We start from the raw sequence: 72,089 nt of genomic DNA, 5'->3' as shown, positions 1-72,089 counted from the left end.
AATCCACAGTGTTTTCAATGAAGAGAAAAGCTTCCCACCAAAAGTCAAGTTGTTTCTGCAAAATTGATTTTTTTCCCCTAAAAGACTAATAGGGTTTGGACTAAGACTCCAAGAAAGTATTTGACACAGCAAAAATCTGAGTTATGATAGAAGAAGACAGAAATAAAACAAAACATGCTGAAAAGCAGTGACGGAGGCCCTGAACGTTTAACAGAAATTAGTGTATTTCTCAGATCCTTGCACCATTAAGTCCTAAAGGAAAGGCAGGGTTCACCATATGTAGTCTCAGGCGGAGAGTGAAGCACAGGCATGCCTCATCGTGACGTGGCTTCCGGTGTGTGATTTGACATTTTGTGTCTTTGCCCCTTCACAGGTCAAGGAGGGATGCTGTCATCTGTTTTCATAGACTAACTGCAATGCATGAGACAGTTGTAAAATATGGAGACTAATACTCGCTAGGAGCCCATTCCTCCATGAGGGCAGCATGTCTCTCAGGACTGCATCTCTACATATTTAATGTGTACAGTGACCTTGGAAATAGCCACTCCACCCCCACCCCAGCTCTGAGCTGTTCTCTTACCTATAGCTGCAACTTGTTCTTCTGTTGTCTTTGTCAATGGATAGGCTACTTTGTACTGATTCCAAGAAGGCTTTCATCAAAGTTTTCTGTACCCGAAGACAAACATGATTTATCACCATCTCATTTAATTTAGAGAATAGAATGATCTCATTGTCTATGGGATGACATGAAGACAAGGAGTGCATTCGCCCAGTCCCTCAGCAATTTGCCCAAGCTGTTTCCCTCAGGGCAGGTGCTGCATAACCCCTAAAGTGGCACCATTCCCCGTTGGGAAGGAGCTTTATTTCCTTGGAGAGGAGGCAGGGGGGCTCAATAATCCCCCCTTTAACATGCCTTTCTGTTCTAGTACATGTAGCCCAGAGATAACCCAGCCAGCATGTGAACTCTCCACATAAAACTCTTCACTGGGGAATAGCTCCAGGATATATCTCTTGGAGATGAATAACATCAGGACCATTCCCATGCTTGCTGGGGAGGAAAATTCCCTGGGATTAAAGCTTAGCTCTTAACAATATGAATGCCCCTGTATATTAGATAACTTTATCACACATATGCTTGGGTAAAGGGGCTTTTTATTTGTGTTCGGGTACAACCCCAAGAATATAAAGAACCAGGGAAAAAAAGTCACCAGGAGGGGACCAGAGACTCCAAACGATTAGAGCTTTGGCTTACTGTCATCTTCCTGGGGCTTGGTAGGTAGCCCAGATGACTACTGTCTCACTTACCTTGTGACCAAAAAGTGGGGTCCAAGTTAAACACGCTAAAAGACACCTTGCCTTGCTGAGCCTGTTCTTTGGGATTTGGAAATGCAGACTTGGAAGTAAAATGGGATGAAAAGACAAGAGGTTTGTGATTTTGTGATTTGAATGATAGATGTCGCTTCATTGTCTCGGGCATTTGAATATGTGGTCCCTTGCTGGTGGCCTTGTCTTGAGGAGGCTTAGGAGGTTTGGCCTCGCTGGAGTAAGTGCATCACTGGGCGTGGGCTTTGACCTTTCAAAAGCCAATGTTATTCCCTGTAAGCATCTTGCACGTGGTTTGAGATATAAGCCCTCAACTCCCAGCTTCCAGCTCCAGCTACCATGTCTATACCACTGTCCCTGCCATTGGGGGCCCAAGCTTTCTAGAACCATAAACCCAAAATAAACTCTTTCTTCTATAAATTGCCTTGGTCATGATGCTTTATCACAGCAATAGAAACCCTAAGACAAGGCTTTAAGATAGTTAAAAAAAAAAAGTTACAAATTTTGCTATATACTGTGTAGTTGATCACGATATAATTTTTTAAACAGAGAAATAAAAGAAGGAAAAGATAAAGATAAAGAACATAGAGATAAAGAGATAAAGAACACAGGCAATTGTGGCAATGCAGTATTATGAAGCTGTTGGTACACTGCTGTGGAATAATGCTTTTGTACACTGGTTTAATAAAACGCTGATTGGCCAGTAGCTGGATAGGAAGTATAGGCGGGATAAGCAGACAAGGAGAAGTCTGAGAAGAGGAAGGTTGAGTCAGGAGATGCCAGCCTGCTGTCCAGGGGGCAGCATGTCATGGCACATAGGTAAAGCCACTGAACACATTGCAACATATAGATTAACAAAAATGGGCTGAGTTTAAGTATAAGAGCTAGTCAATAGTAAGCCTGAGCTAATGGACATAGTTTAAAAATGATATTAGCCTGTGTGTATTTATTTGGGTCTTAGTGGCTGTGGGACCGGTGGGTGAGAGAGATTTGTTCTGACTGCAGGCCAGGCAGGACACAAAAAACTTTCAGCTACAGTGCATTCTAAGGGATTGGAACTTTTGCTGTAGCTCAGAACCAGAGTTAATAATACACCTTGAGGTTACTTAAGACTGTAATGCCACTATGCACTCAGCCTCTTTGCCAAACCTGCCTTTAAGAGAAAAATGTAACTATCAACTTACTTGCTTTGAATTTTCCATGTAATGCACTTTAACAACCTAAGCTAATTGACAGCTGTAATCTGAAATCATGTACTCTGCCATGCTCCTGACCTAGAGTGAAGTATGTGTATCACTTAGTGAAAGTAGCAAAAAAAAAAAGTATTTAAAAGCCATCTTATAAAAGGAATATGCACCATAAATAATGAATGCAACATATGGATATTACTTGGTAAACAATGATGTTTGTAATGTTGTCTGTTTTTTCGATGAGCTGGAGTCATTGGGACTCTTGTAAAAGTCATTTGGGACTTAATCCCTTGTAAAACTCTGTTAAGAATTTCTGTAAAATATCCCTGATAACTTCCTCATGTGACGATTTCTGTATTGATCAATAGATATAAAAGCGAAGCCTTTTGCCAGGGACAGGGACAGATTCATAGACACCCTTCAATCGAGCACAGACTTAGACTCACACAACCCTCAGGTGACAGAAGACACAGGGAGCATGTAACAGAGAATTCAAATATGAGCCCACTCTTGTTCACTGATGTCAAGGGGAAGGGCTTTGATTTCTTTCCTTAATGCAACACTGGCATATTATTGGTGACTTGAGTGTTATCAATGAGTTAAAATCTAGTGGGATTTGGCAATGACTAGAAACTAATCATGAACACCGTAGATATTTTATCTGACTGTGCTAATAATCATGTAAGTGTGAATCATATAGATGACAATTAAAGGCAGATTGTCATATGGAATAAAAAGTGAGTCCAAACTATATGTTCCCTGTATAGATTCAAGTAGCTGAAAAGTAAAGGAACAGAGAAATGCATACCAGGCTAACACCAATCAAATAAAAGATAATATGTTCTGTTAACTTCAAGCAAAGCAGATGTCACAGGAAGTCAAAATATCAATGATAAAGGTGGGCACCACCTAATGGTTTCCCCATGATAGGCATTCTAATAAGACACCACCACCAACAAGGCATCACCAACATCATGCATGTCAAAATATGGGAGGTAAAAATCAGCAGAACTGAAGGAAATTAGTCCACTCTTACAGTTGAAGATTCTAACACCGATGTTAAATCATTAGCCAGTGTTGGGGCAGGGGAGTGAACTCACATGGTGAAGTCCCAGCTGTGGAGGCATGACCACCTGTTTGACCTCCACAACCTGTGTACAAACACTGGTTGTACTGGCGTGTGCTTGTATCGAAAAGGTTGAGACAAGAGGCTCTCTGGGTAACATCGTAAGTTCCAGATAAACATAAGCCCTGCCTCACAGAAGAAGGTGGGGGCTACTGAGGAAGACACTTGATGTTGTCCTCTGACCTCCACACATGCACATATACACACTCCCACCAAAAGTAAATAAGTAAGTATAAATTTACAGATAAAGTAAGTAAAAAAAAAAAAACTGTAAAGATATAGCTGAATCAAAGAATTAATTGCAAAAATGTGTATCATACAGCTAAAGCAGTGCTCAGAAGATACATTAGTCAGCTTTCCCTCACTGTGGCAAAATATCGGAGATAAACAACTCAGTGGGAGGAAAGTGTTTATGCTGACTCATGCTTACTCCATTGTAGCGCAAATTCTAATTGGTTTTAATAATAAAAACCCTGAGTCAGATATCGGGGTAAATGCTGAAAGATCAGGGAGACAAAGGAGCAAGCCATCTCTTACCTCACCAACTCCTCAGCTGAAAAGGGACTGAGCTCCTGTCTCTGCCCACTGTATATTCCTCTCTCTGTCCAGCCATATCACTTCCTGTTTCCTTCTCCTAGTCTGGGATTAAAGGCATGAAATGAAATCCTAAATGCTGGGATGAAAGGTGTGTGCCACCACTGCCTGGCCTCTATGGTTAACTAGTGACTAGCTCCTCACTCTGATCTCCAGGCAAGCTTTATTTGTTAGAGCACAAACAAAGTATCACCAAACTCCATTTTGTTGCTCTGAGCTTGTGGAAGCACAGCACATCACTATGGGAGCACATGGCATGAAGGCAATACAGACCCCATCTTAGGGAAGGACCACCATCTTGGACCACCTACTGTACTCAGTTCCAGGAAGGACCTCAGGAATGTGCCATGACAACTAGAATAGACACAGAGCAGTATGCTCCTGCAGACATTCTGTTTGCAGTTTATGGCCCTTGAAGATATCTAGATAATCCTGCTGAGCAGTCCAGATAATTCTGCTCAGTAAGTTGTGGTTCCCCCACCAAAAACTATAATCCAATGGTTTCAAATGTGGTTTAGAGCACAAAGTCTAGACCAATAGTTTCAAAAAATCATCTTGCCCCATATCCCTTCTACCCAATCCCAAATTGTCAAAGTATGTAATTCCCAGCTTGCCGTTTTTCCCTATAAAAACTCTCTACACCTGGGCTCTCAGCCGCTGCCACATTTCCCTCCATCTGCCTGGTGGTGGCCCCTGACAATAGAAGAACCCTTATGTGCTTGCATTGGAAACCGGCTCCTTGGTGGTCTCTGGGGGTTTTGAGGAATTGGTTCAACAGGGACAGAACAAACAACCCCTCACCTTATGTGAAGCAAAGAGAGGGGTATTTGGAGTCCCAGCATGCCCTTGAAGAGTGTGCCTCTCACTAGGCCCACCTTTTAAGATTCCTCCCACAAGCACTAGGGGCTGAGGACAGTGCCTTTTACATGTGGTCCTTTGGGGGATAAAAATCATAGCAGAGGAAAGCCTAGATCCTTAAATGTTCTTACATTTTAAGCGACATCTGTGATTAATAACCCAAACATTTGCTTTAAAAAGTGAAGAAAATGAGAGCAGTATAAGTCTAAGGTGATGAGAGGAGGAGGAGGAGGAGGAGGAAGAATTTAAAAACAAAAATCAGACTAGAAATCAATAACATTCAAGAGGACACTGGAAAGGACTAACAAACTCCAAAACTAGCCCTGTTAGGAGACTAAAAGCTTGTTAAACTTTTAGTCACACTATCCAAGGGAAGAGAGAGAGAAGATAGATTGCTAATATTAGAGATGGATAGTGAGCTACCATTATTGTTTCCTTTGACCCCTGAAAGATAACAGGGGGCTATTATGAAGAATTCTACTCCTTTTTTAAGATTTATTTTTTAAAAAAGTTTTTTTTTTCATTTTACATACCAATTCCAGTTTCTCCTTCCTCCCCTTTTCCCCCCACCACCCCCAATCCCATCCCCCACCCACTCCTCAGAGAGGGTAAGGCCTCCTCCCTTGGGGAGTCAGCAAAGGCTGGCATACTAAGTTGAGTCAGGACCCAGCCCCTCCCTGCTGTGTCAAGGCTGAGCCAGGTGTCCCACCATAGGGAATGTAGAACTCTACTCTTACACAGTTGCTGATTCTGATGAAATGAGTCACTTTCTTAAATTATAAGAACAGTCAGAATTCACAAGGGGGCATAAACAAACTGGTAAGTTTTTTTTTAATTAAATTTTTTCCATTTATTTTAATACCAACCACAGTTTCCCTTCCCTCCTCTCCTCCCATTTCCCCACCTCCCTTCTATCCCCTACATCCACTCCTTCTCCATCTCCATTTAGAAAGGGGCAGGCCTCCCATGGGAGTCCACAGAGCATGGCATATCAAGTTGAGGCAGGACTAAGCTCCTTCCCCTGTATCAAGGTTGGGCAAGGCACCCCAGCATGGGGAACAGGTTCCCAAAAAGCCAGCTCAGGAGCCAGGGACAGATCCTGGTCCCACTGTGAGGGGCCCCACAAATAGATCAAGCTGTACAACTGTCACACACATGCAGAGGGCCTAGGTTGGTCCCATACAGGGTCCCTGGCTTTCAGTCCAGAGGCCATGAGCTCCGACGAGCTCAGGTCAGCTGTCTCTATGGGTTCCCCTGTCATGACCTTGACCTCCCTGGCTTATATAATCCTTCTTCCCTCTCTTCAACAGGACTCTCGAAGCTGAGCCCAGTGCTTGGCTGTGGATCTCTGCATTTGCTTCTATCAGTTACTGGATGAAGGCTCTCTGATGACAGTTAGGGTAGTCACCAATCTGATTACAGGAGAAGGCCAGTTCAGGCACCCTCTCCACTATTGCTAGGAATCTTATCTGGGGTCATCCTTGTGGATTCCTGGGAGTTTTCCTGGCACTGAGTTTCTCTCTAACCCCAAAATGCCCCCCCACGCCCCATCCATACACCTATGAACACCTGATTTTCGACAAAGAAGCCAAAATTATACAACAGAAAAAAGAAAGCATCTTTAACAAATGGTGCTGGCATAATTGGATGTCTGCATGTAGAAAAATGCAAATAGGTCTTTATGTATCACCCGATGCAAAACTCAAGTCCAAGTGGATCAAAGACCTCAATATAAATTCAGTTACACTGAACCTGATAGAAGAGAAAGTGGGAAGTAGCCTTGAGAAAGTGGGAAGTAGCCTTGAATTAATTGGCACAGGAGACAACTTCCTTGCTGCAGGCCGCAGGAATATATCATAAGAACTCAGCTGGTAATGGCAAAGTCACTACCTGGAGGGATCAGGGAATTCCTTCAGAGGAAGCCAAATCCCAAGGAGTTTTTGGTGTTACTTGGCTTGTTATATATCAGCTGTATTCTGTTATGAAAATCATGTGTGCCTTCATAGTTTTCCCAATTGATTTTTCCCTAAGAAGGGCTAACAATGTGGACTGATCACTCTCTAGACATACACATTCCAGGCATTTGGAGAACAGCCTCAGGAAAGGCTTTCTCTGGAATCAGATATCTCCCCTAGCCGCTTTCAAGGACTAAAGGAGACACCACCCAGGTAGTCACCCAATTTCTGAGGACTAACAGTGATAATAACCCACAGGGGAGTCTCCTGACTTAAGGTAAATTCCACAAGGAGACACCACCCAGGGGGGCACCCAACTTCCTAGGACTAACAATGATAGCAGCCCACAGGCAAGTCTCCTGATTTAAGGTAAATTCCACAAAGAGACACCGCCTAGGTGAGGTGGACATTAAGTAAATAGCTTCACACAATTTAGCTCAGACCCTCCCTTTATATACCAGGACTTCCAGGGCACAGGGGAGAAGAGAAAAGAGAATGGAAGAACTAGATGGGTAAGAACTTGAGAGGAACAAACTGAGATGGGGAAGAACTAGATTGAAGGGCTAAAATAGAGGACTAGAGGAACGAGATGGAAGATGAGGAAGAGTCAGATGGGGAAGAACAAGATGAGGAAGAGCCAGATGAGAGAGAAGGAGATGGGAGAGGAGCTGATAGGGGAAAGAACTAGATAGATGAGAACCTAGAAGGGACAGAACTAGATGAAGGAATTAAGATAGAACCTAGAGGGGACAGTAGATAAATATAGAGAAATCAGGCAAGAAAGGAGCTAAACATGAGAGCAGAATAGAAGCTGTGTAGAGAGAGAACTATCACAGAATAATAAAGTGTATGAACTAAGGAGTTTCATGTACATAGATTCATTTCTTTTTATCGAAGATTAATTATCAGCTGGTTGTAGATTCTTCCCGGACCCTGGGAGGGGACTATCGAGGGGCTGGACCCCCCTAGTCCCCAATACTTCCTCACTATAACACCAGTAGCACAGACACTGAGGTCGGCAATTAATAAATGGGACCTTCTGAAACTGAAAAACTTCTGTAAGGCAAAGGACACTGTCAATAAAACAAAAACGACAGCCTACAGAATGGGAAAAGATCTTCACCAAGCCCATATCTAACAGAGGGCTGATCTCCAAAATATATGAAGAACTCAAGAAACTAGACATCAAAATACAAATTAATCCAATTAAAAATGGGTACAGATCTAAACAGAGAATTCTCAACAGAGGAATCTCAAATGGCTGAGATACACTTGAAGAAATGTTCAACATCCTTAGTCATCAGGGAAATGCAAATTAAAATACTCTGAGATACCATCTTACATCTTTCAGAATGGCTAAGATCAAAAACATTGATGACAGCTTATGCTGGAGAGGATATAGAGCAAGGGGAACACTCTCCCACTGCTGGTGGGCATGCAAACTTGTACAGCCACTCTGGAAATCAGTATGGTGGTTTCTCAGAAAATTGGGAATCAATCTACCTCAAGACCCAGCTATAACAATGTGGTAGGTTTTTATCTGTTAACAAAGCTGAATCAACAGCTAATAACATTTCTGAAAGGAGAATGTACATATGGTTTCATTGCTGAGTTAGATCAAACATTTGAAGATAAAATGTGCTGATTCTCCAAAATATCACCCAGCTATCAAAGCCTATGGAACACTACTTCGTGTCTCCTCTAACACCAACACAACCCTGATGTCACATCCAGCTGAACAAACAGCATCTCATTATATATCTGTATTTATATCTATCTATCTATCTATCTATCTATCTATCTATCTATCTATCTGTCTGTCTATCTATCTATCCACACATACATATATGTATTTTTATACATGTATATGTATGTATACACACATGCACACACACACACACACACACACACACATATATATATATATATCTCCTTGATGAAGTATTAGTAAATTTAATTCAATAACATATAAAAATAATAGTATACCATAAGAAGTGTGATTTGTTCTGTGGAAGCAATGACTGTTCCAACACTGGATAATCAATGTAATCCATGACGTCAATCCTGGTTAGTTTTTTTTGTCAACTTAACACAAGCTAGAGTCACTTGAGAAGAGGAAACCTCAATTGAGTATGCACCCCTAACAGATTGGCCTGTGGGCAAGACAATAGGGCATTTCCTTGATTAATGACTAATGTGGGAGGGCTGAGCTCACTGCGGGCACTGTCCCCCCTGGACAGATGGCCTCCAACTGTGTAAGAAAGCAGACTGAGAAAACCATGAGGGGCAAGCCAGTAAGCAGTGTTCCTCCATGGCTTTTGCTTCTGTTCCTGCCTCTAGGTTCCTGCCTTGACTTCCTGCTCTGATTTCCTTCGATGAAGGACTGTGATGTGGAAGTGTAAGCTAAATAAACCCTTTCTTCTCCAAGTTACTTTTGGTCAGTGTTTTATCACAGCAATACAAACCCTATGACAACATGTGTAGGGTAAAGAAGAAAAAAAACAGAGACCCTATCATTAGCGCGCGCGCGCACACACACACACACACACACACACACACACACACACACACACGTTAACAAAACCCAATACTCATTCCTGAAAAAGACTCCACAAACTAGGACTAGAGGCCGACCTCTTCAACTTGATAAAGAGCCCCTCCAGTTAATGTTATATTTAGTGGTGAGAAGCCGTGTGTATTCTGTGGGGTTTGAATGAGAATGTCCCTCATAGACTCACCTATTTGAGTACTTGGTCAGAGTTAGTTGAGCTGTTTGGGAAGGGATAGGAACTGTGGCCTTGTTGGAGGAGGTGTGTCACTAGGGTGGGCTTTGAGGTTTCAGAAGCCCATGCCATTCCCAGTTCTCTCTCCTTCTCTTTCTCTCTGTCTGGTGCTTGTGGATCAGATATAAGCTCTGACCTAATGCTTCAATGTCATGCCTATCTGCCACCACCACGCTCCCTGCCATGATGGTTATGGGCTATAACACTTTGGAAACATGAGCCCCCAGATAAAAAGTTCTCGTTCTCGTTTTTGTTTTTTTGTTTTTTTTCCAGACAGAGTTTCTCTGTGTAGTTTTGGTGCCTGTCCTGGATCTCGCTCTGTAGAGCAGGCTGGCCTCAAACTCACAGAGATCTGCTTGGCTCTGCCTCCCGAGTGCTGGGATTAAATGTGTGCACCACCACCGCCTGGCTAAAACATTCTCTTTAATAAGTTACCTTGGTCATGGTGTTTTGTCACAGGACAGAAAAGTAACTAAGACACATTTCACTCCTGACAAATAGTGTGCCTTTACTAGATGGCACACTGGAGAGAGTAGTTATTGCAATCAGAACAAAACAAAATAGAAAAGAGACAAAACCATCTGTAGTCTGTCTTTGTAAAAACCGTAATTCCCCCATATTGACACAAATGTAACTATACGTGAGCATGCAAGGCTGCAGGATAAATGGTTAAGGTAGTTTGTTTTCTGATTATCACCAGTAAATCATCAGGATGTTTTACATTGTTAAAGTAACTCACTTGAAATACAGAAACAAAAGCCAGCACAGATGTAATAAAATGTACAGAATTTATATTTTAAAAAAACCAGAAAACAAATGAAACACATGGAAACAAAACTCTGGGCCTGTCTGTGAGGGATAATCTAGGTTAGGTCAACTGAGTTTGGAAGACCTACCTTAAATGTGGATGGCACTGCTCCATGGGCTAGGTCCTGGACAGAATAGAAAGGAGAAAGTGGCTGGGTACAGGTATTTTTGGCTCTCTGCTTCCTGACTGTGGACTTTAATTTCACCTCTAACTTTTAGACTTTGCAAACAAAACCCTAGTCAATGGGAAAAGGCTGAGTCCTTCCCATTACCCTCAGATGACTGCAGCCCTGCAGAGCCAGCAGTCTATAGTGCTGCTTGCTCTTAATGTGAGAACGGGGGTCCTGTGGAAGCTGGGGTTGATTAATAAGAGGTCAGTGTTGGGCATGTGCAGTTGAATATTGTCAGATCTCACTGTACATCAAAACCAGAGCATGAGATTGATTTATAGTAGCAATTTCTGATTCTCCCCTCCCTTTCAGCCTTCCCTGAGTCATCTTGATACTTCAAGGAAGCACACAGCCTCCTCGTTCACTTCCTAGGACTCAATAATGGATTGGGAAGCATTTCAGTGGCTTTTAGAATCATTTGATGTGACAAAGGTGCCTGTGCTCATTGCTATAAAAATAGATTCAAGATTCTCAAAAAGGCCTGTTTCTGAAGCCTAATTTCAGATGGCCTTGTGACGGCAGCATCCTCTAGAGGGACTGTGTGAGTAAGCAGCTTGAGTAACCAGCATGAATCATTGGTACTTAATAGGTCAAGGTGTGTCTATTTTCTTGGGTCTTCCTGTATATTGTGAGTGGCCTTTATACTCTGAAAGGAACACACATTCATAAGAGAAAACCTTGTATTTGGTGCTTCACAGGCACCTTCTAAGTACTGCCTTAGATTCAAACCCAAAAATACCAGCAATTCAAATACATTCTAAAATCCAGTCATGCTCATTAATTGCATAATATATAATCTATATTGAGACAGTGCCCATATATCACTGAACCTGAGCACTCTCCAAACAGATCTTGGTCAGAGCCATAGGTTTCACCACTATTATGTTGGACATGAGCTCTAGGGATGCTAAAGGTTGGCTCTTACATATCCTCTAAACTTATGGTAAAGACTTGCTCCCAAGGTGGTGGTGTTCTTTAGCATGGTAGGACCATTAAGAGGTGGGAACAAATGGGAGGTCTCTAGGTTATTGAAGTCTTGCTCTCAAAGGGGATTATGGGACTCTGGTTATCTTCTCTTTCTCTCTCCTTTGCTTTCCTGTTGTGAGACAAACAGTTTTAATCTTCTACACACTCTCCATCTTTGCCATCTGGCATACTCAACCAGAAGCTAAAAAGCAATGGATTCACTTGATCATAGACAAGAATTTCTAAAACTGTGACCTAAAGTATAGGTCTTTATGTGTTGATTATCCCAGATATCTATTCTAATCTTGGGAAGCTGAATGGACCTAGAAGAATGTTTGAGATGACTATTGGTAAGTATAGCCTGTTGAGGACCCCACAGCTGTGCATGGCCAACATGAAGGGACTGGACTTAATCTTGGTGTGCTGGATGATTTTATGTCAACTTGACACAAGCTAGAGTCATATGAGAGGAGGGAACCTCAATTAAGAAAATATCTCCATAAGATCAGGCTGTAGGCAAGCCTATAGGGCATTTTTTAAATTAGTGATTGATGAGAGAGGGCCCAACCCATTGTGGGTGGTGTTATCCCTGGGCTGGTTGTCCTGGGTTCTATAAGAAAGCAGGGCTCTCTGCTCTCACTACTGTGGCAGACAGAGGGCCCAAGCTCTGAGCTTGAAATAATAAAGGCCCTTTGCTTTTACATGAAAAAAAAAGAAGAAAAGAAAAGAAAAGCAAGCAAGCTGAGCAAGCCAGTAAGCAGCACTCCTCCATGGCTTCTGCACCAGCTTCTGCCTCCAAGTCCCTGCCCTTCTTGAGTTCCTGTCTTGACTTCCTTTGGTGATGCACTGTGATGTGGACATGTAAGCCAAATAAACCTTTTCCTCTCCAAGTTTCTTTGGTCATCCTTTCTTCCCTAAGTTTCTTTGGTCACATTGTTTCATCTCAGCAATAGCTAACACTAACTGAGACACTTGGATATGATCACTCTGCTCTTCTTGGCTAGCAGAGAGCCTCATTTATAACCAGCTCCTGCACTTGGGCCACGAGACACTAAAGCTTATCAGCTATCTCTAAGTCTGCTTCTTGAGTATACATGTCCCCCTTTGGATAGCCATGGATATCACAGGGGCAGAAATGCGAGCATGCACAGAAGGCTTTGTTCCTTTTGACTCCTGGATCCTTTTGAACATAAAAGGGCACAGCCTATAGACAGATGACTAGAAGAGAGTGGACTAAGTCAGGCAAGTCTCCTTCAATAAATATTTAACCCTACTGTGGATATAATGGTAAGTAATCCTCCTCCCAGGGGGCAACTACAGTAAGAGAGGGAGGCACAAAGAGATGGACATTGCTTAACCCTGCAGCTACAAGGAGAAAGTATGCAAGATTACCTATAGGAGAATCCAGCTGGTTCCTATAAGAAACAGGTGCCAGCACACCCCTGAGCCCCACAGCCTTATCCTTCCATAGACCCTCCAACCTGGGCCTAGTTGCTTCTCCTCTGAGTAACTCAAGTCACCACCAAGAGCAGAGCTCTGGTTTTTTTTTTTTTTTTTAAAGCTTCGTCTCCTGTGTAGTCAGAAGTTTTCCTGTGTCCTGCCCGGTCCCACAACCGCTTGGACCCAAGAAAACACAAAGAGACTTATATTACTTACAAACTGTATGGCCTAATGGCTCAGGCTTCTAACTAGTTAGCTCTTACAACTTAGCCTTTTTCTATTAATCTGTGCATTACCACGTGGCTTCATGGCTTACCGGTACTTTCACATCTTGCTTTTCCTGGCAGCGGCTCACAGCGTCTCCCCACTCTCCTTTCTTCTCCTCTCCCTCTAGTTCTAATGTACCTCCTAATCTTATTCTGCCTCACCATTGGCCAAACAGCTTTATGTATCAACCAATCAGAGCAACACATATTCACAGCATACAGAAAGACATCCCACAGCACTCCTGAAAAGCTGGATCTGTTCCTCCAGGAGCCATGGAATATGTAGCAACACCAACAAAGAGAAAATGGAGTCCTCACTAGCAAACTGATGCTTTAAAGTACACTCCCCTCCTCTGTCTCACACAAAAATACAAATTGGGGAGATAATTCAAGGGTGCATCCATCGGAGCACCACCTCCTCAGAGATCTTCAACTTGAGATAATGCCATTTCTCCTTCCTCTGACTCTCACCATATTCTAGTCATCGGTGGTCTCTTTATTCCAGGGTGAGCAATAAGCTTGAGGCATTACTGGGAAACATGGAGCAGAACTTTCATGTAACTCTAACTGATAGTGTTTTTATGTTAATGAGCATAGAGTTGCTTCAAGCATTAAGGAGGAGGCTAGCCTAGGGAGAGCTCCACTTTATTAGACACAAGGACAGAGCACAGGAGGCTGGGCAGTGGGATGGTGCTCACATTTGAGGCAGAAGGAAGGATGAGGGCTTTAGGAGTACTGTGTCTTTTGAAGAGTGTACTGTGGAGGGGTCTTGGGCCAGGGAGGATCTGATGAACCTCTTTGACTCCAGAGATTGTATAATTCATTCTCCACACATAGTGTTGGGGGTTGACATGGGAAAGGAAGGTCTCAAAGTGTGTGATCTTGACACTCTTTGGAAAGCTTTGGAAGAGCCCATCTTGGGATAGAGACTTTCTTTCCATAGGGTGCTGTTTTTGTGCTTGATGCTCCCTGGTGCTCCACTTGTGATAAGCAGGATGCTATGATCTGTTGGATCCTGAGATAAGTGCATGCTGGGAAATCTGACTGACAGAGAAAGCCGTGAGTGTCAAAGTGTTTGTTAGGACCTTCCCCCTGACCTATGATACTTTCTCTAAGCTGTCAACACATACCTTCCTCCCAGTTTGGGGCTTGTATAAGTTTTTTACTCAAGAAGGGAGTACCTTCCTCCCCCTCCCCCTTCCCTCCTTCTTCTCCTCCTCCTCCTCCTTCTCCTCCTCCTCCTCCTCTTCCTCCTCCAACTGTAACAAAGCTGATGGCCCTGTTTAACAATGTGAGGTCAAATTCTGGAACCACCAATCAAATGTGGTTATTCAAATTCAATTTTAAGTTAAATAAAACAAAATGTTTGATTTTTCAGACATACTGGTTGCATTTCAAGTGCTTAATGGCCATTAGCGGCAATAGTTTCTGGAATGGGCATTATAGACGCAACTGGCAGGATCTAGAATCACCAAAAAGGCAAAGCCCCTGGGCATGTCAGAGAGTTTCTAGATTAGGTTCATTGAAGTGAGAAGACTTATCCCAAATGTGGGTGATACCGCCTTTCTGTGGGCTGGGGTACCTGACTTCCTAAAAAGGAGAAAGCTAGCTGAACCCCAGCATTTATCTCTTTCTCTGCTTTCTGGCTGTGGATGCAATACGACCAGCTGCTTCAATCCCACCATGAAGTCCTGCTCAGATGGACTGTACCCTCCTATTGTGAGCCAAAGGAAACTTTTCTCTCGTTCCTGAACTTGCATTTGTCACAGCAGCAAGAACAATAACTAATACAGTAAGCATAGACTATTGCCACCATTTAGAAAATACTACTGAATAAAATTACTCTGAATATCCCAAGCAAATGAAGATGTGTACAGGGAACTGCTTCAAATCATTGGAAGTGAAGGCAGGGCAGCAAAGGCAATAGGGTGCTATCAAGCCAGAAGTTGCTATCGAGGAGATGGGGTGCATGAACAGTATACAGTTCCCCTCTGCTGCTGTCGGGGAAGGGACCAATGCCTCCAACAGAGACAGAAGCAACACCAGAGGCAGAATGGTTTCCCCATTCTCCATAGTTTACACCACTAGAGTATGGTCAGCACCTCCCTGGCAGAGGAATTTGGGAAATGTAGTTTTTCTATCTTCCAGCCCCAAGGAAGCCAGGTTCTTAGGAGCATAGATTAGTTCTTAGGAGCCTGAGTACAAATGGATGATAAGCAGCATATTAGTAGTGGCTTATAACTTACTACACTCTCTCTGTGTGGGGGTTTAGCCTTGTTTATCTGGACCAGGACCAAATTTGTTTCCAAACTTTGAGTCTCATTTCACCAAATTGTCAGCCTTACATCTTTGGACATTTTTTCCCTCCTTTGCAGTGGAGATCATAACTCCACTTTTGGTTCATAGGCTAGCGTCTTTCTTTTAAGCCCCACACCTGGGTTAGCTTGCTTGGAAAGCCAAAGTGCTTCTTCAGAACCCGGATAGCAACAGAAGACTCAAACCTATACCCAGGATCCTTACTATACCTCATACTCTCACCACCCCCAACATCCAAGTCAGCCCCCTTTTCTTGTTTTCATAAGCCAATTCCTGGGACCAGCCAGGGGAGTCTGCTATGCTTTCCCTGGAAGCCCTCATTGTGCGAAACAAAGCTTTGCAGACTAGGCTGGTACGAGTCACAAAACTATTCTGTGCATCTGAACCAAAATCTGGAAGGGGGTCCATTTTGCTTCTGTGAATAATCGTGATGTCCTCTTCCTGTTTTCTTCTGAAATGTGTGTGTGTGTGTGTGTGTGTGTGTGTGTGTGTGTGTGTGTTCATTCCTCTCACCATGGATCTCTGTTATAAATCTGTGTTCTATTCTTTCTTTATTTTGTGTGTCTGAGTGCATGTGTGTGTGCCACATGCACGCAGGAGCCTTTGGAAGTCACAAGAAGGCATCAGATCCCCTGGAACTGGAATGGAGATGCAGGTGGTTGTGAGCTACCATGTGGGTGCCAGGAATTGAAACTGGGTCCTCTGCCAGAGAGGTAAGTTCCCTTAACCACTGAACCATCTCTTTACCCTCTGTGGACTATTCTTGATCACTTAGATCTTTTAGTTGCAAATTCTTTGTTTGGGTGGTTCACTTAGTATATTTAATATAGTCATTATGTTTTTTATTTATTTATTTATTTATTTATTTATTTATTTATTTATTTTTATTTTTATTTTTTTTGGTTTTTTGAGACAGGGTTTCTCTGTGTAGCTTTGTGCCTCTCCTGGAACTCACTTGGTAGCCCAGGCTGGCCTCGAACTCACAGAGATCTGCCTGGCTCTGCCTCCCGAGTGCTGGGATTAAAGGTGTGCGCCACCACCGCCCGGCATCATTATGTTTTAAAATGTCAATGATTTTATTCCACTTGAGGAGATTTGATTGGCTGGAGAAATGGCTAAGTCATTGAGAGCACTTGCTGCTCTTCTAGAGTATCCAAACGTGGTTCCCAGCCACCATGTCAGAAGGCTCACAGTCACCTGTGACCCGAGCTCCAGGAGACCCTGGCCCTGTTTACAGGTTCACAGTATTGTCTTACTTTCTTATGTCTAGTATAAGAGTTCGCTTACCAGGCAGCAGCTAAGCCCTGGTCCCTTAATGGTCTCTGGCCATCACTTTGAAATGCTGCCTAACGCTAGGAAGTCCAAGCCTGGATTCCCTTCTGCATCCCACGCTTGTTATACACTGAATAAAGGGAATGTCTGCAGGTGGTGAGTATAGGCACAGTCCCTCTCTTGATGCCTTTACTTCCAGGTTAGTTGGAGCCACAGAAGTGGAACCTGACGACATGAAGGGCAGGATTTGATGACTAGTGTTTTCTATAGCAATCCTCTTCATGGTATCCTTCCATCTATGACTCTGTAATTCTGAAAAGATTGTTTTCAGCAAATGAACTAAGCTAATCATTCATTCCTCTGCTCACCAGAAACGTGGTTGATGTGATCTACATAATATTTGACATTCTGCTAAAGTGAAAATCTGTGGCCTTCTGGCGAACCTCAATAGCATTTCCTGCTGGGCTGTTTGAAATACTCATAACGGCTCCTTCTTCTACCATTCCTACCTAATTGTTGATTCCAGCCTGGAGCTAGAATGTAAGTTCTTATAATAGAGGGGGACAGCAGACTGCTCTGAGGAGTGTGTGTGTGTGTGTGTGTGTGTGTGTGTGTAGCACATGTGTGTCCCATAGTCCCATAGTGTATGTAGGGATTAGAGGACAACTTTTCCAAGTCAGTTCTCTCCTACATTTATGTGCTTCCAGGGATAGGTCAAGTCAGGCTTGCTCAGCAAGTGATTCACTTGCTGCTGGCCCCTTCAAGTCTTCTTGCTTGTTTTGTTCATTGAAACAAAGTTTCAGAAAGCTCGGGTTGTCCTAGAACTCATCATGTAACCGAAGATGGCCCAGAACTTCTCATTCTTCTGTCTTCAGCTCCCAAGTGCTGAGGTTCGCATCAGATTCTTAGTGGTCCCCATGCTCTTCTTTTTCCTTTGAAATTTCTCTTTTCTAGTGTTATGTTTGGATGTGGTTTATTCACCAAGGGCTCATGAATTGAAGGCTGAGTTCTAAATGGCAATCTGGAGAGGACCATGGAACCTTTAGTGAAATGAGCTATCTTTCCAAGGCTGTTGGTCTTGAAAGCCATGTAACAGTTCTCAGGGATCCCAGGAAGTTCCTCTGAAAGTGAGTTGTTATGAACAAGAAGCCTGCTTTCTCCCTCCCTCTCTCTCTCTCTCTCTCTCTCTCTCTCTCTCTCTCTCTCTCTCTCTCTCTCTCTCTCTCTCTCTCTCTCTCCCCTCTTGGCTCATCACATGATTCCTCCTTCCTGCATGTTTTAGGGCCACCTTCCGTGCCATCAGGCTCTCACTAGAGCTAACCAGAGCTGAAAGCATGTCTCTTGAACTCTCAACCTCCTAAACTGCAAGCCAAATAAACTTCTGTTCTTTATAAAATACCCAGACTCAAGCATTTTCTTATAATAGAAAATGGACTAATATAACCAGGCAAAAATATTACGAATGAGTCTCTTAGAATGAGCCATTAGAGACACCTAAACTATCTAATCTACCTTGGATTTTTTTAGTCCTAAGGCAATAGAGGTGGAACCCACCCTCATTGCTTAGAACTGACATGAGTGTCAATGTTATACATCCTAACATAATTTTATATAAAAAAGTTGGGCCTCCAAGCTCAGCCTAAGATCCTTTTCAGATACATGACCCACACACAGGTTTGTCAGAGAACTGCCATGTAGTATTATAATCCATAGGAAGCAGGTGTGGCTCATGTCAATCAATGAGAGGCTTACTCAGTCTGGTTTTCATCCTCTCATCTGATTCTAAAACCTTTCTAGGGAGAAAACAAGTTGAAATCTTTCTTACATCTCAAACAAGGGAGAGCTGTGTTTCTCTTGATCAAATGGATATTTCTTCTTAGAGGTGTTGAGACTAATGGAGCATCCCTCGTCTTCTGGGAAGCTCAGAGCCAAATGTTTCTCTGTTTGGCAACCAGGTAAGACCCTGCAGCCTGAGTTTTGTGTAATAACATTATTGCTAGATCTTTTGTATTTTTCCACTTCTTATATTCCCTTAGCCATTGCATCATAATATCTATCTGTCTGTCTATAACCTATCTATCTATAATCTATATATCTGTCTATCTATCTATCTATCTATCTATCTATCTATCTATCTATCTATCTATCTATAACTCTATATCTATCTCTTTATATCTATCTATCTATCTATCTATCTATCTATCTATCTATCTATCTATCTATCTATCTTTAACCTGTCTTCTAAGGTTAAGAGGAAGTTAGAAAAAGATTCAAATTCTAACAGGTAACATTATTGAGTATTCAAGTGAAATGAAATTGAATTAGCTCATTCAGTATGCAGTGGGGGCGCGATGAGGTTAGCTGCTATTATTATAATCCTTATTTTACAGGTGGGAAGCTGAAAAACATAGACACAAAGGGATTTGTCCAAGATTACACTACTACTTAATGTTTGATGCAGAATATGAGCACAGGGGTTCAAGCTCCAGACCTAGAGATAGATTAGAGAAAGATGGGAACAGAGTGGTCAAGGAAAGCCCAGATTTCTAAGAGAATTTCTGTTATCTAGGATGTTCAGTTATTTAAAGAGAGTCCCAGAGCATCTATGTGAGTGTGTAAACAAACATAAATGCATCAGTGTTATGTATGATGTATATAAAACAGTAAATATAGCTATGTCTAGGGAAATGGGAAGAAGAAAACTTTTTTTCTAGATTTTTCTATTTAAAATATAATGGTACTTTAAAAGTGTATGATTGGCATCACTGACACAAATTTTATCTTTCTTTAAGAAATATATATCATATATCTACACAACTTAGGTCAATGATACCTTTCTAGAATTTGCTTGTTTGTTTTTGGTTTTTCGAGATAGAGTTTCTCTGTGTAGTTTTGGTGCCTGTCCTGGAGCTCTCTCTGTAGATCAGGCTGGCCTCAAACTCATAGAGATCCACCTGCCTCTGCCTCCCAAGTGCTGGGATCAAAGGCATGCACTGCTGTTGCCCAGCCACCCCTCTAGAATTTAATATATGAGAGCAGAAACTGGTTGAAAAAGATATGAATACAAGGTAATCATAGGGATGCTTTTTATACATTATGAGGTACTTAGCAATTTGAAACATCCATTTTTACTGACAAAAACTATTTAGAGAGAGCATCAGACTCTATTTTTAACAAATTTAAGCAAATTTTCTTTTTCAATTTCTTTCCATGCTAAGACCACGTGGCTTACAGATAATTTGAAAGATTTTAAAATTAAGAAGATTTTCGTGCAAGTTCTAATGAATTAAGTGAGTTTGATTAACGCTCTTATAAACCTATTACAATTAGTGCCTTTGTAGCATTTCTTACATTTATGAGGCATAGAAGTCTACAAATTAATAAACATATAATTTTTATAATACCCAAGTGTAGTAGAATACTAATGCATGAAGAGTTCAAAATCTTGACTGGCATTTTCTCTTTACCACACCAAAGTGCTGGCTGAACAAAAGCCTGACTTGAGGGAGTTGAATATTAGAATGAGGAGGTGGGGAACCATAATACTCACATCTGGCTTTGCTGGAAGGGCCTCTGGGAAATGAGTCTGTAAGTGGAGGGAGGGCGTGAGTAAGGAGAGCAGCTTTGTGTGTGTGTTGGGGGTGGTGGTAGCAGGGTTTCTCTATATAGTCCTGGCTGTCCTGGAACTCACTATGTAGACTGAGCTAGCCTCAAACTCACAAAGATCCTTCCACTTCTACCTCCTGAGGTGCTGGGATTAAAGGCATGAGTCACCAAACTCAGCAGATTTTTCAAAAATGTTAAATATTAAAGACAAAAATTCAACAGGCTGTTGAGTCTTTAAAAAATGTATTTATTTTATGTGTATGAGTATTTTGCCTGTCTGTATGTATGAGCACCATGTGTGTGCCTGGTGCCTGTGGAGGTCAAAAGAGGGTATTGGCTAATAAAGTCTTTTTATTGGCTTAAACTCATGTCCAAGCACTCTTCTCTGGTGGATACCCCACGACATGTGAGCTACCGTGTGGGTTCTTAGTACTGAGCTCAGGTCCTCTGTAAGAGCAGCAAGTTCTATTAACCACTGGCCCATCTCTCCAGCCCCCTGGTTATTGAGGTTTAGAGCAGAATAAATTCTGAGACTATGTATGTCCTTAGGCAATTCTGTTGTGTTGTTATCATAGAGTGAACTTATTCAAAATCTCAGATCCCCTGTAGCTGGAATTACAGGTGATTGTGAGGCACCCCACATGGGTGCTGGAACCTGAACTCAGGTCTTCTGCAAGAACAGCAAGTGCTCTTAACCACTGAGTCATCTCTCCAGCCCTGGGTGGTGACTAGCCACAGTAGGGCTTTGGCTGCTGTGGCAGCTGGGTTGTGGGGAGGTTCCTGCTGGCATTCATGGGTAAGAGTCAGGGAAGCCGTGTGTTCTAAAACAGCACAGGACTTTCACCTAGCTATGAAACCTGCTTGCCTTGAAGGGTGAATTTTCATTCAGTTTCTACTACTTTTTCTAGAAACATAAATTTTCCAGGAAAACATTTTTTTTTTTTTACATTGTGGAAAAATTATACTTTGGAACTCTACCATTTTCTCCCACTGGCTTAGACAACAAGTCACCAGGCCTGTGATGTTACTAAGGCAAATTACAGTATTAGTCTTTGTTAGTATCAATCATGTTCACAGTGATTCTACTTGTGTTTGGATAAATCTATAATTTAGCTCATCTGTCAGAGGTACATAAATGGAGAAAATCAACACATTTAAAATTAAGAATTGGTATAATCACTTGACTATTTGATTATGTTTTCTAGTGTAGCTATATTCGTATTGAAAACATAATATTCTCTTATACAGCTAAATCATTTTGTAACCATCCCAAGAAGAGCAAAGATATCCTAAAGAGAGGCATTTGTGTCCCACTGGACTATTAAAACAATGGGCTCTGAGAAACTGAAATCTCCCACTGGGCAGTGGTGGTGCACACCTTTAATCCCAGCACTCAGGAGGCAGAGACAGGCGGATCTCTGTGAGTTTGAGGCCAGCCCGGTCTATAGAGCTAGTTCCAGGATGACTAGGGCTGTTACAGAGAGAAATCCTGTTGAGAGAGAGAGAGAGAGAGAGAGAGAGAGAGAGAGAGAGAGAGAGAGAGAGAGAGAGAGAGAGAGAGAGGAGAGAAATTGAAATCTCCTAAGGAATCACAGAGCTGAGGGAGGGAAAGGCTGGGACTCCTGGTGCCAGCCAGAGGACTTTGCCTCCCAGAGAGATTTCACAGGGTTTTGGCAATTTGTCAAGCCACTTTGTAGGAGAGACTGAACCTGAGACAAGGATGGGTCAATGATGGGTAGGACCATACCTTGACCAGGACTGCTTCTTATGAATACCTCGTGCTCTCTTTTTAAACTTAATCCTCATGTCGGGACCCCCAACGATGGACATGGGGGTCACTAGCCCTCTTTATTTGTTCCCGTTCCCAGTGTGGTCACACAGAATACATCTCCTTTCTGTGCTTTGCACTATTGCTGCCAACAGCCTTGTCTGAGAAAAGCACATTCTGTATCTAAGAGCATTGTGACCCTGGGCACAGTAAGGCTGTCAGGAAATGATCTGTACCCCAGGCTTTCCCGTTCAGGAAGCTGGAATATGTTTTTCTGGAGATGTATGGGCTTGTTCTCTCCCCATATATTTTTGGTCTTATTGTTCTCCCTGACAGTCTATTAACCAGAGCCTTCTATTCCATGTAACCGCAGTTTAATGATTGTATAGTAGCTTTGCATGTATTGTCCCTGATAAAAGTTCAGTGCAGGAGGCACTCTGGGTCCTTAGAGCTTCTCCCATGCCCTTTATGTCCCCAGCCTCCTCTGCCGAAGAGTCACATTGCAGGCTCCAGGTCTTGTTTCATGAACTGAGCTCCGATATCCACAGCAACCACTTACCTGTTTAATTGGCGTATTCAGGACAGGTGGCCGAGCTTAGCTTTTAGGACTGCCAAGGGTCAGGCTTGGCCCCTAAAAACTCCAGTAAGAATTTTTGGCTTGCTGAGCCTGAAGAAAGTATACATTTTTGGTGTTAGCCACTTGGAGCAAGTTGACCCCAGATTTAGAGCTGCTGGAATCATCTTATTCCAGGGCCTTCTGCTATCTTTACTTCTGACAGCCTCGGCTGCCTTCACCTCTATTTGGTGGAACAGAGAACCCAATGTTGGGACTTTTGCTTTAGACTTTAAGAGAGTCTGACAGTTGGTAGACTCTCCCTGGTTGGAGCACCCTGGGCTTGGCTTGGAGGTTGGTTTGGAGGCTCCTTTGAGCCATGTAGATGTATGGTAGTTAATATTGCCAACATAGCAGGTTCTAGAATTTCCTAGAAGAAAAGCCTCTTGGCATACCTGTGGGGATGGTCTAGATTAGGTTAACTGAAGTGGGCAGACTTCCCTAACTATGGTGGCACCATTCCATGGGCTGAATAGAAAGGAGACAGTGAGCTGAGCGTGAGTGTTGTCTGCTTCCTAAGTGTGGATGCAATGTAACCAGCTGCCTGCTATTCCTGCCGCCATGCCTTCCAATACTGCCGCCATGCCTTCCAATACTGTTGCCATGCCTTCCAATACTGCCGCCATGCCTTCCAATACTGTTGCCATGCCTTCCAATACTGCCACCATGCCTCCCCCTCCTGCCGCCATGCCTTCCAATACTGCCGCCATGCCTTCCAATACTGCCGCCATGCCTTCCAATACTGTTGCCATGCCTTCCAATACTGCCACCATGCCTCCCCCTCCTGCCGCCATGCCTTCCAATACTGCCGCCATGCCTTCCAAAACTGCCACCATGCCTCCCCCTTCGTCACCAGGCCTTCCCCACAGCAATGGAATGAACTCCCTGAGTGTAAACTCTCCCTCTCTTAAACTGCTTCTTCTCTGGTATTTGGTCCTAGCAACCCAATGAATAACTAATACAGGGTTCTTTTAGCACCATTTTGGTCTTATTAAATAAAAAAAACACAGAGCCAAATATAGGGGTGAAAGCCTTAATGAGATCAGGGAACTAGGGGAAGCCACCAGCCAACTTTACCTCATCAACTCTGCAGCTTCCAAATGCGAGGTACTTCCTGTCTACCCAGTCTATATGCCTTGCTGTTCTACCATCTGATTTGCTCTCTCCATAAAGCTACATCACTTCCTCTTCCTACACAGCTCTGTCACTTCCTGTCTGTCTGTACAGACCTCCAGATCTCCATGGTTAACTAGTTTTGGAATTTAAGGTGTGGGCCACCACACCTGGCTTTGATTCCAGTGTGGCCTTGAACACACAAAGAGATCCTGCCTGCCAAGTGATAGGATTAAAGGCGTGTGCTAAAAATTGGATGACGTCTGTGTTGTGGCTGGCTTTTCCCTCTGATCTCCAGGCAAGCTTTATTTATTAAAGCACAAATAAAATATCACTACATTTCATCACAAATAAAATATCACCACAGGCAACTGGTTGCCCTTCAAGCTTTTCTGAGATATTGAGTTTCTGTTGAACCATCTGGGCTCTTGTGCCATATGTATGGCAACTTTTTGACAAGATTTGAGGTTCTATTGAACACTTGAACATCTGCCACATGACAGGGAAGGTGTAAGGGTGTTGGCTTCCAAGACTCTTGTTAGCTGTTGGGGTACTCTTGAACCGTTTGGGCCACAGAGAAGTAAGATGTTGCAAGGGGAATCTATTTTGATATGTGAAGAATATTAAGTGTGTACTACCTCGGTGCGTCTCAGGAGAATTCTTGCCAATTAGTCTTTTGTAAACTTAGGATGTTTTATCTAAAAGTGCGTTCTGAGAGAACGTAAATGTCTGTATGTCACGTTGTATCAAAGACAACATGAAAAAAAATTGACCTAGCTGTAAAGTTCCTGAAAATAACTTGGGTAGCAAATCTTTGGATTTTTTTATTTTCTATTTTTGTTTTCTTATTGTGCACTAAAATTACTATTCTGGGCATGTCTAAGTTAAAATGTGTCCGTGTGTGTCCATGTATGTGTGTGTGTCTGTCTGTCTGTCTGTCTGGCACCTAGTATTTCTTTATTGAATTCTATTTTCATATACTGCATTGACTTCCTTGTTTCATTCTGCTCTTTTCACTATATTCTTTTTGCTTTCTTTGAAATCACATTTATCATCCTTCCTTTGAATTCTTTGGAGTTTAATCTAAGTCACTCTCATTGGGAGCTCTTTTTGTGAGATTAGTAACCTTTGAAGAGACATGTATTGTTTTTCATGTTACCTGTGCATTAGTGTTTTGTATTAGGGAATTAGGTCACTGGTTGGATTTTTTTTTATTTAAGTCATTTTTAGTCTTTCAGTGAAGAGTTGGCAATATTTAGGAGGGTCTAGGTTGTAGTAGGGTTGTTGGCAATATTTAGGAGGGTCTAGGTTGTAGTAGGGTTGTGGTACATCTTCCCCCATTAGTTCAGGCTTTTAGGCTCTACCCTCAGCATTCTCCTGAGTGTGGAATACTGCCTGCAGCAACAGGCACCATCCATATGCCACTATAAAAATAGAGTACGAGGGCCAGTGAGGTGACTCATGGGGAAAGGCACTTGCTGTTAAGCCTGACGACGTGAGTTCTATTCATGGGAGCCACATGGTGAAAGAAGAGAACTGACTCACAGGTTGACCTCCACACCTGGACTGTGACTTGTATCCCCTTCTTCTCTCCTTCTCTTCCTACCTACCTACCTACCTACCTAAATGTAGAAGTAGAGCAACAGTCAACTAAAATACAATTGCCACTTAAGGGCCAGTAATCGTAGGGAGTAAATGGACACTGATAGTACTGTGTATGCTATACATTACTGTGTGTGCTATACATTACTGTGTGTGATATACATTACTGTGTGTGCTATCATTACTGTGTGTACTATACATTACTGTGTGTGCTATCATTACTGTGTGTGATATACATTACTGTGGGGTCTGAGTGTGAAGGGAGAGAAAAGGAAAAAAGCAAAGCAAAACTCATGATTAGTATTGTATTACTAGGGAGGAAGCAGAGGAATGGGATTCCAATAAAAGGGGCAACCGTAGAGGCCAAACAAAGGGGTCGGGAAATGAAGGAGTTTGGAAGAAAGGTGGACTGAAAAGACACATTATCAAATGGCAAAGAACAACAGTCCCATCTCTCAGCAGGCTGAGCCATAGGAAATTTATACACCAGACCAGTCTATGCTCTTTGGGAGAGGAAACGTTTTTAAAAAAAAGAAAAGAGTAAGAGCTGGAGAGCATAATATAGGGTAATTACTGAGAAGGACCAATTCAGCCTGCTAAGTTAATATTGGACATTACATAAAAGAAATAGACCCAGAGGTGAGAGAGAGAGAGAGAGAGAGAGAGAGAGAGAGAGAGAGAGAGAGAGAGAGAGAGAGAGAGAGCTGTGTAGGGAGATGGGATATGAAAACAGATTGGTTTGATGGCTGGGTTCAGAGTCTCTTGACATTCCTTCCCAGGTTCTATTTCTGCTAGTTAAAAAAAATCACTCCTATTCAGATGAGACAATGGCAGCAGCAACAAAGCTCTGCCGTGTGGGCAGCCCCGCTGTTTGAGACCCTGCCTGGCATCTATCTGCTCGCCTTCACTGAACAAGCATTCTGCTACTGCATTGTGAGATGTACCTGTATATCAGAAACAAGCCTGCTTATGGTCACTGGCACCATTCCCTGAATTTTTAAGAGGCCTGAAGTTTCAATTTTTGATAGTGTTGTAAACCCATTTTCTGACTGAGCCAAGGATGCTAAACTTTGTTTCAAAATACCGAGTGTGCTGATATATAAAGGATTTCCGTGTAATGCCTCTGGGTTTCATCATAGGGCCCTGTCTCAAAGCCATCAACACAAATGGAGTCACCTGGGCCACCTCTTCTGAAAGCAACTAAAGCTGAGAGGCTATGGAGAGATGGTTCTTATGCATGGCTACCTAATGCATGGCTTATGCCTGGCTACCTGAAGACATCCACTAAATGGCTGTCTTCCAACCTTGTCTCCTACTTGCATTGTGTTTATGATTTTTGTTTTGGGCACAGACATATTTCAGGCATTTTCACATGAAATTCTTCAAGATCCAGGTCAAAGAGCAACGAGAAGGGAATTGTAACCATGCTGGCTAGAGTGTAGACGCTCATGGCTTCCCTTTAGCTGCCTGTCTATTAAAACAACAGACTTCGAGGAAGTAGAATTTCAGATCTCGTGCTAGGGGAAGGGAAAGATTAGAGTCTCGGTGGCAGCAGGAGCAATTGCACAGTTCTGACAACTTGCCAGACCACCTTGTATGAGAGCCTAGAGCTGAGACAATGCTGATCAATGGTGGGTGGGACCACACCTTGACCCTGACTGCTTAATTATGCATACCTCACTGAGCAAAGTCATTGCTCTGCATTTCACTCTTTAATTGTCCTGTTGAGGATGGCTGGATGAGCCTAGCGGATTGGTGTTGCCAGACTTCAACCTTGAAAATGTCCAGTAAAGACTGTTTCTTATGTAAAAACTGTTCCATTAAAAAATACACCTTGTAAACTTTATTTCAGAATGTTAGAGAGAATGTGCATGGTGCTTGTATCTAAGATGCATGAGGTTGAGAAGCACAGATGTATACCAAGATGAGGCTGAGAACCACAGTGTGTACCACAGATGTGTACCAGGAGGCATGAGGCTGAGAACCACAGTGTGTACCACAGATGTGTACCAGGATGCATGAGGATGAGAACTACAGTGTGTACCACAGATGTGTACCAGGAGGCATGAGGCTGAGATCCACAGTGTGTACCACAGACATGTACCAGGATGCATGAGGCTGAGAACCACAGTGTGTACCACAGACGTGTACCAGGAGGCATGAGGCTGAGAACCACAGTGTGTACCACAGACGTGTACCAGGAGGCATGAGGCTGAGAACCACAGTGTGTACCACAGATGTGTACCAGGATGCATGAGGCTGAGAACCACAGTGTGTACCACAGACGTGTACCAGGATGCATGACGCTGAGAACCACAGTGTGTACCACAGATGTGTGCCAGGATGCATGAGGATGAGAAGCACAGTGTGGTGGACACCAGGTCATTGGGCTGAACTGACAACTGTTCTGGGAGTCTGTTTGCTTAGAGAGAACCTAAGCAATGGCAAATATTGCAAGGGACATTCCCACGAAAGACTAGCTAGGCAGCTGGAACTCAGAGTTGGAGATGCCGTAGAACTACAGGAACAGGGAGCAGCAGGGCTGCTTCCCAGGGCCTCTGTGAAGCTATGGCTGTGCCCTGCTCTAAGCCACTCGGTTTGCTATGGAGCAACCACTCTCAGACTTCATGCCTTTGTTGGCTCCATTTTACAAGACAACAGTTTTCTCTTTCTTGAGAGTAACTGAAGAATGGCTATGCGTCTGGTTCCAGCAGGTAAACAACAGCCATCTTCTCAGTGTACATCATGTGGCACAGACTGACAAATAGTTTATATAAATTAAAATAAGATATAAAATATTATCACCTATGCATTTGTCAGTTAAATGAGGATTACCTGGACATACGAGTGTGTCAAAGCCATGTTATAAAACAAGGCTTATCTGTCTGAACAAGACCTGAACAATGTACGACAAGATCAATGGAGACGTTAATGTGGGAGGGAAAAAATTTCATTGGGTCTCACCCTAGAAGAAGAACCACAGCAGCTAGTGACTGCGAGAGAGGACTAGCCTCTCCTAGGGAGGAGCCGCCTAATGGTTATCCACTACAAGTGACCAGTCCCGAAATCATATGCACAAAAGCAATAACAACAGACTCACCAGATTGTATTTATATGCTTGTACATATATGTGTATATATGTAACAATAATAAAGAAAAGGAGGCCATCAGTTTGAGAGGAAATGGGAGGGGAGACATGGGAGGGGCTAGAGGGAGGGATAGTGATATATTTTAATTAAAATATATATATTTAAAAATAAAAGCAAAATATATCTTTAATCCACTTGAAAACCACTTGAATTCATTTTTTGTACAGAGTTCAATATGGGGATTCTCCTTTCATCCCTTGACATGTGATTTTTTTTTTTAAGTTGTCATAGCACCATCTATGGAAGAGGGTGTCATTCTCTAATATATGCTCTTGACACCTTCGGTGAAGATTGGCTGATGGAAGCTGTGTGGGCTTACTTATGGATCCTCTATTCTGTTTCATTGGACCATACACCTGCTCTCTCTGCCAGTGCCATGCTGCTTTGTTGTTATGGCTTTGTAGTATAGTTTTGACATCAGGTGTTGTGACAACCAAAACATTGCCTTTTATGCTTAGGGTTGCTTTGGCTATTTGAGGTCTTTTGTGCTTCCATATACATTTTAGGATCTTTTAAAAAATCTATTTCTGTGAAGAATATCATTGGAAGTTTAATGAAGACTGTATTAAATCTATAGGTCACTCTTGGTAATATATCCATTTTCACAATATTAATTTGCTAATGCATAGGCATGAGTCTTTCCATCTTCTAGTTTCTACCCCAGTTTCTTTTTTCAGTGTTTGGAAGTTTTCATTGTATATTTCTTCACTTCCTAGGTTAACTTTATCCCTAATCGTTTAACTTAAGTTTTTGAAACTGTTGTGAATGGGATTCTCCTTTTCCCCTTCCATTTATTGTCTCTAAGTTCATTATTGCTATATAGAAAAGCTATAGTTTCCTGTGTATGGATTTCATAGCCTGTTACTTTGCTGAAAGTATTTTTCAGATCTAGGAGTTTTCTGGTGAAGTCTTTAGGGTTGTTTAGCTATAGGATCACACCATTTATGAATAGAGATACTTTGATTGTTTTCCTTTTCTATTAATATTACTTTTATTTCTTTCTCCTATTTTATTGCTTTGGCTGAGAACTTCAAGTATTAGAGTGAATAAGAGAAGAGAAAATGGGTATACTTGTCACATTTCAGAACTACTTCTGGTTTTCTCCCATTTTGTATAACACTAGCTGTAGATTTGAAATCTATAGCTTTTTTAGACTCAGACATAATACGGAAGTCTGTTCCTTCTCTTGATTTTTAAATGAGAGCATTGATGAGTAAGACTTCCCAAAGGACTACTGTTGCTGTATTGCAAAGCTTTTGAGACATTGTATTTGCACTTTCAATTAATTCTGGAAAATTTTTAATTTCCTCTCCAATTTTATCAGAGACCTACTTGTAATTCAAGAGTGTATTGATCAATCTCCATTTTTTTCTGGTATTATTTTACATTTTTCTCTTGTTATCAAATTTTTATTGTTTTATTCTATGATGATTTGGTGAAATACAGTAAATTGTTTTAATTCTTTGTTAAGTGTTTCTTAGTAGCCTAACATGTGATTTATTTTAGAAAGGAGGGTTCCATGGGTTCCTGAGCAGAATATGTATTCTGCAGCTGTTAGCTGAAATATCCTGTAAATGTCTGTTCAGTCCATTTGGTCTACAGTGCGGATTAACTTAAGAGTTTCTCTGTTGATTTGTAAGTCTGGATAGCCATTGGTTGCTGAAAGCGGAGGGTTGGAGGAACACACTATTATAATATCAGGGCATATCTGTCCTTTTACGCTCGTTGGTGTTTATGAAACTGGGGACCACAAACTTTGGTGGAAGGTTTTTTTTTTTTAGTATTTGGAAAATATATATTTTCTTCATAGGTTTAACATTGACTTTCTCTCTCAAAATATCTTTCTGTTCGTGTCTGCTTCATCAGTTATCAGAATCACCATGGCAGCTCACATGTTTGGCTTCCATTTACTTGGTAAATTGACTTCTTTTTTCTCTCTTTTAATTTATACTATATATTTAAGGCATCTCTGGTGTCTTAGTTAGGGTTTCTATTGCTGCAATGAAACACCATGACCAAAAGCAAGTTGGAGAGGAAAGGGTTTATTTGGCTTACACTTCAGCATTGCTGTTCATCACTGAAGAAGGTCAGGACAGGAACTCAAACGGGGCAGGATCCTGGAGGCAGGAGCTGATGCAGAGGCCTTGGAGGGGAGCTTACTGGCTTGCTCACCATAGCTTGCTCAGTCTGCTTTATAGAACCTAGGATCACCAGTCCAGGGATAGCACCACCCACAATGGGCTGGGCTCTCCCTCATCAATCACTAATTAAGAAAATGCCCTACAGCCAGATATTATGGAGGCATTTTCTCAATTGAGGTTCCCTCCTCTTGGATGACTATAGTTTGTGTCAAATTGACATAAATCTAGCCAGCACAACTGACCCCTTGTCAACTATCAAGTTCGGCTGCCAGCACAAGGTACAGCCTCGGCCACTTCTGGAACCCTGAGGAAACACTTCCCCGAAGATTTCACCTTGGTGATGCAGGTCTCTTCTTAACCATTACTAATTTCTTAGCTCCAGTTATCCAGCATCAATTGTCCCAGAAACGTGACAGTTTCACCTCAGCCAGTCTCTTGTTGGTCATGGCTGACTCTTCAGTCCCAGCTGACCAGAATGGCAGAACCTTAATTCAAAATAGCAAACAGTCCTGATAGAATCATTGAACTTTCTTCTGATACTTCAGAAGTCAGGCCTCCTTCTTCTGCTCTACTCTCAACATTCTGTTTCTCAAGCTCCACTTAGCTCTCAAGACTCAAAGGCTTTCTAGCCCAAAGTTCCAAAGTCCTTTCACTTTTTTATGAATCTGAGGACCGAACCCAGGGCCTTGCGCTTGCTAGGCAAGCGCTCTACCACTGAGCTAAATCCCCAACCACCAAAGTCCTTCTACAATCCTCCCAAAAACATGGTCAGTTCTATCACAGCAATACTCTACAGTGCCGTTACCAACTTCTGGGTTACTTAAAAGCCCTAATGCAAAGTAAATAATTACTATACTAAATTTAGGGACTAATAGCAAGATGTTTATGTTGTTTAGTACCAGCACAATCCATTTTTGAATATTTTCAGTTCATGGTTGGTTGACAAAGAACATACATTACCTAATTGTGCCTAACTTTTTTTTCCTGTTTGACATTTATAGAATGGTACAAAAGTTCTTACGATGGTTTTTTATTTTCTTTCCATTTCAACAAAGTGGTGCCCAAAGGCCACCAATATCATAATTGACTGATGTAGTTATCCAAAGAGCATATTGCCGAGCTTTATTCATACCTGTAGCACCAAATGTCCCAGAACTAGCAATTTTGGCATATAAAACAAAGCTGTGAATCACTCCTTATGAAACTGCAAAAGCTATTCTTAAAATCAAAAGCTGTATGAGCTTTTCATTTTGTTCCTTACCCTGGGAAATTATTGCTGAATTCCAACAATCAGTCAGCCTTCTGGGAAAATAGCTCTTTCCATGGTCATGGGCTGCTGGAACTTTCTCCTGAATATTTCTTTCACAGTATTTGCCTTTTTGTATTCAGTTGTCCCCAAGGTTCCTAAACTCTCAAACATTTTCACTGCAGACATCCTCTTAGCAACTAGTCATCACCCACTGCCACCATTAAGGATTTTGAGTTCCTCTAGACTCCAAATGGATAGAGGCAGGCAGTGGGCAACTGTCTATAGCAACACAGCACAGGTCCCCCCCCCCACACATTGCTCTTTAAAGACAAATAATCAGGGATGAGAGACAAGGAGAAGAGGGGAAAGGAGTATGGTTTTTCATCAACTGGGAAACCATACACAAAGGAGTCTTGGGACGATGGTTGCCTAACTAGCGAATACAAATCATGTTTGACCATGGAGTTCCAGGTTATTTGGCAGTAGCCATAGAATCCCACCTTTCATGATAGTTCAAGAGCCTGCATTTTAATTGTGCTTGTCACCGCTGACTCTCAGGTGGATCTTTACATACAGATCCACCTTATGTCAGTCTTAGATCGGACTGACATTTTGAGTTCAGCATGCTGTGTGAATCAACTCATCTGCTTTCCCTTGAAGGAGGAGGAGCCATGGGTGAGCAGAATCATTTCTATACTTGGACTCCTGAAAGGTAAAGACTTGCAGTCACTGGACCCCAGTGCCAGCTGCAGCAGCTTTTCAAGCAGGTTTTGGAAGGGGCATAATTACGAGGTATTTCATGCAGAGAATTGCTATTGTAAACTAAAGATAATACCCTATGTAATCATGAATCATAGGAAAGTCCTTGTGAGATAACTGAGTTCCATTCCTATGGGTGCCTAAGCTGGATGGAGAAATTTCTCTGTTAACAAGTCAATACACTATGTATCACTACAGAATTTCTCTCTCTGTCTCTGTCTGTCTGTCTGTCTGTCTGTCTGTCTGTCTGTCTGTCTGTCTCTCTCTCTCTCTCTCTCTCTCTCTCTCTTATAAAACCCATTTATACCGCCGGGCGTGGTGGCGCACGCCTTTAATCAGGAGGCAGAAGCAGGCAGATCTCTGTGAGTTCGAGGCCAGCCTGATCTCCAAAGCGAGTTCCAGGAAAGGCGCAAAGCTACACAGAGAAACCCTGTCTCGAAAAAACAACAACAACAACAACAAAAAATCCCATTTATTATTTATAAGGACTTATAAGTAGCCACCCCAGAAATAAGGGGAATAGCTGGGCACTACTTGGAAGGGCAGGTAGGCCAACCTCAAGTCTTCCACCTCTACCAGGAGAATATGTGTGTAAAACATCAAAAAGAGCTGGGAGATGGCTCAGTAGATAAGTCACTTGCTATGCAAGCATGCGCAGCAGAGTCTGGATCCCCAGAACCCACATAAGAGCAACACAGGCATGACAGCCCACGCATCCTAGCAGGGAAGCAGAGACATGGGATTTCCAGGGCTAGCCAGTACTGGCAAGCTCTGGGTTTAGTGAAAGACCTTCTCTAAATTAATACAGTGGAAAGCTATCAAGAAAAACACTCAAGATGAACTTCAGGCCTCTGCACACTTGTACACACACATATTCACATATGTGAATATACATATATACACATACATACCACACATACACACATCAAAATATTTTTATAAGAACTTGGCCTTATTATACACACTTGCAGAACTAAGGAGAGTGAGGGGAAAGCTGGTGAAAGCCATTCCAAAGCTTTCCTCAAAAGGAAGAAAAATGTAAATACATTATGAATGATTAATCAATCTGTCTTTGGTGTGAGGGGGTTCTAAGGGAAAGATGAACTGGGGGTATCGTTGCTATTGGAGATATGTGTGGTTCTCTGCTGTTTTTGTGTGTCTTAGTTGGGGTTTCTGTTGCTGTGATAAAATACTGTGACCTTGCTAGGTGGTGGTGCACGCCTTTAATCCCAGCACTCGAGAGGCAGAGCCAGGCGAATCTCTGTGAGTTCGAGGCCAGCCTGGGCTACAGAGTGAGTTACAGGAAAGGCGCCAAGCTACACAGAGAAACCCTGTCTTGAAAAACCAAAACAAACAAACAAACAAACAAAAACAAAAAACCCCACTGTGACCTAAAGCAGACTGTACAGGATGTACTGGATGGAGAGAAGCTTAAGATCAAATTCACCCCTAGGCTAAATCATCCAAAACTGATGAATTCAGTGATCCTCTTGCCTCAGTCTCCTGAGCATTGGGATTATAGATGTGAGCTGCAGTTTTGAACGCTCTTGGGTAAATTACAAAGCATAGCTCTAAAATAGGGAGCCCCGCGGCGGTGTGCTCAGGGTCTTCTTGAAGCTGGAGGCAGTAAGTCAGTCCAGATGTGTAGGATACACCTTTTAACACCAGGGAAGACTAGTGCTTGCAACTCCAGTTTGGAATGATATGGACAGGCCCTGGAACCTGCCGCCTGTGTTTCTGTTCATTGACATATAGCTCTGGCGTTCAACCAGATAAAATCACCGTTGTTTTTTCTTTTTGTGAGGAGTGAATGGGGCATGGAACCCATAGATTACTGCTGTATCCGAAGATATAGGCTAGAATATGCTCTCAGTAAACAACCTTATGAGCAACTAAAACCTCATCCAACACAGTAGAGGCGGTGGGTGACTTCCAGGTGACCCAGTGTTATTTTTAATTCTAGCATCAGATCACTGATAGGCAATTCTGTTTCTGACCAGTCGGTAGAGAAGAGTCGTCTGGACAGGCTCGGGTTGGCTGCCGGGAAGTCGCAGGACCTACGGGTACCTCCTCAGGCCAGCCCCCATTCCCCAGACACTTTCCCTAACAAGGTAGCGCTCGGGATCAGCCCCGGGTGACGTCAACCCCGTCGTCCCACCCACCGGAGGCGTGTCCTGTCATTCACCGGCGCACACTAGTCGCACCAGTTTCCCGAAGACCTGGCGCAGACTCCAAGCCCTCACTTCCTCCTTGGCTTCACCCAGCTCGCTCCTGGGGGCGGGGCGAAGGGCGGAGGGGAGGCGGTGCTGCGCCTGCGCGGAGAGGATTCCAGGGTCTGGGACGCGGCCGCACTGATCTAAGTGACTGGAGGCAAGATGCAGGTGAGCGTGGCGTGGTCGGGACCCCAAGGCTAGGGTCGTTTGGTTTGGTGGGCTCGCGCCAGACCTGGAACCAGGTCTACAGGAATTACCCCGGTTCGGCAGACTGCGGTGAGGCCGCGCAAAAAGAGCCTGCGCAGGCGTACTGCGAGAGGGCGGGTGTAGTCTCTCCAGACTCGGGCTGGGTGCTCCTGCTCGGGTGTGTCCTGCCCAGCAAATCTCTGTCCTTTGGGGGCCCCTGACCCTGGGGTCGTCCTCTTCCAGGTCTGATGAAGGCCTCGACTCTTCTGCCATCTAGAGTTGACTCTACCCAACGCTAGTGTTTCTGGGGGCGCTTTCTGGTTTCCAGAGCTGAGCCTAGGGCCAACTACGAGAGTTAATTTCCAAAATGAAGAAAATCAGAACCTTTAAGTTATTGTTTTTTGGTTTTTTTTTTCTGAGCTTGAATTTGCTAATAGTATTTGACAAAAGTTCAAAGAAAGTGCTAGAAAACGCCATAGAAATAAGACTTTTTTAAGAGCAAAAATCTGTGACGGCTGCATTTGTCACTGTCCAAGGACTCAGCCCTTCTATATCGCTGTGTTTAAGAATTCTCAAGAGTCAGGATGGAGGGTAGATGGGGCGTACCGATGTGGGCTCCGGCATTGGGGACTGGAGGGGTTTGCCGTCTGTTCATCCAGCAAGCCCACCACAAGCCAGGTACCCCTGGAAGGTAAAGAGAAAGTTGAGGAACTTTTCTGGACTCCTCTGCATTGTTGATTCTTCAGGTCCCTACTTAAAAATGTCACTCTTCACTTTCCCTGAACACCTTGCTAAAGGGAAACTTCACCTTTCTTGTGCTCTTGTCTCAGCCAGATTGTGACACAGAAGTGAGGTTGGAGCCTGGTTGGCCCACGGTCCTTCCCTAGAGTTCATAAAATGAACCAAGTTCTGACTCCTGTTATCAGTGTTCTGCTAAACCGTACCAACCCAAGATAATGGGGCATCTGAGTACCAGGTCTGAGACCACTTTAATCCTAGTCACTTTGGCTAACTGTTCTTTGTGGCAGTATCAACTCCCATACAAGTAACCTGCATAGCTTCTGACCCAAGAAGATCGGGTAGGTTCAGGGTAGTATGGTCAGAGATGGCAGTGTCTTTCTGAATGCCATACCTCACTGCACTTGGGAGGCAAGATTTGGCTCAGCTGAAGGGAAGTGCCTAACATTTAGTGTTTAATAAACATTAGGTGTCATGAGTGACTTGGGGGGTGGGGTTTGCTCTCCAGATTCATCCTTTAGACTCAATAAAGTTTAGAGAAATCTGTCAGCCTAGCCTCCTCCCCAAGTCTACAGCAGCCTCTCAAGACTGAAGCTCAGAATGTCACAGCGTCTTCGCTTTGGGACCTTTGTGTTTGTTGGTCCCTCTGCCTGAAATGTTATTTTCTTTGTCTCCACTTTCCTCTTGTTGGGAGAGGGGAGCCCAGCTTCCCTTAAAGAGACATTCTCAGCACTCCCGAGATAAAGGTAAAAGTTCTATAATTAGTGTATAGCTGTAGCCTGTTGGCTCAGAGAGGCCCAGCTTCAAGCAGAAATCTTTCATGGTTTGTATAGGGTTAGGCATTGTCAGAGTCTTGTGATCATCTCAGGGTGGTCTTTTTGCTCAAGCTGAAATTTGCAGGTTTCTGGTTAAGACAGAACTTGCTGTCTAAGTGGGTGTTGGTGGTGGTCACTTCTGAAGGAAGGAGAACAGATAGACGTAAACCCCATTTACAAACAGCATAATCCAGTGTCTTAGTCAGGGTTACGTATTGCTGTGATGACATCCCATTGACCAAAAGCAACTTGGCCATGGAGGGGTGCTGCTTACTGGCTTGCTCCCCATGGCTTGCTCAGTCTTCTTTCTTATAGAACCCAGGACCACCAGCCCAGGGATGGCATCACCACCAATGGGCTGGGCCCTCCCCTATCAATCACTAATTAAGAAAATGCCTTACAGGCTTGTCTGCTTCCAGCCCAGTCTTCTGGAGGCATCTTCTCAATTGAGGTTCCCTCCTCTCAGATGACTGTAGCTGGAGTCAAGTTGACATAAAACTAGCCAGTACAGTGAGCAGTTCAGTTTTAGCTGTCATCTCAGACAGTGTTGTACTTTGTTTCCTTATTCCTATGTAACCAAATATTTCCTAAGTAAGCTTGTTAGTCACACTTAAGTCAAAGCTTGCTGTTTTCTTTTTCTCTTTCACTCTGGCTGACTCCTTTTCTCCCGCATTTAGTAGTTAAATGTCCTCTCTGGAGAGCATCTCTGTCCGTTGTGTGAAATGTGGTCCCCTTTAACTCTAGACCAGTGGTTCTCAACCTTCCTAATGCTGTGACCCTTTAATACAGTTCCTCGTGTTGTGGTGACTCCCCAACTATAAAATTATTTTGTTGCCATTGCATAACTGGAATTCTGCTACTGTTTCATTGAAATGTAAGTATCTGATATGCAAGGTATCTGCATATGTGTCGCTACCTACAGGTTGAGAACTACTGCTCTAGACCAACAACCTGTTTGTCATCGTACTTGACACAGCTTGTTTCCATATGTGCTTGTTTGCAGCCTACCTCTTCACCTTGGCTGTAGTGGTTCCTGTGTCTGTCATGTCCATTAGCACATCCTTCTTGGTTCCTGCCCAGTTCAGTAATTTGCCTGCTGTAGTGTCTTTGTTAGATTTCTGTTGCTGTGGTAAAACACCATGGCCAAAAGCAGCTTAGGGAGAAAAGGGTGTTTTTATCTTACAACTCTCAGGTCACAGTTCATCATTGAAAGACGTCATGACAGGACCCCAGACAGGAACCTTGAGGCAGGTTTGAGGAGCCAGGGACCTTTGGAGGAATGTTGCTTACTGACTTGTTCCTCTTGGCTTGCTCAGTTCGCTTTCTCATGTATTTCAGGACTGCCTTCTCTGGGGGTGGCACTGCCCACAGTGGACTGGGCCCTTCCACATCTGCCATCAATCAAGAACATGCCCCGCCCCCAGGCTTGTCTACAGGCCAGGCTGATGTGACATTTGAGGTTCCCTCTTCTCACATGACTAGTTTGTGTCAAGTGGACAAAAACATCAACCAATCCACGTAGCCACTTAAAATCTGTTGCAGGAATCCCGTCACTGTGAGATCTTAAAAGTCAGGGGGCATCACCACCTCCCTGGGCCTCAGAACTAGGAGACTTCAGAGGCACCCTGCAAGCCCACAGTCCATATCTTTGTTAAATGATGAGATGGCTTTATGGTCAGATTCACTTTGGATAATATCATAGAAATTCATTTTAGTTTTAAATAAAATTTGTTTAAATTACGAGTGAGCATACTAACCAGAAGGTACATCAAAGCCTGGGTTTCAGTCTTGATGCCAATCTGTGCCTCATTTCCTGAGTTTTACCCCAAATCTTGCTCCTCAGGGAGACTACCGCAGGGTAGATCTTTCGATGCTCTCAGGAGTAGGCCACAGAGTAATTTAGCTTGAGTTCCTCCTGTTCTCCATCTTTCCCATGTATCACTTTGTTCCACGTTATGCCTTCTCTCCTGGACTCTGCCCTCACTGAGTCCTTGTCTTTGCTGTCTCAGGACCCCAATGCAGACACCGAGTGGAATGACATCTTACGCAAGAAGGGCATCCTGCCCCCAAAGGAGGGCCTGAAGGAACTGGAAGAGGAAGAAGCAGAGAAGGAGGAGCAGCGACTCCTTCAGCAGTCAGTGGGTGAGCTTGCTCGTTTCTTCCTTCGCTCTGTGGCTGGCTGGCTGTGGAAACAAGCCACCAACTGCTGTAGTAGAAGGACCTTCTGGGCAACAGCCAGGAGGCAGCGCTGGAGCCCTGGCATCAACCTTGTGAGTGATGGCTAGATAGGTAACCCCGCAGAGCAGAGAGTGAGCCACCCTGCGGCCCACGGTCCTTGTCTGTCACAGGAGCACGTGGCTTTGGACAATGCCATCGAAATTTGTTCAACTTTTTAGTGTTTGTGTTCTTTTGAGGCTGTGTTTTATTAATCTTTGTGGCTTGGTTAAGAATATTGACAGGCCGGGCGGTGGTGGCTCACGCCTTTAATCCCAGCACTTGGGAGGCAGAGGCAGGCGGATCTCTGTGAGTTCAAGGCCAGCCTGGGCTACCAAGTGAGTTCCAGGAAAGGAGCAAAGCTACACAGAGAAACCCTGTCTCGAAAAACCAAAAAAAAAAAAAAAAAAAAAAAAAAAAAGAATATTGACATAGAATAGCTTACTTAATTTAAGGAAGCAGAAGATGTTTGAGATGATGCCTGGTGTCTGACAGAGGGGATTTCTCAAAGGGCTCCCCACCTGCATCAGCTTCCCCCAGCGTTGGTTCAAAGGTGTCTGATCCCTGCTGAATCAGAGTGTGTGTGTGAGGCCAAGGCATCCGAATGGTAGACAGGTGCCTTCGGGGGTTTCAGATACTTCCCAGCTGAGAGATGTTGATCAACAGAGCTGGTACTTTTGCCCTGTTCATATGTGAACGCTTGTTTAGAGGAAGATGTCATAAGATGAATTTAGTTTATTGAATGATTTTTGTGTGTTGGGTGTTGTTCTGGGAAATGGAGATTTAGTGGAACACAGGCTGGACAAAAGTCATATGTCTTTATATTTCAATAGCAACAGAAGTAAAAGGAATAAGGCTGGGGAGGGTTAGGAAAGTTGGACAGTGGGATAGATAGTGTTTTCAGTTGGGCAGAGCGGGCCTCACTGAGATGACATTTGAGTAGACCTGAAGGAGGCGAGGTGAGGTAAGCTACTTCAGCAAGTAGAAAGCTGGCATGGGATCCTAGAGAATCCATGAGGAGGTCTTCATGACAGGGAAAGCAGTAGAAAGTTTACAAGAGCCTCCCAGAGCCCGCCCACTTGGACCCTGAATCGCCTAGTAAAGAGCCCAGCTTTTTTTTTTTTTTTTTTTGCCAAGATGGGAAGTTACTGGAGGTTGAAACAGAATGGCATGCCCTGTATTTTAACAGCACCATCTTACTGAGCACGGACAGTGCCTGGATGTGCAAAGTCAGGGAACAGGGAGAGCAGTCTAATGCAGTCATTCAGGCAAGAGACACCATTGGCTTGGACCCGTGTGGCGGGTGGAGGAGAAGACCAGTGGTCAGAGCTGGGCAGAGTGTGAAGGAGGGCCGGCAGAATTTGCCGATGGCTCCCAGTGTTGTGTGAGAGAGAAAAGTCAAGGAAGCCTGCCAGGCTTGCGTAGTCTGAGGGGTAGAGGTCTGCTCCCGGCGCATGAGTAAAGAAGGCTGAAAGAGCCAGGCCGTGGTGCTTGGGTCTGAGATAAGCTGGGAGACAACCCCACTTCTAGAGCCAGCCTCACAGCGAGCTCACGTAGCACAGGACAGTTTGCCAATGTCATGTACAGTGTAGGTGACATGAGAAGTGTTAGGACATCCGGCCAATGAGCATGTCCCTGGAGACGCGAGCAGGCAGCATCGGGCATGAATCTGGGAAACTTGTCATTTGTATTCACACGGAGTAATGCGACAGTAAGAAGGTTGGTGGTGGGACCATCTTTTTTATTTTTTATTATTTTTATTTTTTAAAGGTTTATTTATTTTTATGTATATGAGTACACCTTTATTTCAGAAGAGGGCATCAGATCCCACTATAGATGGTTGTGAGTCTCCATGTGGTTGCTGGGAGTTGAACTCAGGACCTCTGGAAGAGCAGCCAATGCTCTTAACCACTGAGCCATCTCTCCAGCCCGGGACTGTCTTTTTAAACAGTACCTTAGTTTTTGTCTCAGTGGGCACACCTTCAGGAGTGGTGTGCACATACGTAGGAGAACAGCGAAAACATGAAGATGTGTGTGTGTGTTCATCTTTTCATTTTTATGCTCCTGTCAATGAAATGAAATTCAGTGAAAACATACGAAGACATGACTTTGGAGGAGCTGGAGGAGAATGAGGATGAGTTCAACGAGGAGGATGAACGTGCCATCGAGATGTATCGGTCAGTGCCATCTTCAGGGACAGCATGGGGTTTGGGGGGTTGCTGAGATGTGTGTGCTTTGAACATCGGGAATGAACATGCCATCGAGATGTACCGGTTAGTGCCATCCGCAGGGACGGCGTGGGTTTTGGGGGCCACGGACATGTGTGTTCTTTATCATGAGGCCAGTCAGTCAGCCCGATCACAGGGATTGTCTTCTGAAAGTTGCGCGTGCGTGCTTGTGTGCAAGTGTCCATCTGTGTACTTAAGTGCAGTCTCCCTGTTGTGCAGGCAGCAGAGGCTGGCTGAGTGGAAGGCGACTCAGCTGAAGAACAAATTTGGAGAAGTTTTAGAGATCTCAGGAAAGGATTATGTTCAGGAAGTCACCAGAGCCGGCGAGGGCTTGTGGGTGATCTTACACCTGTACAAGCAAGGGTGAGCTGATCTCCACACGGTCTGTAAAGCGTTGAATTTCTGATCGGTCCGTATGGGGCTTAACCTATGTAGGAGGTTTGGTTTTATGTTTTGTTTGTGTGTTTTACCTGCACTTGGGTTCTTTGTTTTTGTGGCTGATTGGCCCAAACCTTAGTGCTCAGTTTTTAATCTCAAGACTTTTAAATTAATATTTGTGAGTAATGTGTGTCTATTAAAAGCGTAGAGCAAGGACTTAAATTTCTTTTATTAAAAAAAAAAGAATTCTGCCAAGTACGGTAGTACACACTAGCACTCCCAGCATGAGAGGCTGAGGCCAGAGGACTGTGACAGAGTTGGAAATCACTTCAAGGCAGGAAGTGCTTTCTGGTCTGTTTCCTAAATGACCCTTACAGAAAGACATAACAGTTTTCAAAACTACCAAAGCTGCGTTCCCAGACTTATTGTTAAGTTAAATTGAATTTGGATTTAGAATTACTCACTTTCCCTGAATACACTACAATGGATATTATTATTATTTTTTTTAGAAATGTGAGTTCACCCTGCTGTCGCAAACACCCTGTGAAGCCCTTCTGAGGTTTCTACGTTGGCTCTGCCCTGTCTGCTCATAGATCACAGCTGCTCTGTTTTCTCTTCTCGCGCTCCAGGATTCCCCTCTGTTCCTTGATAAACCAGCACTTGAGCGGACTGGCCAGGAAGTTTCCCGATGTGAAATTTATCAAAGCCATTTCAACGACCTGCATCCCCAATTACCCCGATAGGAATCTGCCCACGGTGTTCGTCTACCTGGAAGGTGACATCAAGGCCCAGTTCATTGGCCCTCTGGTGTTCGGCGGCATGAACCTGACGAGAGATGGTGAGGGGCTCTTGACGGCTTGAGGGTCTTGTGAGAGGTGGGCAGGGACACCCCCTGACAGGGAGTGCCAGCTTCCTAGAGAGGTGTCATGGCTTATCCAGTTTACCTCTGCCTCTGTATGGCTGAGCACATCGAATTTCTCACTCCTGCAGCGTCAGCAGGAGCAGTGAGCTGGGCTCTCTTGTTCTGGGTGAGAGGAGGCACCCTGGACTCACCTTTACCTCAGATTAACATCAAGTATATTTCACTTATCTGGTCGAATGTTATGTTTTCAGGTGGAGCTTAAGATCACAGTTTTTGCTTTTAATTTAGCTTACGTGATAATGACACTTGCTTATATGTGTGTTTGTGTTTTCCTGTAGTCTTAGTTGACTCTCAGTAGTTTTTAATTTTAAATTTCATTTAATTCTATCTCTCAATGTATTCCTTTATACCTGCTACCCATAGGGGTGTTAAAATATATATGACACATGACTCAGAATCTGAGGCTAGAGGCATCTCTGTCGAGTGAAATTCTTTATCTCTTCGGTAAAATATAATCCATCCAACTGCTTTACTTCTCTTCAAAAATATACTTTTTAAACATGGTTTTATGTACTTTCACACTCAGTTATTCAGCCTAGAAAGTACAGACATGGCCACATATATAAGACATGTCAGTTATATTCCAGTGTTCAGACGCATACGGTGTTACAAATTAATACATACCTGATTTTGTGTTCTTGTGGTTCTTACACTGTGAGACGAGGTTATGCCTTAGTCTGTTTTCTCTTATGAAAGCAAAAAACATCTGAAGGAGGTCTACTTTGGCTTCTGCTTCTGAAGGCTGGGACGTCAGAGGTGCAGTGCAGACTTCTGTTGGCTTCTGGAGAAGGCCTTGTGTTGTGTTCTTGTGGAGAAGGGGGAGGCAGTGTGGAAGCGACTGAGAGGGCGTGGCAAGCTTGCTGTGTAGTCACATCCTGTTTCTTTGCCTTTTTGTTTTTTGTTTGTTTGTTTGTTTTGTTTTGTTTTTGAGACTGGGTTTCTCTGTAGCCCTGGCTGCCTGGCTATACTGGAACTCTCTGTAGACCAGGCTGGCCTTGAACTCACAGAGATCCACCTGCCTTTGCCTCCCGATTTCTGGGCTTAACGGCCACCTGCAACCCACTTTCTTGAGAATCAGTGTAGTCTTGTGACATTAGTCCCTCTTAAATGCCCCAGCGCCAGACTACTATAGGGAAAACTGAAGTCAACATCAGTTCTGGTGACTCAAGGCACACCATGTGTAACTAGCAGTTCTGGTGAGGCATATCATGTGTAACTAGCAGTTCTGATGAGGCATGTCATGTGTAACTAGCAGTTCTGGTGAGACATGTCATGTGTAACTAGCAGTTCTGGTGAGGCATGTCATGTGTAACTAGCAGTTCCGGTGAGGTACACCATGCCTAACTAGTAGTTCCAGTGAGGCATGTCATGTCTAACTAGCAGCTCTAGTGAGGCACACCATGTGTAACTAGCAGCTCTAGTGAGGCACACCAGGTCTAACTAGCAGTGTGCAGTTGATGCCCTGTCTTTATTTCTAGAAAAGTTCTTACTTGAGGGTTAGTACATCTGTATATATAATGACTGTAAGTGAATAGTAATGTTGAATGCATGTGTGTGTGTATACATATAAATAAATACAGTCTTGAGTCAAGAATCAGAAACCTTATTTTTTTTCCTGTAAAGAGCCTGTTTTCACAGCATTCAACCATAATACCTGAAGCTAAAAATACTCAAGGCATATGATCATCTTGGTGGTGCACACTGCCCCTGGCATTACTGAGGTGTGTCTCATTAAAAAAAAAGATTAAGGTTATTAAGGGGTACCACGCGTTCACCGCAAGATCGCAGTCAGTTGAGTTCAGTTGTCACCTCGCTCCCTTACCTCCTCTCATTGGTGACAGTAGTATGTCTACTTTCTAAGCATGTTTCAGGTATGTAGTTCCTTATTAGCTGTGGTCACCAGGCTGCCCCTTAGGCCCTCAGCACTTTTTCATCTTACATTGGAAGGTTTTTTACCATCTGACCGTCTGGTTATATCTGCAGCGCCTGGCAACCACCGCTCAAACCCTGTTTCATGGAGGACTCTAAATAATAAAGTTTGATAAACTAGAGCCGGCTGTCAGTTGTAGTGGGACTGTCCAGTTAAGAAAGCCGAGCTACCTGGGGTCTTCGACGGCACCTGATTTTGCTCCCCAGGTCTCCCACGTGTGGTGTTTCACTGATGGTAGGAGTGGAGTTTACAATACAGGAACGTGTTCGTGGGCATCTATTTTGATTTACATGCATGTTTTGAGTTGAGTGGATAGGATATCAGACCCTGTGAAGCTGGAAATTTTCTTTTTATTAATTAAAATGGGATCTCACTGTTGGGTTCAGCCGCACTGTAGGGGTGTTTCCTCTGAATGCTCCATGAGGAAGCTGAGAGGGGGTAGCACTGGCCGACACGCTGTTCTTTGTATCGTCCTGTCATTTTCACGCAGGTTCCAGTTTATACAGTATGTCATTTGCTCATCACTTGAAAAGGCACTTCAAGTTTTCCTTCCTAAGTGTTTATTTTTTTTCCCTCCTTTCTCTTCTTTCAGACGGCACTAAAATGGTCACCAAAATTTTGATGGTCTTTTTTTTCTTTTTTTGAGACAGGGTTTCTCTGTGTAGCTTTGGAGCCTGTCCTAGATCTCACTCTGTAGCCCAGGCTGGCCTTGAACTCACGGAGATCCGCCTGGCTCTGCCTGCCGAGTGCTGGGATTAAAGGTGTGCACCACCACCGCCCAGCTGGTCTTTTTTTTTTTTTTTTTTTTTTTTAACTCTCTCAGGAAAAATTTAAATTGTCTTATGGGCTTTGGGGGTGGGGACCCCTTCGAGGGGACCTGGTGCCTTACGCTATTTGCTTTTGCTTTGTCTCGCAGAGTTGGAGTGGAAACTGTCGGAGTCAGGAGCAATCAAGACAGACCTGGAGGAGAACCCCAGGAAGCCGGTTGAAGATGTCTTGCTGTCCTCAGTGCGAGGCTCTGTCCCCATGAGAAGGGACAGCGATTCTGAGGGCGACTAAGAAAGCAGCCACTGTACCTTTTTGAACTTTCTTGATAGGACGTATTGTCTGGATTTTTAATAAGGAGGAAAAAGCAAAAATTTATCGTGTTTTGGTTTTTAACCTTTTTATAATTATTTAAATTTTATACATTCAGAAATCATCGCTGGAAATTTTATTAAATTCCTTGGAACTCTTTTTAAATTAATAATGTTTCTTTAAGAAAAATTTAAACAAGCTTTATGCCAAATATCTGTTTTCCTATATGTATTTCAGCAAACCATGAAACTGTTTAGTATTTTTTGACATGCGACTGTGTAGAAAAGAATATGGAGTTGTTTTTTTGTTTGTTAATAATGTGAATAAATTAACTGTTTAAAAAATAATTGCAAAAAATGAGAAGCTTTATAGCTAGACTGTTTTATTTTCATTTTATAAAGCTAGCAAAAGAACTATCAGCTAAAAATATATCAGCTAAAATATATATATAGGAATAATCTCCAAGTGGGGGAAAAATCTTAATGTGTGTCCTGTTTGAAGAAATGGCTGAAAATATTTTTGAAACAAACACTGTTTTTTTTTTTTTCTTTGAGAGAAGACACTTTTATTGTCGAAGAAGAGAAACAATCCTGGCAAAACATAACCTATAGAATTGTTCTTCTGTTATCCAATCCATCTTGCCCATGGTTACTACATAAAACACCACTATTCTTGTTGTTGTTTATTGCCAATTAATTACCCAGACACCTTCACTCTCATGATTGAGGCTTATATAGCTGACAGATAACTTACTGCCGTGTTTGTTTTCAGTGAAGTCTTTCTTCTAATTAAGCTAATGTGTATCTCAGGCTGTTAAGATGCCAGCTATTCTTTATGATGATGGCGCACACCTTTAACCCCAGTACTGAGGGGTTGGAGCAGGCAGGTCTTGTTCAAGGCCAGCCTGGTTTACAAAGTTCCAAGCTAGCCAAGGCTACACCACCAAGACCCTGTCATAAAAGCAACACGAAGATACCTAAAAAGATAGAAGCTTTTTTTTTTTTGACTATCAGGTCCTGGTTAGATTTGCTTTCTGGAAATAAGGTTTATAGTCTTAGAGATAAAGAGTCTAAGAACAGAGTTTGTTCAGATTATATTGTACATTTTATTTTTTGTGGGTAATTCAAAGACCGAGAGGGAACAGGGACCCACTTTGTATGTGAGAATGTCTTGTTTTCTGTTAGGTGAGAGCCCACGCTGCTGAATTAAAGCACACCTTTTGAGGTGTTCAGTGGCAGAGGTGCTCGTGAAGTTTTAATGGTTGGAGCAATCTCAGGAGTGTTTTTTCACTTGTAAAGATCCATCGTGGCTTTGCCTTAGAATCTCTATAGTGACTGAACACTGTAAAGTTAGATGTTATGTTTGCCTTAAAGCAATGATTCTCAGCCTGTGGGTCACGACTCCTTTGGGGGGTCTCATATCAGATATCCTGCATATTAGATATTTACATTATGATTCATAACAGCAAAATTACAGTTATGAAGTAGCAATGAAATAATTTAATGGTTGGGGTCTTCACAGCATGGGGAACTGTAATAAAGGGTCGCAGCGTTAGGAAGGTTGAGAACCACTGCCTTAGAGACTGAATTTTTACACTGAAGGAAAAGGGCTGTACCCAGACACAGGCAGTGTGCGCAGTGGTGGGGAGCTGCAGGCTTGGTGCTTCTGAGGAGCCCAAGCAGGACCTAATGCTAACAGTCACTGTATCACTTTGATCTAAATGAGAACACTGCCTCCATGTCAGATAACGACCTTGTTGACTGATGGATACAGTGGTGGAGAGGATTAGTACACAGCAACAGCTCTGGTGCCTGTGGCCTTGGCCAGTGAGCTCCGCCTACTAACGTGGTGCTGGCACTCAAGCAGCTGTTCAGCATCTGTCTGCACTTGCTGCAGATACTGGCATCATCATCATCATCATCATCATCATCATCATCATCATCATCCGAAACTGGGATTGTGATTGGAGCCTGAGCTGCCAGTGTCTGTAGTTGAGCTAATTCCGGGGGATGTGCCCACGGCATTTGCCACGCCCCTCTGCCACCTTTCTTACGTTTAGATGCGACAGAGGTGACGAGACTTGGTTCGTTTTCATTTTTTAAAAAAAATTTAACTTATCCGTTTTACTTAAGGGTATGTGTGCCTGCCTGTGTGAGTTTATGTGCATCTCATGGGTGCAGGAGCAAGCCCACAGAGGTCATTGGATCCTCTGGAACTGGAGTTACAGGCAGTTATGAGCTGCCGTGTGGGTGCTGAGGACCAAACCCATGTCCTCTGCAAGAGCTGAAAGCCCTATTGACCACTGAGCCATCTCCTTAGCCCAGAAACTTGCTTCTTAAACACAGGGTTCATCTACTTGCACAGCAAGAGATGCAGGTGAGTCTGGAGGGTCTTGTCATTACACTAGACAACAGAGAAAGAATACTCAGACTACAGTGATGGGCATATGTTGCTGGACAGGTCTCTGGAGCAACGCAGTAAAGCTGACATCATAACTGTGAACCATGCTGATAAATGACTGAGTACAGAGGGGAGGAAGGGAGCGAGCCCCACGAAGAATCCCCTCCCCAAGTAGCTTAATGTAGTTTCCTAACCCCTAAGGCACTTTTTTTTTTTTTTTTTTGGTTTTTCGAGACAGGGTTTCCCTGTGTAGTTTTGCGCCTTTCCTGGAACTCGCTTTGTAGACCAGGCTGGCCTCGAACTCACAGAGATCCGCCTGCCTCTGCCTCCCGAGTGCTGGGATTAAAGGCGTGTGCCACCACCGCCCGGCCCTAAGGCACTCTTAATGGGTGGTTTCCAAAGTGCAGTGGAGGTGGGAGGTTGCGGGGCAAAGGTCAAAATCCATGCCAAGCCAGGGTGACAATGGGGCCTGCTTCATGATGTGATGAAAAGGGCATCTGACCTCTGTGGTCCTTCCGAAAGTCTGTAACTGCTAATATTGAGAAATTATATCAGTCAAGAAACTGGGTATGAGATGTAGGGCTCTCTGTTAGCTTCCTAGTTAAGGAAAAAGCTATACTAGAAGTTTATTTTTTAAAGATGGTGGCTCATAAATCACATCACAAATGGAAACTCAGATGGGAAAGCTTGACTGTCCTGTGTCTGTAAGAATATGTTGTAGCTGGAGGGCTACCCAAGTCTTAGTTTTGATCTGCCCAAAGGTAGGGCCTGAGCCAGCACGTGGGTGCTGTGATTGGGAGGAATCCCCAGGCTGTAGAAGAGAAGACTGAGAGAGGAAGTCAGGGTGGGGGTGGGGAAGATTGAGGACCAGGCTGGAGGGTAAGAAAGACAATCACTGGATAGTGCAGACACCCTCCAGTGTTGCCCACCCACAGATGGGAGCCTGGGTTTGGGGTTCCCCATTCCCGGCTCCCATGGGTGAGGGCTGCTCTCTAGGGATGTTAACTGCATTTCTTTCTGGAGCTGTGCTTGCTCCAGAGCAGAGCAAGTGTCCGTGCCTTGGGAGAAGACAACAGATGCTGCAGGTCAACGTGGTTCTGAGCTTGCATGCTCCTGGTTCTGCTTTACTCATTTGGAAGAGATTGCTTGGCGAGCCAAGCATGGATTTTTGTTGTTTATCCTTCTTGTGCATACATTTGAAAGAAAGCACGTGAAAGGAATTGGGTACAGTATTCTTAAAGTGTCCTTTGATTGAGTAGCTCTGTCTTAGGGTTTTTATTGCTGTGAAGAGGCACCATGACCGCAGCAGCTCTTAAAAAAGAAAACTTTTAATTGGGGTGGCTTGCTTACAGTTTCAGAGGTTCAGTCTATTATCATCATGGTGGGGAGCATGGTGGCATGCAGGTAGACATGATACTGGAGAGGTAGCTGAGAGTCCTTCATCTTTCAGGCAAGAGGAAGTCAACTGAGACACTGGGCAGTATCCTGAGCATAGGAAACCTTAAAGCCCTCCCCTACAGTGACACACTTCCTCCAGCAAGACTACACCCACTCCAACAAAGCCACACCTCCTAATAGTGCTACTACCTATGAGATTATGGGGGTCAATTACATTCAAACCACCACATTCCACTCCCTGGCCCCCATAAGCTTGTAACAATATCATAATGCAAAATTCATTTAGTCCAACTTCACATGTTTTCCTAGTCTATCACAGTCTCAACAATGTTTAAAAGTTTAAAGTTCAAAGTCTCTTCTGAGATTCATGCAATCTCTTAACTGTAATCACCTGTAAAAATAAAAATAAAAAGGCAGATCACATACTTCCAACATATAATGGTCCAGGATATACTTTACCATTCCAAAATGCAGGGAAGGGAGCATAGTGAGGAAATACTGGACCAAACCAATACTGAAAAACAGCTGGGCAAACTCCAAACTCTGCATCTCCATGTCTGATGTCAAAATGCTTTTCAGATCTCCATCTCCATTCAGCTTGGTTGACTGCAACACACTTGTTTCTCGTGGGCTGGTTCCACTCTCCATTAGCAGCACTCCCTGGCAGGTATCCCACAGCTCTGGCATCTCTAACATCTTGGGTTCTCCAAGGCAATCCAGGCTTCAACTTCACAGCTTCATGCAACGGCCTCTATCAGGCTAGGCGTGGAGGCAAATTCCATAACCCATTTCTTTTATCCTTAACTCTAAAGCCAGAACCATGTGGCTGAAGCTCCCAAGTTCTGCTTTCTGGGGCTGGAACACGGCCCGCTAGTTCAATTATGTCTTCACCAGATTTCTGTTTTCCATGGTTTCCTTTACTGCCTAAGCTTGGCTGTCCTGAATCTGGATCTCTAGACCAGGTTGGCTTCAAACTCAGAGATCTGCCAGCCTTCCCAGTGCTGGTATTAAAAGTGTGCCCCACCACACCCCACAACCCCAATCTAAGTTCTTCAGTTTCTTTCCTCAAGTTGGAAACCTAGCTGAGTGGGATCTCGCCCTGAGTTCACCACTCCCTTTATTCCATTTCTTAATTTGCTTATCTCCTTAAACACAGGACTTAGTTCCATTCCACTTCCTGGTGCTCTTTTTCTCCTCAAAATTTACATTTTGTAACTTACCCTGCTCAATTTGCTCTTTTTCATTATAAATCCTCATTAGAGTTAACACTAATATCCACATGACAGAGTCTATACTAGGCTGTTATGAGATTTCTTCTGCCAATGGAATTAATCAAAAACTCTTCACTTTAGCCTAAAGCAGACTCTTCAGACAAGAGCAAAATCAGCCAGTTTCCTCACCAAAATATTACAAGAACTGTCTCTAGGCCACATACTAACGTTTTCTCTGGAACTTCTTGAGTGAGCCCCCAACGGTTCAAATAACTCTCAGCACCACTGTCTTCCATGCTCCCATTAGTAAGGCCCATTAAGCAGCAATTAAAACATTCCACTGCTTTTATAACCCAAAGTACCAAAGTCAAAATTCCTCTAAACAAAAAAATGTCAGGCCTATCACAGCCCCCAGTCCCTGACACCAACTTCCAAACCAATCCTGCTAGGTAAGATGCTGGTGCTTTCCAGATCCCACCAGCAGGTGGCACACGCCGACAACTTAATCACAATGGCTATGGCCAAGCCAAGGAAACCTGTTAGAGGTACCCTGACTTCACAGATGTTAAAAATGAGGAGCGAATGTGCTTTGAATGAATGACAATGTAGATTGAGCCCGGAGTGGTAAAGATGTATCAGGTTATTTGAGTTTAATTTGACCACTCCAGCTTTTAAACTTCAATTCTTCATGTTTGTTTATTAAGTTTTTTTTTTTAAATTAAACTTTAACATGCTGAGAATACCAGCTTCCTAATAAGAGTGATGCTGTTACAACCCCTTGAGTACTTGTTAAAGTGAGTGCAATCTCCTAAAGAAAGAGTAACTAACTTTAGGTAAGTAACTTTCTGAGACGGCTTCTTGCAGTTATAAAGATCTATCGCCGTCACAACGGGGATGCATCCAAGAGAGGTAGAAACCAATGATCAGATCTCTCGATGGCTAAAGCTGGAATAATTTGAGCCACACAGCAGATATTTTATTATCACCTGAGGCATAGAGTAATTACACAGTATCTATTATGTGAATATATGTGTGCAGGAAAAAGTTGACTCGCAGAAATGAATTTTGCCTCAGCACAATTTTTTCTTCCTGGTGGAGTTTGAGACGTCTACAGCATAAGTTATTCTCACCCATAGCGTACACCTGTACTGAATGTCCTTATTGAGAGCATCTCATCAGAGTCAGTAGACCCGGCACCTCCAGGCCCTCTCCTTTACTGACTCTGTCCCAGTGCTCTTGGGAACCCGACGTGAGAAATGAATGGTTTGGATCCCAAACTGCCCCAAATCCCTGCAGCAAGTTTTCTGGAGACACTTTAGGTTTCAAGGGCAGCCATGCTACATGTTTTCAGTCCAGCTCTAGGTGGGCGACAGTTTCAGTACAAGTTGGTGCTGCTTTGGACTATGTCGCGTCTTTTCAAAGCAGGTTCCTTGGCTGTTTCCCCTTTGATAAGTAATGTAAACCAGAATTCCCAAAAAGAAGCTGGGTCTGCAAAGACTGGCTGATTGAAATCAGTGATGTGGAGAGGTTGGAATGTTAACAGGTCCAGAGGCTGATAACATTATCTTGGGCTAACTTTGGTCCCCTGAGTAGCCAGCCATTCCTTGTCCACCTCTGTGTCAGAACTAACATCCTGTGACTAATAGATAGAAATTCCTGGAATCTATAAGCTTAGCAGACTATTAGCTTCCACCAACCCAGAAGCTAAGAATGTCATCAAATAGTATCTGAGGCCTATAGAAAAGCTTCCTCCACCTACCTACCTCCCTGATGTACCCACCAACGTATTTTAAACTGACCTTGATTTATGACCCTCTTTGTTCTGTAAAATCTATAAAAACTTCATGAAACTGATTCCACACTGGAGTGTGGAATTTTGGGGTAGCCTAAATCTGTGTTCCCACGGCCTGATTACTCAAGGTGGCTCCAGAATAAACTCTTATTTGCTTTAAGGTAAGAGCTGTGTTCTCTGTGTCAATAGCAGGTACAGCTGTGAGCTGGGTGGGACAGGAAGTGAGGTGACATTAGCCTCTAGCTCCGAGCTGAAGGCATTGTGTGGGTGTCCATCATTCACTCCCCTGGCATCAATAAGAAGCAGAACACGTACATTAATTTTCTTCTATCTATCTATCTATCATCTATCTATCTATCTGCATTTTTTTTTCAAGTAGCTAAGCATGTTTGTTCATAAACTTATTAAGTTGCTTGGCTCTTATAATACTTAATAAAAGGAACTGTTGTCAGCACTTACCCCCCCCCCCCCCCCCCCAGTGTGTGATGCTGAACTCAGGGCCCTGTGCACACTAGGACAGCGCCCTTCTGCTGAGCTCTATCCCAGCCCAAGAAACGGGTCGGTATTGCTTTCAGTTTAATTGCACAGTGAAAACAAAACAAAACAAAACAAAACAGTGAACTGTGAGCTGACCTGATGGAAATGTAGGACCTTCTGAAACAGGACGTTGGCTCTCTGGTTTATAAGTGGGTCTGAAGCTCTGCTGGTTGGGTCCAGATCCTTCCCTGAGAATTGATTGGGCGGCCAAATGAGGATCTTGTTGAATATGTCAGGCTGAGACTTGAGGGAACTCGAAAGGCACCAACCTTCCTGAAATACATGGCCCCTTGGCTATCTTTGTCTCACGCGTAGAGCTTGTGAGCCTCTCATAGTGCTATTAGGGGGAGCATAACTTTCCTGGGCCTTGGTTTCTTGTCTACACAGAGGAGCCAGCCTGTGTCCTCATTGTGGGAATTAAGTGAAGGTGAAGGTTTTGTGGGTGCCTGTGGTCTTGCTGTTACCACCACCATCATCATCATCGTCATTATCATCATCATCATCATCCTATTTTATTTCATTTCGAGACGTTAGCACAGGAAAGATTTGCAATGTGGGCTTAGCTTCCTGGTCCACTGCTTTTGATGCTCAGTTGGGCCTCATACGACCTGGATACTTGTAAGTACATCAGTAAAACTTAAGGGGATAAATTCTTTTTTTTTTTTTTTTTTTTTTTTTTTTTTTTTTTGGTTTTTCGAGACAGGGTTTCTCTGTGTAGCTTTGCGCCTTTCCTGGAACTCACTTGGTAGCCCAGGCTGGCCTCGAACTCACAGAGATCCGCCTGGCTCTGCCTCCAGAGTGCTGGGATTAAAGGCGTGTGCCACCACCGCCCGGCAGGGGGTAAATTCTTAATGGTATCTTTTAACTTTCTCATTTAGGAAACTTCCTGCCATTTTCCTCATGTCTTATGTGGCTGCCATTGCACACAGTATTTCTCGTATAATGTATTTATTCCTGTGTTCTTCCATGTTTTTCTTAGTGTGTTAGGAAGTACTCATCTCTCTAGGGCTTTTTTTTGCTTTCTGTTGTTTGAGCCAGAAGAAGCCTTTCTATAGAAAGCATGAAGCCTTTCAGTTGTCACACCTGACTTCATCACTTCCAGGACAATTCTTCCTGGATTGTAGCGATGAAATTGCTGTTTTATCATTTTCCCTCACTGACTTCTCATACCCACCATGGCATCACTGTCTTGAGTTTTACCCAGCCATTCACCAGTGTGAGGAGGCTCAGCCTCTGAAGGTTGGGATGGTATCAATAGGAGTTAGGAGGTTGGAGCACGGTTGGGCCATCTGGGCCTTCCATTTATCTCTGGAGAATTTTAAGATGTGGATTCTCTTAACCATCTCTCCAGCCTCAAGATGTGGGTCCTCAGTAGAGGCACATGGTTTCCACACTCAGCAGTGTTGTTGGAGAATTTTTCTCCAGCTCCCACCGCCAAGTCCCGCCAGTCCCAGAGCCCACTCATAAAATAAACACACAGACTCTTACATTATTTAAACTGTTTGGCCATTAGCTCAGGCCTATCATTGTCTAGCTCTTACTCTCATATTTAGCCCATTTCTATTAATCTTTACTTTGTCACGTGGCTCGTGGCTTACTGGTACTTTACATCTTCCTTGTCCTGGCGGTGGCTCCAGGCGGTCCCCTCTTTCCTTCCTCCTTCCTCAATTCTCCTCTCTCCTTGTCCCACCTATACTTCCTGCCTGGTCACTGGCCAATCAATGTTTTGTTTATATAGAGCGATATCCATAGCACAGCAGGATGAAGGCCACTGGGACCCAAGGCACATTCTCCATTTCTCATTGCATTAGAATGGACTTGAGAGGAAATGGGCAGAACACGAAGCAGAAGGGACATTTTGTAGTGTAGGGGAGTGACCCTCAAAGCTTCTTGTTCCATTTTTCCTATCGTCCCCCAAGCCTTCTCCCAAGCTCTGTTCTGCCTCTGTTCCTGCTGGTGACTAGTCTTGGAAGAATGAACTTACAGTGTTGGTGGATGTATGCTTACATTGCAATCGGTGCGAGTGGGTTGGGAGAGAATACCTTTGAAATGAGTTCTAAGTCATGTAGGGATGTCCTTTCCGTGGCGTGGAAGCTATATAGCTGTGCTGGCTAGTTTTATGTCAACTTGACACAAGCTAGAGTTATCTGAAAGGAGAGAATCTCAATTGAGAAAATGCCTCCATAAGAGTTGGCTGTAGGGCATTTTCTTAATCAGTGATTGATGTGGGAGGGCCCAGCCCATGGTGGGCGATCACATCTCTGAGCTGGTGGTCCTGGGTTCTATAAGAAAGCAGGCTGAGCAAACTATGAGGAGCAAGCCTGTAAGCAGCAACCGTCCAAGGCCTCTGCATCAGCTCCTGCCTCCAGGTTTCTGCTCTGTTTGAGTTCCTGTCCTGACTTCCTTCAGTGATGAACAATAATATGCAAGTATAAGTCAAATAGACCTTTTTGTCCCCAACTTGTTTTTTGGTTATGGTGTTTCATCAGAGCAATAGGAACCCTAAGACAATATTGGTTTTTCGAGACAGGGTAGTTTTGTTTGTGTACAAAACTACAGGCTGTGTAGTTTTGGTGCCTGTCCTTGATCTCACTCTGTAGATCAGGCTGGCCTTGAACTCACAGAGATCTGCCTGGCTCTGCCTCCTAAGTGCTGGGATTAAAGGCATGTGCCACTGCCGCCTGGCTAAGACAATGTCTTATTTCAAATAGATGCAGTTCTCCTAGGACTTGTCCTGTCTATACTTGTATAACCCGCTGCTAACCTAACCCTAGACCCACAGGAACATGATAGGAAAAAGAGAAAGAGAGAGAGAGAGAGAGAGAGAGAGAGAGAGAGAGAGAGAGAGAGAGAAGAAGAAGAAGAAGAAGAAGAAGAAGAAGAAGAAGAAGAAGAAGAAGAAGAAGAAGAAGAAGAAGAAGTTCCGACTTTCTTTCATTTGGAAAGGATCAGCCAGATGGAAGGTGTCATTGATTTCTGATTGATACTTAGAGAGGAAGAGATTTTTAACTTGATCTAATGGCACCCCTATCAGGGTTAGACCTACTCCAGGGAGGGGAGGGGAGGGAGAGGAGAAGAAAGTGAGAGGAGGGAACATGAGAGACTGAATGCAAACAGGACTAGAGGTGTATAAAGAGGCCGTTTCTGTTCCGACTTTCTTTCATTTGGAAAGGATCAGCCAGATGGAAGGTGTCATTGATTTCTGATTGATACTTAGAGAGGAAGAGATTTTTAACTTGATCTAATGGCACTCCTATCAGGGTTAGACCTACTCTAGGAAAAAACTTGAGGCAGCAGAAGAGTGTTAGGGAAAAGGGGTTATACTAAAGGTTACAAGCTTTATCCTTGGTCGTTCAGAATGTGCCAGTGGGTGTGCAGGTGCTTAAGGAAGCAGAGAAATTCAGCTCCTAAGAGCTCCTGGAGGTCCTTGATGGCCACTCTCTCGCAGTGTCCTCTTTTGGAGACAGCAGGCCTGCTGAGTAAGCACACAAGAATATGGAGCATGGGGGCGGGGAGGGGGGAGCTCAAATGTGTACCCACGTACAATGACTGCCAAGGGGGTTCACAGCTGAAGGCTGTATCATTGGCTGCATGATGTAAATTAGTGCCTGCTTGCCCTGGGTCTGCAAGAAATCAGGTCAGAATCAGGAGTCTTCCTGAGGCTGGTCTGAAAGATGCATAATGAGGTTGGCCTTTCCTGGGGAGACAATAGTCAGGCATGTGGGAGATTTATGTTAAGGTATGCAAAATAGGTGGATTTCCCCAGTGTCTCAGATCTCGTCCCACTAAGTCAAGACAAAGAACAAAGGGTGCTGAGTAGATCCCTGAGGCCATGAATAGCTTTGGGCAGAAAGGTTTGAACAAATGAACTGCCCAGGGATTTAAGGCCTGTACCCTGGAGATCTGTGCCCTCAATTTAAAGGCTCTCTCCTGCCTGGCTCAGTCACCTCCGTGATACGCTTTGGCCGAGTTCTGATTTACTCTACTGTAAAAATCCAGACATCTTTGTGTGGATTCCATGGGGCTGTGAGAAAAAGATGTGTTAGCATTATACTGCAAATTAATGTTGTATCTTGCTTAGGACAGGGTCTAATTCAGGAAAAGTACTAGTAAAGTCATACATCAAGCCTGGAGACCGAGTTAGAACTGCTGCCCAACAACCCATGAACTCTATGAATGGCACGGCTGCCATCATCTCTACAAATTTCATGGACCAAGACGCTGTGGGTACGGCTTGTCCATGCTCTACAGTGTAGGCATCCCAGTAAGGGAAAGACACAAGAGGGTGCTGGGGACTCAAGGGCCAGGCCTGAATCATCATTCCAATGCTTGAGCCCAGTTGAGGTGGTTAGAAGGCTGGATGCACGATGGGGATTCTTGGACAGATTTGCTTATTATGGACTTCAAAAGGGAGTGTCCCAAGTGGAAGTTGTGTGGCTCTGTGACGTTCTAGAGCTTAAAACTCTCAAGATAGTCAAGGTCCAAGGGGGAAGAGCAAACCCACTTCTCCATTGCACTTGGATTGATAGAGAGCTCAGCTGCCCCGTCAGCCCCATGCCACTGTGCAAGGGGCGGATCTACTTCCTGGGGCTTGTCCTGAGGAGGAAATAGCCCAGGCTGCCTTCCTGTCTCTGCTGGGCAGTCTGACTAAAGGCTTCTAAACACCAGGGCACGCTCTCCATTCTAGCCCCGCTGATGAGTCTGTGCTCAGTGCTGAGGCACCGTTGTTACCCGAATGAGGTTGCCTGTGCTCCATTGTCTTAATTACAGGCTGTTATTTCAAGAATCCACAACAAGATTCAGGGCACTGTCATCTTAAAAGCCAAACCGTGGCCTGAAAACTCATCAGTGAACGAGAGGACAAATGTTCCCGTTGTGCTGGTTAAAAATAGGAGCCGTGGAAAAAGTGACAGATCGAGATGGATGCCATTAAGATGTAATTACAATTACTGTAAATGGGAGCCCAGGGAAGGAGCTATTCTAGGCAGGAAAACCCGTGACACAGGAAACCCAGGAAACCCAGCAAGGCCACTTGCTGACGGCTCTGTGCTTTCTGAATCAGCATGGAGTGTGCAGTGTTGCCGTGGTGCCTAGTGCCCTGGGCCTGACAGGTCCTTGTAAAGACCATGCTCCCCTGAAGGGAATTAGGAGTCCCAGAATGCAACTTCTCTGTGGTTCCTCGTTCCCTGTCTGTGTTCCTTAGCCATCAGGCGTCGAAACTGAGTTGGACAAGGTAGGGCTTATTCTGTCCTTAGGAGGCTAATTTGCATTTTCACATGTTAAAACAATGCATTCTTGTTGTCTAGATTTCAAAATCTCTATGAAGAAAATAAACATCCTACATCCAGCCATAGATAAAACCAGCCCCCCTCCCCCTCTTTTAAGCTTAAAAACTATTTTATTAGAGTTTGAGAGAAAAAAACAAAAACAAAAACAAAAACAAGGCAAGCAAGTTGTAAATCTTGGTAGCTACTGGCGAAGATGGAGAGGAAATAATGCTCTTTGAATTAGGGTCCAGCAGTGGGGGTCTGCAAGCAGCTGTGTGGAGCTGGGGCAGGGGTCTGCAAGCAGCTGTGTGGAGCTGGGGTGGGGGTCTGCAAGCAGCTGTGTGGAGACAGGGTGGGGGTCTGTAAGCAGCTGTGTGGAGCTGTGGTGGGGGTCTGCAAGCAGCTGTGTGGAGACAGGGTTGGTGCCTTCAGAAAGAGTAAGAATGCCCAGGGCGTCAGGACAAGCAGGCTCAGGATTCTGGCAAGGAGCTAAAGAAAGACAATTAGAGGGGGAAGGAAGAGCTCAGTGGGCAGGTTGAACAGTGAATGTGCAGTGAATGTGTGGAGTCCGTGTGGGGTTTGCAGACAACTCTCCCATTTTCCCAGCGGATAAGGCTCATCAGCGTATTCCCGGGCAGGGTTATGTTAATAAACATAGCGTTGCATTATCACATCTGAAACTAAGATAGCATAGTACAGGATCAATGACCTGTTAGGTCAGTATTTAGTCAAGTTATTGGCTTCATAAATAAAAGTTATTACTCTATGGGAAGCAAATTATTTTAAGTACACACACATATACGTGCTTTTGCTTTGATGGCATGTTGTTGTACCTTTGTGCTCCTAGTTGCTGTATTGTTTTTCATTGAACATTGTACATGAGGACGTTTTTCTACGGGAGTACGTATTGTACGTTGAGCACACCCACACATACTTCCTACCCTCCCTTGTCCTGACTCTCTCCCTCCTGTTAGTCCCTGTTGATTCATCCCTGGACAGTTTTGCTCATCCTTTCACGGTGCTCATAATTTTATGCATCTATTAATGTATACAATCTCGGAATCACCAAGACCGGCTTCCTCTGCTTAATCCAATTATCTCCAGCAGTGTCTATTTTCCTACAGACAATAAAACTCGGTTATTCTTTCTAGCTGAAACAGATCTTCTTGTGTATATATCACACTTCCTGAATCCATTCCCCTATGATTGGTCACCTAGGCGGGTTCTATAACTTGGCTACTGTGAACATGTGTGCAGGTGTCTCTGGGATGTGGTGACCTGGAGGCCTTCTGGTGAGTATTTAGGAGTGGTAGGCATGACTGGGTCATGTCTTGGATCTGTTCAGCTTTCTGAGAAACCTGCCTACTAGCTTCCATAGTGGTAGAACATGTTTACATTCCCATCAGAAGTGTATAAGGGTTCCTCTATCTTCGCCAGCATTTCTGGTTACTTGTTTGTTAATGACTGCCGTTCTGACTGGGGTGAGACGGAATCTCAAAGTAATTCTGTTTTGTGTTTTTCAGATGGCAAGTGAACCTCCAGGGTTTTTTTTTTTTTAAATACATTTATTGATAATTTGTATTTCATCTTTTGGGAACTGCTTACTGATTTCATTAGTCTATTTATAAACTGAGTTCTTTGACTGTTTGTTTTTGGGTTCTTTATATAGACTAGATACTAATCCTATCACATTCATCTAGATTTTCTCTCATTCTGCAGATTGTCTCTTTATTCAATAACTGTTTTCTTAGAATTTATTCCTAGAAGTGGTTTACAGGATAAAAGATGAATGCATATGCTGTTTTTACATCTTATATGAACATTTTCTCTGAAAACACACCACTTTAACACCTCTACAGATACTTCAGTCAACATTAAACATTGCAAATCTTCAATGTCTTGACTTATACCAAATAATTTTGTTTTAACTTGTCATATAATTGGTGATTTGTGTCTCCTTTTTTTGTGAGGTACCGAGTATAAAACTCAGGGTCTTATGTGCGGATATAAAAGCTCTATCATTTAGCTATACCCAACCCTAATTTGTGTGTCTTTTGAAGAACTATTTCTTTTTCAAACCTATTTTATTGAGGCCTGCTTTTATTTTTTTAATTAATTTATAGCCATTATTTACATATTAAGGTACTAGCACTCGGCATATGGCATGTTAGAGAGCCTGAGAATCTGGTAGCTACTTAGTTCATAATTCTAGATGCCCCGGCAGTCCTAGTCTGGTAACAAAAGCCTAGATGATTCTTGGAGAGCCTCTGGTTTTCACTCCACATCGGAAGGCCAAAGAAACGGGGTTTTGTGGTCTGCGAAGGGTGACAGCAGCAGCGGCAACGGCAGGGTGGATGCTCTCCGAAGCAAGGAGCGAAGGCGGGCAGCGGCAATGGCAGGGTGGATGCTCTCCGAAGCAGGGAGCGAAGGCGGGCAGCGGCAATGGCAGGGTGGATGCTCTCCGAAGCAGGGAGCGAAGGCGGGCAGAAGCAGCAGCACCGATTTCCCCCAGACCACTCGCATCTGGACCAGAAGGTGCCGCCCACTCTGGTGACGTCTTCCCTTTTTGACTGATCCTTCTAGAAAGAAATGCCCCCATAAACCCGGCCAGGTGCAAGCCTTAGCCGATCTCAGATCCAATCAAGTTGACAACCAGGATTAGCCAGCACAGCTTGTTTATTTTTTATTTTTTATTTTTGTCTTGTATTTCACTTTGGCCACATGGAAATAATATGGAGTTTAATGTTTCTCCATTTTCTCGTATGTCTCCTGGTAAGATTGGACCTACGATGCGTGATTCCCGGTTTTTAGATTTTGCAATTGTGCAAAATCGTTCCTTTAGTTTCCCATGCCATAGACCCATCCTGACTCTCGGGTTCAGTGCAGCATTCACTAAATTAGGGGAAATACGCCACATGCTGTTACAAAATGGGCTTTGGGTTAGAAGGCTGCCCAACTGTAAGCCAATGTAAGTGCCCTAGCGTGTTTAAGGCGGGCTGGGCCACACTGTGACGTAAGTTAGACACAGCAAAGGCATGTTCAGCCAACAGTGGGCTTTTGAGAGGAACTCCATTAGAAGCTGAGGCCTCTGCACATCACTTCCACAGGCTCCGGTAAAAATATCACCCGGTTTTCTCTGCCGTTTGGAGTTTTCATTTGCTTGGTCCTGCTTGTACTGTGAGGAGCCCAGGTCTATTTTGCTTCCCAAGTGTTATCTCATTAAGATTTGGTTTTTAAAATTTACTTAAAGAGGTAAGGAGGAAACAGACATTGGAGGAAAAGAAGGTTGAGGGCAGGACAGGGCCTCCTTTGTGTATCTCCTTCCCTGACCTTCCTCCTCTGCAGAGGAGGAGGGGGAGGAATAAAGGAATCCAACATGGCTTTGCTTAGGGCCTTCCTGGGAATATTTGTTGAAGACGAGAGTAAAATTGGGATATCAGCTTGAAACACGGACCAAGTCATCTTCGAGGAGGACCATAAGCAGGATATGGAGGGGTAACGCCATGTAGTAGAGACAGTTTCCATGGCTCAGCTACCTTTTTCCATGCCAGTTCCACATGAGTGCCTCAGGTTCCTGGGCCGCTTCCTGCCACGGGGCAAGGTCAGTGCTGTGCTGCCTTTGAGGAGATGTGAGTGCCGCTGGCCTGTAAACCCACAGAGGTCAGGCACCGGCCATCCAAGGCATCCAGTGGTCCCTGGCTCACAGCAGGTTCCCAGAAGGCCTTCGCTACAAGTGGGAAACTGCGTTTATCTTACGGATCTTGTTGGAGAAAAGTGGAGAGAAGTCACCACTAGGTGTCATGATGAGTCAAGTTAAAGTCTGCCTCGGGGCGGAAAAAGTTAGAGGCATGTGACGCATTCAGCCCCACCCTTTTTATCGAGCACCTGTTGAGCATATGGGGACGCTGGAGCCTGTCCTGGCTGAGCCTCCTGGCTTGCTAAGGAAAACACAGGCCTGGGCAGTGAGGCGAGACCCTGGTGGGACTGAGGATGGCGGAGGAGGCCGAAGCTTCCTGAGGGAGATGCCTTCTGCAGTGTGTGTGAAGGATCAGGATGGGTGGGGCATTCAGGCATCCTCTCTGGGTGGCAGCCTGAAATCCGATCCAGTGATGGCTCTTGCCCCAGACTGAGCTTTTCCAACATGGCAGGAAATTTCGGTGGGAGCGGGATGGGGGTGAGGATCAGGGAGTCAGAGATATATTTTGAAGAATGACTTGTTCTTAGCCTAGCCTGGTGGTGCAGGTCTGTAGTCCTAGGCATTTGCAACACTGAGGCAGGAGGATCTCAAATTCAAGGACAGCCTGGGATACAGAGTGTGTTCAAGGCCTGCTTGGACAACAAGATGAGACTCTATCTCAAGATAAATAAAAAAGTAAGAAGAGGCTTGGAGTTGTAACTCCTGTTAGATCTCTTGCCTTGTGTGTGAAGCCCTAGGCTCAATCCCAGTGCTGAAAAGAATCGACTATTCTTTACCTATTTTATTGAGATACTGCTTTTTTTGTGGTTTCTTCAATTTTTGTGATACTGTAAATTGACCCTAGCATGTCATACATGTTAGACAAGTACTCCATCATTGTACTGTATCCCTCCGAAAACTCTTCATCAAGTAAAGATTTGGACTAGATCTCATGAGCTCCCAGTGTCAACTGTTCCCAATGAGGTAACTCAGGGTCCTTGAATGAACCTTCTCTAGTAGGCATAGAACTCAACACTGGATTCTTAAGTGTCCATTCATTCATTCATGGTGCTGAGGATAAAGTCACACCCCTATCATTGTGGACCCTATAAAGTGTACCGTTGTGTGGCGTTCACAATCTTGTGCAGCTGTTAACCACCATCCATCTCCAGGACTTCTTTATGTTCCCAAACAGAAACTCTGTCCTCCTTAAACACCCCACCCCTCCTTCCTCCCAACCCCCGACAACCACCCTTGTACTTACCATTTCTTTGTATTTGAGGACTCTTAAGTTGAATCACGTTGTGTTTAAGACTGGAGGTAAGTTCTGAGAAACATGTAGGTAATTTCATCTCCGTGTGAATGTCATAGACTCTACTTGCACACATTAAAATGGCTACAGTGTCACTAGGTGACATCATCTTGTGGGATCATTATCAGCTATGGCACCCCCTGCTGACTGTACATCTGTGTGTTGGTGTGGCTCTCCTTGCTAAGTAGACTTCTACAGGATCTGTCCTTCCATGGCTGTTGTATTAGCATATTATTCCAAAACTTACTCAAGCTGCAGCAAATGTTTGAATTTCCTCCTTTGTATAGTGTTGATCACCTATCCATTCATTCACTGGAAGACAGTTGGGTAGTTTCAACTCTTGTTTATTGTGAATAACATTGCTATGAATGACACATAGAAATATCTGTCAGAGGAGCCATATTTGTGTGGTAAATATGCTTGCCACATAAGCCTGACCACCTGAGTGGCATCCTCAGATCCCACAGTGGAAGGAAACAATTGACTCCTGAAAGGTGTCCTCAGACTTCCACAGGGGCATTATGACATGCATGCACCTACACTCACGCATGCACACCATTCACACATGCATGTTGTATCACATGTACACACACACACATACACACACACACACACACACACACACACTGATAAATATTTTTAAGTGTTTTAAAAAATAAATGCCCATTAGAATCCCCGTTTCCAATTCTTTTGGGTGGACCAGGAAGTAGGAGGGTGGGATCACGCGTTCATGTTGTGGTTCATTTTTTTTTTTTTTTTTTTGAGGAGTCTCGATGATGCTTTCCCCAGCAGCTTATTCAAAGGCAGGAAATTCAAACACATGCTCCAGCTTCAGTAAGTTTCAGGACATTATGCTAACAAGGCAGCCATTTTACCTTTCCACCACGGCACTCTGCAACCCGTATTTCATAATTTGGTTCCTTTTATTTTAGTCTGAGTTACATTTGACATAGGTCTGTGAACTGCCATCAGTATGGAAACTAGACCATTGTTAGTGTATTAATGTGCTCTCTCCTCTCCAGTCCCATCCCACCCAGAAGAAACCATTTCCTTGATGCTGTTTTTATTACCTTGATCACTTAAGAATTGCGTATTAATGAGGCTAGAAAGATGGCTCGGTGGTTAAGGGTACTGACTACTCTTGCAGATGATCCAGGTTTGGTTTCCAGCACCTGCATGGTGGCTCATAACCATCCATAACTCCAGTTCCAGGGGCTCCCACCCCTCTTCTGACATCTGAAAGACCCAGGAATGCACATGGTACACATATGTACATGCAGACAAACCACTCATGCACATAAAATAAATTAAAGTTTTTAAAAGAACGGCCTATTACAATTTATCCACTTGAGAAGTTATATATTATATTACACACTATAACTATATATTACATATTATATATATAATATATACATATGCATAGTTAAACGGTCTCTCATGTCAGTTTGCTCGTTTGGAGCTCTGTAAACGTGGACTCACACCGAAGTCATTGGCAACTCTTTCTCCCTGAACCCATATGGTCATGCGTGTCTGGAAGACTCTCATTTTTCACTCTTATTCCAAGGCACAACCCTGTCACCTCTGCTAACTCACTGAGTTTTAGAAGCGGCCATCTGAGATGTCTCCCATTTGGAAAGCCTGTAAGTAGGACTGCGATTTGCTGCTCAACTCTGAAATCCATGCTTCTCCGTTCTGCTTTGCAGTATTGGGGCTGGACCCTGGAAACTTCCCTTGTCAGATTTCTTACTAGAAGGCTCAGGGGTGGGGGTGTGGGGGGGAAACATGTCAGAAGGAACAGGCTTTTGTTCCTGCTTCTGAGTGTTCCCACACCCACTGATGGCTTCTGTGGAACATAAACTGGAGGTGTGAGTGCACTCTCGGGCTCTTGGCTGGAGATGCCTCCTGCATGCTAGGTGTGGCCCTGACTGAGGCCTGGATGTTACCCCCCAAAGCAGTGAGTGCTTTCTCTAGCTGAGTTTCAATGCCAGCCATGATTGTTCCTTCCTAGGAGGCCTAGGCTACTCTTTGGAGTCCTCCTCTCTTCTCAGTAGAGAGCCTCTTGGGAATAGTTAACACATCCTTATGCTGTGTTTCTCCCTATTCAAATAATTATACAGTGTGGTTTCCATGTCCTGTCTGCACCAGGTGAATGCAATCCCTCCCTGGATCCATTGGTGTCCAGCTGATGAAGCCAAACTTGATGAAGGGGCTGTAGCTGGTGGCAGCAGGTGTGCTGACCCTAGGGTGTCAGACCAGCTCATCTTGTGGCCTCTGTGCCAATGCCTTGAATCTAGACCAGGCCTTTAGGATGCTTTAGTTCCTGCAGCTGCCTGAAGGTCTAAGGTCTCAAGAGAAACTTAGTTATCATTGTCCTAACCTCAGTTGTTATTGTAAAAACAATGATCTCTCTATCATCGTTAACTTTTTTAGTTCTTAAAAATGCTCTCATCCATCAGGTGTGGTGGCACACACCTTTAATGCCAGCAGAGGCAGGTAGGGTCTCTGTGAGTTCCAGGCTAGTCTGGTCTACGTAGTGAACTCCAGGAAAGCCGAGGCTACATAGTGAGACCTTGTCTCAAAAACAAATCTCCTTTATGGCTAATATTCATAACTTCATTCACACAATAATTTTTCATTTGTGCCTAAGATTCATGGCCTACTGGGTTTGCTCAAATAGTAGTGGTGGTGATTCACTATGAGGGGCTGAGGTTGGAATAAAGAGACACCAACAAACCAGGTTCAGGCTCCATCGTCTTCTAAAAGATGTTTTACCCAAACCCTTTGGCTAATGGCTTGGAATATTCTTTAGTAGGTTTTTTTATTTTTATTTTTATTTTTTTTTTTTACTTTTTTTTTTTTTTTTTGTTTTTTCGAGACAGAGTTTCTCTGTGTAGCTTTGCGCCTTTCCTGGAACTCGCTTTGTAGACCAGGCTGGCCTCGAACTCACAGAGATCCGCCTGGCTCTGCCTCCCGAGTGCTGGGATTAAAGGCGTGCGCCACCACCGCCCGGCCTTTTTTACTTTGTTGAAACAAGGACCTGGGCCTCTTTTATAAGCTCCAGAGTCTTTTGTTTGTTTACTTGTTGGCTTATTTTGCCTTTTTGAGACAGGATCTTACTATGTATTGCAAATTGACCTTGATTTGTGATAATCCCCCTGCCTCAACTTTCTGAGGGCTGGAATTACAGACACGTGCCACCATGCTGGGCCCCACGGCATTTTAGAAATGATCTTCCATGCCCAGGTGCTGATAACCAACAGACCTGCATTTGTAGTGACTCTGCCACTGAGTTTCTCTTTCCCCACAGTAAGAATGATAGGAAGATGAACCTCTTGGATACCAAATAACAGAAGAAAATGAGTGTTCCGGGACAGGCATTAAATCCCCCAAGTAGCATAAGAATTGGAGTCTAGCCAGTGGGGAAGTTCTGCCTACAAGTATACTTGAATTAATCAATCCCTTGATCATGAAAATTCCCATCACAAAGCAGAAACAAAAGGCATCTCCACCCACGGGCAAGTTCATATTTGTTGACAAGAGGGTAGCAGATAAATACAAGGTCATTTGATTATTTACTCTTTGTCCTCATTTTGTTTCTGTTTCTGGGATTAAAGCCACACACAGGGGAGAAAGGGCTGACGTGAGTTTGCAATTCCAGGTGACAGCCCGTCACTGTGGAGAAGTCAAAGCAGGGAGTTGAAACAGCTGGTCATATGTCCACAGTCAGGAGCAGACAGGGATGAACACTTGCATGCTTACTGCTCAGCCCGCTTTTCCCACTTAACCCCCTGCCTACGGAATGGTGCCGCCCACAGTGAGCTGGGTTTCCCACATCAGTTAGTACAGTCAGGACAATCTCCCACAGACACACCCACAGGGCAGTCTCATGTAGCCCATCCTCCGTGAGACTCCCTTCTTAAGTGAGTCTATGTCGTCACTGACTGACTAACCCACCATACCCCTCTTTATTGTGTGTTTGAAATATTGTGTCATATCAGAATAAATTCAAAAGCTACCGGCTTAAAACAAAAGAAAAAAAAATCAACCAGACCTTGTTTGTCCTTTTGGTTTCTTTTCTTTATATTGAAGTTCAACAAAACACTGAATTGTCTGTCTTGAATGTTTACCAAAATATTACTTATTTTCCCAAGTCTATTTTTTTTTTCTGGTAGGTTTTGGAAGCATTTTGAATGGAATTGAATAGAATTCTCCTAAGTATTATTATTTTTTTTAAAATTATTAATTTTTTTGTTGCTGGTCTATTGGACAATTTAATATTGACTCTTCTTTCCTCTCCCACCTCCGGGATCTCTATCACAGGATAGCCTTGAATTCAGTATGTAGGCAAGGATGACCTTGAGTTTCTACTCCCACCTCCCTAGTGCTTTGATTGCCGGAATGTAAGAATACAATTATTTTAATAGTTTTATATGAATAACTTTTGACTCTGGTAACACGGTGGTTGAAAGAAAAGTCTTTCCACATGCAGTATCATTGGTGCTACGGTGAAAGTCTGGAGGCCTGGGATCTCTAGGGATGTCCCGAGAGTAGGGAGATGGGAAGTCTTTAGGAATGGGGGACACTGAGATAGACAAGGGCACAAAGATCAGGGATGATACACATAGTCCTCAAGCTTCAGGTTTCCTCCAGCCTTGGCATCACCTACCATGTGTCCCCTTGGACCAGCATAGACAACGTCTTCCACTAATGGCCAATACCTGTGTGCTGAGCTGTCAGGCAAACACACACACACACACACACACACACACACACACACACACACACACACGATTGTGATCCATCAGGCCCCTGCTGCCTTCTCCATCTCTCTGACTTGTGTCTCTGCAGCCAGAGGAAGCCTGTTTGAAGAAGGTCGGTAGTGCACTTGGCAGAAGCTGGAGGCGAGGAGCAGCATCACCCAAGCCTTTTCATGCATCCTCTTTCTCCCAGCTCTGGATCCACTCCATCATCTCCCACGCACATTGCTCATAGCACATTACTCACCATAATCTTAATCTCCTGAACAATGCTATTCTGTGTTCCTTATAGGCCCCCTAAAAGTGATTTCGTGGCTGTTATGACACTTAGCGCAATGTCACTCTGGAGTCACCAGGCCACATTTTGCAAATGAGAGAATCAGACTTCAGAGAAGTTAAGCTACTTGTAGTAGCAGAGGTTTAGAGCACAGAGTTACTTGAATTACAAACAGTTTCTCACAATGATTTTAAATCTTGCAGAATCTTCTTTGTTTTCTTCCCCTTGCTTGGAATATTTGCCTCCTATTGGATTATTAAATTATGACTCTTCTGAGATGGTCTGCCTTGTACCCATCTCACTCTCACAGGCTTAGGAACATGAAGAGGGTGTGCGAATTAGCGCTCTGTCCTTGGCTGTATGTCTCTCTTCTTCAGTGAGATATGGAAATATTGTGGAATATTATTTTAACTATGTAATGATGTGTTATATTTGTTTATGCTGTGGGATATTACTTTAACTGTGTAAAGGTATGTTGCATTTGTTGAATGATGTAAGGATGTGTGTTTAGTTATGTAAAGATGTGTTACATTTGTTTCACCTTGCCCGCCTAAGGCATCTGATTGGTCTAATAAAAAGCTGAATGGCCAGTAGCTAGACAGAAGAGGGATAGGCAGGACTGGAAGACAGAGAGACTAAATAGGAGGAGACATCTAGGCTCGAGAGAGAGGAATGAAGAGAACAAGGGAGAAACAGAGGTACATCCCTGGGGCAAGAAGCCAGGCAGCTGCAGGCCAGCCAGACCTGAGAAGCAGTGAAAGTAAGATATACAAAAGGAAAGGAAAGTAAAAGGCCCCATGGCAAAAGGTAGATAAAGAGAAACAGGTTAATTTAAGTTCAAAGAGGTAGCCAGAAACGAGCCTAAGCTAGGCCCAGCATTCATAACTAATAAGAAGTCTCCATGTCATGCTTTGGGTGCTGGTTGATGGTCCAAAAGAAAAAGTCTGTACATGGAAATGATGTGTCTATATATAGGCAGCATGATGGTTTGAGATAGTTAACAACAGGCCAGATATTCCAACTCTCCCACTGATCAAAATCTGCATTGTACATGAATTCATCAATAGAATCCTGCAACTAGGCAGGCTCCTACCAATCAGAAGCTGCATTATCTAGGTTTCCACCAATCAGAACCTCGACACACAGGTTTCCACCAATGAGAATGTGTGAGGAGAAGCAGGCTCTGCATTCATTCATCCTCAGGCAGGAGTTGCAGGTGGAAAAAAGGACCACTCAGGACTTCCCCACTCAAAACCTCTGCCTGGCACTTGCCCATGAAGCTCTCCACTGTCCTCTCCTCATCCTGATGACAGGTCCTAGGGGTGAGAATCTCTTCCTATCACTATTGCTGTTTTGCATCTTGGTAATCCAATTTTACGTTTTGAGTGACAGTAGTCACACACTGATTTTGCCGGTTTCTTCAAAAGCCTCCTGAGTTCACAAGTAAACAAGAAGCTTCAGAATTATCCAAGCCAAACTTGGATTCTTGGCCATCATAAAACACATCCAGGGGGCCGGAAGTATAGCTCAGTGATTGAGGGCATGCCGGAGACCCTGTGTTCTTACACACACACACACACACACACACACACACACACACACAAAACCCCTTGGCAAAAGAGCCTTTGCTGCCTCACGCTAGTCAGATGAAACTGGGTGGATCTGTGTGCACCGCCAGGGGCCTCTGTTAGTGCTAGTGGTTCTTCGAGCACCAGCTGCTCCACCATCCTTCTTTACCATGGCAACATCTCCGGGGAAATCGCTGCTGTGGGAGGACTTTGTTCTTCGGGTTGCCGTGGCTGATTCTGAGCCTCCCAAGCCCCAGAGAATACCCACCCTGTGTGCACATCCCTCCTCCTCAGTGCAGGGACCCGAACTTGAGGCTCAGGCTGTCAAAGGTTGGGATCCTTGCTTAAACAGTAGTAACAAGTCTGTGAGTGAGGATGGGGACTGAGGAATGCTTGTTCCAGCTCCACAGCAGCTTTTAGAAGTGGGGGTATGTGCTTGATGAGGTGTGAAAGGTGGCAGAGAGGGGAACGCTTTATCATCCCACTGATGTTTAGAAACTGAGATGTCCTCTGGACCTTCATCCACCATGTGAGCTACACTAGAAAGAGATATTGGGTAGGCTCCAGGGCTGCCCCACACGGCAAAAGGAGGCCCTAGCCGAAGCCAGGACTGGCTGTAACCTCTTTCCCCTTTGGCCCAGAAGGCTGTAGAAAGGGTGAAGGATGAAGAATAAGTTCTTCTCCACATCCAGGGAAGCCAGTGCATGCCCGAGGCCCAGACTCTCCCCATCCCTGGACTCTCAATGTACCAACAGTGGGGGGGGGGGGTCACTGTATTGTCAGAGCAATATCACTCAGACAGGTCAGTGACTTTCCCAAGGTCACGAAGGTTTAGCCAGGGGTAGAAATCAAGACTTCTGGTGTAACATGAATCTTAATTGGTCTTAATAAAAACCTGGAGCCAGATATTGGGGTAAATGCTGAAAGATTAGAGAGATAAAGGAACAAGCGACAACCACCTCTCACCTCACCAACTCCTCAGCCGAAAGGGACTGAGCTCCTGTCTCCTCCCATCTTTTATTTCTCTCTCCACCCAGCCATATCACTTCCTGTCTCCACCTCCCTAGTGCTGGGATTAAAGGCATGAGATCCCAAGGGCTAGGATCAAAGGTGTGTGCCACCACTGCCTGGCTCTGTTTCTCTTTTAGACTGGATCAGTCTTGTGTAGCCCAGGGTGGCCTTGAACTCACAGAGATCCATCTGCCTCTGCCTTCTGAGTGCTGGGATTAAAGGTGTGTGCCACCACTGCCTGACCTCTATGGCTAACTAGTGGCTTAGCTCGGCACTCTGATCTTCAGGCAAGCTTTGTTAGATCAGAAAACAAAATATCACCACTTTCTGGTCTCCCTTCCACTCCCCTTTCAACTTACCTCTATGTGATGGTTAACTTTGACTGTTGGCTTAAGAGACACTTAAATTAGCAAAGCCCTCTTCTGGGAGTCTGTGAGGACATCTCAAGAGATGGTTAACTAAGGTAGGGAGACCCGACTCTGAACGCTGAATGTAAACGTCCGCATGGGACCGGAGAGGAAGAAGGAGGAATCCCATCCATGCAGGCATTCTCTCTCTGCTTCCTGACTGTCAGGCATGCAGCCTCCTGACATGTGATCCCATCACCATGAAATTCTGTCTCCCCACAGGCCATATTAACGGAGCCAGCCAACTGTGGGCTGGAACTCCTGAAACCATGAGCCGGAATATGCCTTTCTTCTTCACGTAGTTTATGTTGGATATTCTGTCATAGTGATGAAAGTGGTTAGTATATTGGAGGCCTGATTGCCACCCTGTACTCTCAGGGCCACCCTCTATAGGTGACCATCTGGGGACAGATGGATGAAGAGGAGGATTCTGGGGGGACTAAGACCTTTGGTACAGGGGTGTTGGAAACATCAAGTCAGTCAATAAACACAGCCTGCTGCTGTCACCCCATGGCTTTATTATAGTCTCTCTGTTGAGGGCCTAGGAAGCCATTCTGCAACAAATCTATGTCAATACACCGTAAAAAGCAACAAATGAACAGAATTCGGCATATTTGTTTGGGTGCCTTTAGTAATGTGGGGAATGGGTAAGAGCCCTCTCTTGTAGGAACCCCCCAGTTCTTATGTCCATCACTCTCTCAAGTGTCTT

General features: G+C 44.0%; 1 protein-coding gene across 1 annotated transcript; it reads left to right on the top strand.

The window, feature by feature from the left end:
* Positions 1-35,318: 35,318 nt before the first annotated feature.
* Positions 35,319-46,114, top strand: Pdcl3 (phosducin like 3). Its single transcript, XM_059281649.1, has 6 exons — positions 35,319-35,447; positions 39,028-39,160; positions 41,319-41,409; positions 41,680-41,823; positions 42,468-42,676; positions 45,607-46,114. The coding sequence occupies exons 1-6, from the start codon at positions 35,442-35,444 to the stop codon at positions 45,747-45,749; spliced, it is 726 nt and encodes a 241-aa protein (XP_059137632.1). The 5' UTR covers positions 35,319-35,441; the 3' UTR covers positions 45,750-46,114.
* The last annotated feature ends 25,975 nt before the right edge of the window (positions 46,115-72,089 follow it).

The sequence above is a fragment of the Peromyscus eremicus genome, chromosome 16_21, assembly GCF_949786415.1.
Source record: "Peromyscus eremicus chromosome 16_21, PerEre_H2_v1, whole genome shotgun sequence".
NCBI classification, from domain to species: Eukaryota; Metazoa; Chordata; class Mammalia; order Rodentia; family Cricetidae; genus Peromyscus; species Peromyscus eremicus.
Note: the sequence above shows the minus strand (reverse complement) of the source record. Positions and strands in the feature narration are given on the sequence as shown.

Coding starts and splice junctions, on each gene's coding strand:
- Pdcl3 (XM_059281649.1), top strand. Junction 39,161..41,318: donor ACTCCTTCAGCAGTCAGTGG/GTGAGCTTGCTC, acceptor AATGAAATTCAG/TGAAAACATACGAAGACATG. Junction 42,677..45,606: donor CATGAACCTGACGAGAGATG/GTGAGGGGCTCT, acceptor TTTGTCTCGCAG/AGTTGGAGTGGAAACTGTCG.